The sequence below is a fragment of the Pelecanus crispus genome, chromosome 4 (genome assembly GCF_030463565.1).
Source record: "Pelecanus crispus isolate bPelCri1 chromosome 4, bPelCri1.pri, whole genome shotgun sequence".
NCBI classification, from domain to species: domain Eukaryota; kingdom Metazoa; phylum Chordata; class Aves; order Pelecaniformes; family Pelecanidae; genus Pelecanus; species Pelecanus crispus.
Window position 1 is genome coordinate 55,738,264 of NC_134646.1, and position 72,089 is coordinate 55,810,352.

The following is a 72,089-nucleotide window of genomic DNA, read 5'->3' on the forward strand; positions in this document are numbered from 1 at the left end:
TGCATAAAATTGTGTGGAAGAAGCAATGTTAATAGGTATTTACACTAACCATTACAGGTGGAATACAAACCAGAAAAGCTTTAGCACATCGAAGCCCTCCTTTCAGTCTGAAAACAATGCAGCAAAATTCGTAGTGAGTATAGGTTAAGAACTGTTCCAGATGCAATACTTGTGTTATAGATCAGAAAATGTAATAATAAAAAGGCAGAGCAAAGATGTATCTTGGCCGTGAAAGACTTACACGGTCATTGAGCCATGTGGAAGAAAGATAAAACTACATAGCTGACAATGGAACACAAACAAATTAGCATGGACAAATTTATATGCTATGAAATCAATTTCTTTACAGAGTCTATAATATTAACACCAAAGACAATTATGAACTGGAGTTTCCAGTCTCAATTTTGTGAAATACCAAAATGCATTTTTCATTCATCAGAACTGATAGGCTAAAGGCTTTTTTTTTTTTTTTTGCATAAGTGTTAAATATGTTTACAAAACATCTGTTCCTGTCTGTAATTACTGGTCATTCTGCTATAAAGAGCTAGGTTTGTTTTCACCCAGGTAAAAAAGGCACCTAGTGGACCAACCCTTTGACTACAGCAATGCTCCAATACATGCCTCTATACAGTCCACGGACACTGAAGGCTGTGTTGTGAAATGCTGTTACCGCAACATCATTTTCAAGGTACACTGAATGAGCCTGCACTTGTTTTGGCAAAGTCTGCGTTCCCAGGTCGATTTGCTGGGAGTTCACTTCTGAGTAGATATTCATACACCGCCTTTGCTATGAAGTGTCGCCACTTTGCTAATAGAAAGACAACTCTTGCTCTAGAAAAAGAGATTTCTTCTTTAAAGAGTCACCAAAACCTGTAAGTTTACATTACAGTACAAGAAAACCCTACCGATTATGAGCCTGCTTATCACCTGTCTCCCCAAACTGGAAGCTTTATAGACCTTTCAGCAACCCCAATCTACACCTAGAGAGGGGCAGTCAGTCCCTTTTTAAATAGGTTTATTTTTACTTTTTCCACCCTCCCTCCGGGTCGGTCTTACCCGACATACCGTTAAAAGCAAATTCTTGCAGGGCGAGCCACTAAGGAGCAGCCGAGATGTTTCCGTGAGGCTTCGGCAGAGAGGCAGCGCCGGCGGGGCAGGGCGGGCTGCAGAACCCCGAGGGAACGAGAGACCAGCGCGTAGGCCAGAGGCTGGGGCAGGCTGCCCAGGCTAATCTGCGCTCCCCAGGGGCACAACAGACGGAAGCGGCCCAGCGCCACACTGTCCTCAGGACGGCTACAAGGGCCGCTGCCGGCACCGCGGGAGCCCAAGCTAGCCGCTGAGCGCCGCCGCTGCCCGCTGCGAGGAGCCCCGCTCCCGCCGGCAGCACCCTCCTCCTTCCCCTGCAGGACACCGCGCCCCGGCGGACACGGGCCCTCCCCGGGGTCGGCGCTGCCGGTACCCAGAGCCCGGCGCTGCCGCCTAGGCCGCCCGCACCGGCGGTTTGAAAATGGCGCGCGGAGCGGCGGCCGCTTCCGCCCCGTCGCCTCGGCAACGGGGCACGCGCCCGCACCCGCGGCCGGCCCAGCCAACCGCCGCCCGCCCCGCCCCTTCCCGCGCGACCGGCAGCCCCCGCGCTGAGGGGCGGCTCCCGGAAGGCCTCAGCGGGAGCGGGAGGTCACGGCTGACCCCCGGTGCTGCGTCAGGAGCCGTGACACAAGGTTTAGTGGCGGGCTGGCTGAGGAGCCCTCTCCTGGTGTAAGCTGCTGGCAGAGGAATGGCCCGCGGTGACAGCTTGGCAGAGCGTCAGATGTTACCGCCGGCTGCGAGCCTTTCCCAGAGGGTCTGACTTGCATTTACTGCCCGTAGCATAGCTGCCTGTTGTGCAGGTGCTGTGGTCAGACTTAAGGGATTGAAGTGCCTGATGTAAGGGGGACAGTCCTCTTTTATAAGCTGTCTATACTAGTTTCAAGGGAAGTTCTGCTACGTGTAACCCTTACCTCCCCTTGGTGTTGCTTTGGCTACCTTTTGTCACATGCAAAGACACTGTAAGGAAGCTATGTACAATTTGGATCTGGTATTTTATTAGTAAACAGAAGACAACTAGGATTTAATGAGCTACGAGACTTGTTAGTATGCTCACCCAAATCCACATGCCTCAATGTTGCCAAGTTGCCTATCTAATAGGTTAGTTTTTCCTTCTGACTTGCAACATTCTTGTAGTAGTGGTTTTGTGGTTTGTTCTTTTTTTCTTGCACCTGCATCTCAAAAACCAAAATCCTATCTTTGTCTGCATGTTTACCTTTATTGTGCCTGTTTCTATTCTACATACACCCCAGCTATAGCCAGCAGCTTTGCAATTTCCTCAAGCTGTACAGAAAAACAAGGTCCTGAATCACAGCTGAAGCTCCAGGAGGAAGAAGGGGTTACATGACATGGTAGTATACTGGTGCCACATCACACTTACTAAAGGGAAGAAAAAAAGATGCCTGTTGAGAAATAGAGCAATTCTACTTCAATGCCCAGAGACAAAACAATAGAAATAACTGCATTTTCACCTTTTTGAAATAACACTCCATAGAAATAAAGGATATGATGAACACCGTTTAATTAAGAATTACAGCCATAGTCATGTCTCAGAATGGGAATTCAGTATTCCCACTGCAGAGTTCCACATCCATACTTTCTAGAACAAGGAAGGGAAAAGATTTGATAGTCTTTAATGCTTACATGATTTCCAAGATGCAAAATATTAGTGAAAACAGTAGTATCCTTTTTGCGTACTATGAACGTAGTGCTTACCGCTTTTAGCCAGAGAAGGGATTATAAATAAAAGTATCTGAACATTAGGGGAAGGGTAAAAACTATATCCAAAGTGTTTCACAGAGTTAATGCTTTCAAACAGTACTTCAACGCAGTAGAAGAGCAACAAATCCCCCCCAAAAGTTTCATTTTGCCCTGAAAGACATTTGAAGCAGGAGTGTAACTTGACATATATGGATGGCAGTTAATTACACACACACACGGAAATCCACCTTTTAAAATACAAATAGCATTTATAGTGTTTGATTCCCTTATACACAGGCACAAACTTTGCTAGCTTCTCTTTCCCTTTCTAGAACTTAATGAGACTGTGCAATACTGGAGCAGTAGTCTAAAATATCCTGTATAGTGAATTCCATAGTAATTCCTGATCCAGGATAGCAGCGAGCTATTAGCCCTTCAAAGTGCTTGTACTGTCGTATAAACTCATCTTGCATGGAATGCCACACAACCTGCCAAAGAAAGCAAACTTTAGGAAATGTCAACTGGTACAATGTATTATTATATGTGAACTACAAAATATTGGCTCATTAATTGATTCTCAGTTCAGGTGTCATTTTAAAACTAAAGCTTGCTAACAACAAAGTTCAGTAAACTGAGTTTCTGTATTAAAAAAAAGAAGTTTTTTACCCATTAAGTTTAAAATCTTTAACGTTTACAGGACTCCTACCAAATCGGCAAAGCAGAAAATAGTAAAGAAGAGGAAGTTGCCCTAAAAGAGGTATTGCTTTTGTCTTTAAAGAAAACACCCCAAACCAGAACAGGGCTACTAATTCACATTTCAGACTTTTAAAAAGTTGGTAATACATGCTTAACTCTTAAATCTATTTATCATTTACTCCAGTGAGAAAGTTTACAGAGTATAAGAAAAAAATAACTACCAGAAAAGACGTAATTGAAAGTCTATTCTGCTACAGTGTATCAGATAAATTCCGTACCAAGTTAACAGTTCATTTAAATCTAGTTCTCTTTACTTTCAGTGTATTTTGCAGAACAGACATCACCCATTAATGGACACCTAGGGAATCATAAAGGAAGTTTCTTTCTGAACTCTACCACAACAGTTCAAATCAATGTTACAACAACTAGAATGAGAGTGGGATTATAAAAAAAACTCCGCTCAAAATTCGTGGTTTTTCAGAGTTATGCTGAAGCTAGGCACTTCTCACAGAATACATATGCAAAAGCAGTAATAAAAGCCTTTGTGTAAACATCACAAGGTTTTTAAGCCATGATTTAGTTTACCTGAAGTAAGTTTTCTTCTTCACAGAGATGTTTATCTACCTTCTTGTAGAGATTATCCAAGCCCTTCTTCACTTCCTTACCGGGATACTCCTTTATAACTTTACGAAGCTCTTGTTTATTAAAGGCCAGTTGATAGCTTACTTCCTCTTCTCGTACACCTTGTGCCACACGAGCTTCAACACCTTCAAAAAAATGCTAACAAACAACAAAAGCATTAATGTTTATCACAAATCTAAACTAATTAACTTAATTTGACAAGCATATGTGTAGTTGAGTCTTGATTCTGCCTAACAACTGTTGTGTGTTCCCCCCATTTTTGTTTTTTTAATTTAGCACAAAGTAGTGCTCAGCCATAAACATTAAAGCACAGCCCAACAATACAGCACTCCATTAAGTGCTAGCATAAAACTGAAATCAATCATTTCTAGAAGCAATCAAGCTTCTCTTTGCAACCTTATAACTAACACTGAATAAGCCTCAAAATCTTCAATTAATGAAGCCATAGTCTAGGAAAATACTGAATCTTTCAGATACACTGAGCAAGCATCTGAATAGGATTTTCTCTACTTAAACCATAATTACACAACAGCAATATTTATTCGTAATTGCCCTCTCTTCTCACTGCCCCACACCAGTTGGCTCAACATAATAAAAATGGAGAGAAGTATGCCTATGAACATGTAGAGCCACACTGAGTTAACTTTCTTTATAGCACCCCATATGGTGCTGTGTTTCGGATTTGTGGCTGAAACAGGGCTGATAACACACCAGTGTTTTGGTTATTGCTGAACAGATCAAAGCTAGCCAAAGGGTATTCCACAGCATGTAACAAAATGCTCAGCTACCAAAAGTAGGGTTAGAGGAGGGGGTGGGAGTGGTGTGTGTCTTCCAGGTGGCTGTTGCTCAGAACCTGGCTGGGCATCAGTCTGCTTGTGGGATGCAGTGAGTGACTGCCTTTGCATCACTTATCTTCCTCTCTCCCCGCCCCCGCCTTCACTGATTAAACTGTCTTTATCTCCACCCCCAAGTGTTCACACTTTTGCTCTTCCTATTCTCTCCCTGTCCTGCTTCAGGAGGGGAGAGTGAGCAAGCAGTTAGTTATGTGGCAGCTTAGGTGCTGGCCAGTCAACCCACAAGTGGGAAGCTGCAATAAAGCATTTTAATTTTCAGAAAGAGAATACATCTTGGACTTTTCAGAAAATGAATGGCTGAAATCCTGCTCATAGAAAAAGCAATGAACAGAGGGAAACATTCAGTGGGCAGAACTGAGTATGAACCTAAGTCACCATTCAGTTTAACACTTAGTTCAACTCTGGACATACAGAACTTTCCTAAAAGTTTTCTTAATTGTTGAACAGTTCAGAAACTACAGTAATTTTCTCTGCAGTTGAGAAATACAACTGATGTTTAGTCAGTACAATTCATTGCCATGAAAATTTTGGTTTTTTTCATCCAAGACTGTTACCCTCATGAGTAGAGTACTCTTGCCAGGCACGCTCGAGTAAAATAATAAAATAGAGATTATAATAGATGCAGTGATAAAGAGATCAGATAATGCAAACTAAACACTTCAGAAAGACTACTCTGTACCATTTAAATGTATATAAACTTAAATATACTTACATTTAATTTCTCAAGAGGCTGTCCAAGTGAGTAGATTACATAAGACTGAAGATGATCAGTGTATTTCTGTTTGGCTTCTTTTTTCTCAGCCTCAAGACAAGAAATTTTCAAGCGAGAAAGTGTTGCAAAAATATGATGGAAGTTCTCCATCATGACCACATCCCTGGGTGTTTTCTGGCTTTCATTAGCTACTTTCTCAACTGAAATAAAAAGGAAGCAAAATACTTAAAACACCAAAAGGACAACCAAATTGAGAAAAACGTAACTGATAAACATAATACTGTCAGAAAAGGAATTTTGTAACGTAAGTAACAGATACGTACAGGCTCCAAGACCATGAAATTTGTATGCCAAAAAAGTCACTTATAAAAAGATACAAAATAGTGACTACATACAGTTATTTACGTAAGTGAGAAACAACCCACATTCTGTGGATGCTTACAAGCATGCTTTCATTATCCCTAATAAATTTCATGTGACAAAACTATTTAAGAAAAGTCTCATTCCCATTCCCCTCTTTGCTAGAACAAAAATCTTCAGTAAGGTGGTGGGTTTTTTAAAGTGTACTTCCCAGTCTCTCAATTTTTGCTTAGCTTATTAGTTTTATGGTCAGAGTTACTGTCAACCCCCAAGTTTAATAATAAAAATGGATAATCCCACATGTACGTCTCTTACTTTCATCCCCCCAAAAAAACCCAGGGCAGACAAAAGAAATTCTACGTATCATTCCCTTATTGCACCTAAAAGCAGGCTGAAAGAGGATGGTTTCAAAGAGCACAGTTAAGTCTCTATGCCCAAGAACACTGAATTGCCAACTAGGAGAAGTCTGCTACTGCCAATTTTGTTCTCCCATAAAATGTTCTAACTGCCCCCGCCCCGCCAATTCTACCTGCAGTACTACATCTTTTTGACCTGTTTGAAACATTATTTGTAAATTAAATATCCTACTGCATTAAACATACTGCTTGCACTGTATTTTGTACATAATTTTTACTTTTGTTTCATCTTCATTCTTTACTTCTATTCCTTATCCTCCCACATCATAATTCTTTGTTCTTTTTTAAGTTTGCTCTGTACTTGTCCAAAACAGATTTTTTTCTTCTTTGGTGTTTGACTGGCATAATTTTGAACCCCTTTTAAAATATGCTTTTCTAATTTCTTCCTACACTAGTTATTTTATTGTTGTATAGTTTTGCCTGTCTATTGGTGTTTGCTTAGTTCTATCATTTGAACAATAAATTCTTAAGGACAGAAAAGTTGGGTGCAGTCAAATAAAAAAACATTTTCAAAATTTACTGTCCTATCAGCTGGGATGCTCCTGCTGACTACATATGGACTCGAGTCTACTGTACTATGAGGTAATGTCTCTTCACAATTTCCTAGTATGTTCAGAATCACTATGCTATAATTTCCTCAAACTACCTTTATTGCCTCTACTGTCTCCTCTTGCTCAATCTTGCCCTAAAAAAAGAGGTAAGTCTCTGGTTGGGAATTACTATACATGGAGTTGTTTGAAAATTTGCAGGTAAATCAGCACGGAGAGGTCTGTCCACCTATTTCCCCCCCATTTTAAAAGGGAAGAACAATTTTTCCAGAGTTCATTGGCTTGCATATTCCACCCCCCTGCCCCCCTTTTTTTTTAATGTTAAATAAAGCCAGTAGAACAAGGGTGTAGCTGCTGTTTTTCCAGACTATAGCTGGGAAAACAGGAAGGACTGGAGAGACATTCTACTGTGTCAGGCTAGGACACAAAGGACCTAATCTGCCAAGAAAGGGTCAAATTAATAGCCAGAACTCCCGTAATTTATTTTAGACAGGGCTGTGAAGATAAACAGTATTAGGGCCAAATGCCAGGGATCCCATCCAGATTCATGTCCTCGTTTAAGCTACACTGTGGGAGAAAAGACAGGAAACCACTTCAGATTGAGCATGTTGGGTTGCTACCATCTCTTCTCTCCCTCCAGAGTCTTAACCACTTCCCTCTGTCGTAACTGAAAGTTACTTTACAGGTACGTACAAAGGGAAACATCTACAGGTTGCTCTTAAAAAGTGTATCACAATTAAAAAGTTTACACTTGCTCTCCTACTGATAACAGAGATAACCAAAACTTCACCATCAGTCACATGGCTTGCAATAAAAAAAATTCTGTTAATTGGAGCAAAATTATATCTAAATAGGAGGAAACAATCATTTTAGTAACTATGACAACCTCAGAAGACCTACCACTGACAAAAACAGCTCTAATAAGTTTTATGTAGGCTTTATCTAGATCTCCTCGTCGTTCTGCATTTTTGAAAATTGATTCAGCAAGGGCTGCAAACTCTTCGAATTCAGCAACAAATGGAAGGATCCCAACTTTACTCTTCTTTGAGATTTTTACTTCATCCATCTGCTTCATTTGGTTACTCTTAAAATTTAAAACAAGAACAGATGTTAGCCTCTAAGATATGACTCTAGACCATGTAACAACTGATAAAAAAAGAAAAATGCAGACATACTGAAAAACTGACATTTATTCAAACATGGAAATATTCTTATCTTTCAATTAGTATATCTACTTAGTCTTCCTCTCTTTTTACCCTCAAAAAATTGTTAAGAAATAAAATAATTGGAAATAAAGGAAGATGGGAAAGTATAATCTTCCAGCTTTTATTCTCCTTTGTTTACTTTAGTATTGGGGGGGGAGGAAACACAGGGACACCAAGGGAAAAAAAACAACCCAACTTATCCACCAAAAGCAATTAACAATTTTCATTCTATAATCCAACAAGGAACTTCATTTTTTCTGATTCAGCCAAGCTAACAATTAATTTTGCTACAGGAAGTTTCTTTAGTCTTCTACTGAAATTTTATTTCTGAGTATAATCCAAAAAAATCAGCTTCAAAATGTTTTAAACATTAAACTCATCAAGAACGGTCAGTCATATTATGTTGGCCTAGTGTCAAATTACACTTATGACTATAAAAAAAAAAGTTATACCAGCAACTATGTTTTCACTAAACTTGCCATTATTTCATATAATGGTCATATTGTATTAGCAAAAGGAAGTTTCTGACAGTAGAAGCTGCCTCTCCTACTGCCAAAAGATTTGCTATTTTATCTAAACCAAGTTTTTGTTAGATATAAGACAGAAATAACTGAACACATGGAAGAGATGTCTATTTGGTATATTGTGCTTAAAGGGGAAAAGCAAAACCCTTGTAAATCCATGGGGTTTTGTTTTGGTAAGTAAAAAAGACAGAGAGCTACAGTTTACTTGTCTGGCTTCAGTCATCTCAGTAAGAGTACAAGTTTAAACAAACAACTAAAAATGTCAGCTGGCTCACAGCAGTGAAAGAGTGGTCATATTTCTTACAAATAGCTAAGTATTGAAGAAAACTGGAATGGAGAGAAAAAAAAAACCCACAACCACCAATTAGTTTATCTTTTTTGAAGGTTTGGCCAGTAGAAGAGCAATAAAGTTACTCCTTTGCATTTCAGATTAAAAGCAAAAATTTAACTATAAAGAAATGCAAAATCAAACTGGGTAGGAGTGGGCTTCCTATATTATAGTTAGCTTAATCAGAATAAGTAAAGAACTTACAATGCATTTATCAAAGTTCCTTTTGACAGTCACCAAAACGTTTCCAAGTGTTGTGCTGAGAAAGGAAGCTGGGTCCACATTTTGTGCTGTCCATACATGATGACTCATCTTAACTAACATATAAAGGGAATTAAAGCTATCAATCTTGTCCCCCAGCGCTATAAGATTATTCAGCTCAGGTTCAATACAACGAAATATTTTTGTCATCATTTGTCGGATCATGTCCTTCCTATTAAAAATGCATAAGATAAAAATATTACTCTGACAGTTTACTAGGCTATTTTACATGTTCTTTGATAACATTTTTAGGATAAATTTATTGGACATAGTAGTCTCATTTGCATTCAACAAGTCTCATGATTTTCAGAATGCTGCTAAGGGAAGAAATGCAAATGCCACACAGTAAAAATCAGTAGTTACAGGTATAAAATATTCCAAAAAGTATTTTCTGTGTGGAAGCTGCCGTGCACTCAAATTTAGAACTTCGCTAAGCATATTTTCCAAAGCATATTTTACATATTACAGTCCCTAGTTTCACTTTGCAAACTATTAGAGAATTAAGCATCTTTTTTTATACTACTGTAGACAGAAACATCCATCCTATATACAAAAATTTTTATATTTACTGACACATTCAGTGTCTAGGTACAAATTAAGAGTTCACTATTCATTTTCACTAAAAAGGAACAATTTTTGATTATAGAGAAAGAAGTTTTATATGCCAAATAAATTCACATGTAGTCTTCGGAATCAATAATATACAGCAGCAGCATACTCGGATGATACTGTTTGTGGAACACCAGAAGTGTATGAACGAGATAAAGTTCCTCCATCCATTTCCTCTGCTTCATTCTGTAAGAACAAGGAAGGCATATACAGGAAGCTGAAAGCTTGTCGCCAATTCTATATTTCAGTGATAAGTATATCTGACAAAGCCAACATAATTATCAGCTTTTTCCACCCCGCCTCCTCAAAGTAGCAAATACAGTGGGTTGCAAGGTGCTGGCAGTTTTCTGGTCATGTTCCCCAGAATACGGCACTATCCACAATTGCTCCCCATTGCCTTCCTACATAGCATGATGAAGAGTTTATTGTGATCTTATGAGGAAACAAAGTCATGGCAAAAGAAACATTTCAGTCCTCCTTTAATAGATTTTGTATTGGTCAGCCAAAAATAAAGATTCTGCCAGCTAACGCAGAAAAACAAACTACTGATCACCTGGATCACATAATTGCCAGATAAATTCAGAAGTTATCTTTTAAACAGGTCTCTTACGAGGCCTGTTCAATATTTTTTACTTCAGTGCCAGAATTAAGAGTCATACCGTTGTTGTTCCTGAGATGCTCTGATGTTGCTGTAGTTTGAAAAATTTACTAATGAAGTCCTGTTCTGCCAGACATAGAGGCTCTAGTTCACTTAATACTTGCTCGAAAATCTAAAATAAAAAGCCAGTTTATCAACACACCAAATACTACAAACAGTTAGTAATACTAATTTTAATTGTTGCATAGGATTTTATACTTTAGACTAAGCTTTAGAAGGCTTATTTCTACTTAATAGAAATGGAAACAGCTCATACTTATAACTTTAAAAGTGATACCTGCACCTTCAACATAGCCCCTCACAGCCTGAGGAAGGACTTTAGTGCTATAATGAAAACATTCGCATTTTAATAGTAAGCCATGGGTTCTGCCACCCTCTTTTCTGCCTGGGTTGCTGAGAGGAAGACAACAAAATTAAAGGCTTTAGGGAAGAAAAGCAGGTAAACTGTGTATGTAGGAGGTAACTGCTCTGTAGAAAGTTTCTACATAGCTGCTACAGAAACCAGCAGCAGGTTTTGTACTGAAATAGAAGTATTCATTATGATTTTTAGATTTAATCTAAAATGGAACACTATTTTGGCAATAATTCATTAAAATAATTTAGTTTTATTAATACGAACTACTGAAATTGTAAGTCAGGTGTTAGATGTACTTCTAATCTGTCATCTTTACACAACACAGAATTTTCTATGCAAGTATTTAAGACACGCAATAATTTACATAAATGAAACCAACCTAGCCATGTAGTAAATCGACACTACTGAAAATTACTCTAGGAAAAAAAAGAAATTGAAATAACATACTAGGTCAGCTCAATAGCTTACAACTCTGTATACATTAGTCACACTCACATGTGCCCAATGGGTGTGAGATAAGTCAGAAGTTGAAAAAAACTAGCACAATACTCGTATAAAATTGTTTTATAAAGCTATCATTTTAATTCTAGACAAGTTGCTGCTGCAGGTATGGAATAACTGTTTCAGGCATATACTACTTCCTCCCAGAAAAACACTGAGCAAGGATTTGAAGAAGTCAGAAGAAAAATACTCATCTCCATCAAATAATTCAATAGAGAACAGGAAAATTCTTTTTATCTCTCACTCTGGTAACAGCTCCTTTTCCTCAGTACTGAGGAGTTAATTCCACAAGAAGTAAGGAGTACTGTCACTCTGAAAGGTTCGGGGTGGCGGGGGGAAACAGATGCTGAGGACAGCAGGTTTGTAAACAGATGCTGAGGACACTCCAATAACAACTTAGTGCCATTGGTTAAAGCTGAAAACTGATGATAACTTTTATGTGAAACCAGTATAAATAAAATTTTAGGGCCATGCCCAAGTCCTGGCTAAAAGATTATGCTTTCTTATCTTTCACTTTTGCTTACATACTGGCAAAATGTGACAGAACACAAGAATATTTGCACTGAGGAAAGGAAAAAAAAAAAATCCGTTGAAGAATCCATCAGTTCAATTCCTATTTGCTTTAAAAATGCATATTGGGCTTAAACTTAATAGACCATTTTTTATGCTTGATATTCTTTACAGATCACACTAAGCATATAAAGGAACTAAATGGAACCTTGTACTCAGACAATAATACTCTGATCTACGTATTTCTTAGAAACTGCCTTTATTAGATGTGTGGCGCATACAGAATTTGAAATTGGCATGTTTTAAGATTTAAACAGTGCAGATCGTTAAACTATACAAGAAAGATATGCAAGACACTTCTAATGCAAAACTAAGCAGGAATCCTACACAACATTTTGGCTTTACCTTATCAAATTTCGTTCTATCAGCTACATCAAGGTCAGAGGCAGACATGTTTCCCATATCCAACAGTGAGGACGACTGAGACCTACGGTTTCCCGAACTCTGAACAGACAGTTTATTTAGGCTAGAAGTAGACCCAGTCAGTTTTCCAGAACTTCCATGAAGACCTGTGAAATAAAGACACTATGAAGGAGTGAAGCAAAGGCAGAATAAAATACTCAAAAAGAACAGGTTCATTACAGAATGTATGAGACAAGAGTTGCTAGTAGTCCTACATTAAAATCAAACAACGCAATTTTTGTCTAAGCTGCAAATGCTTTTCCTATAAACACATTCTTTTCTCATTACAAGGTACCTGAAACACTCTAGCAAGTTTAAAAGTACAAGGTAGCTATACAAGCCCTCATTGTAAAGCATGGAAAAAGGTATAAAAGGAACAAAACTGTGAAATATAGGAACACTGGGACAGATATTCTCCTTGAAAGCTTGGAAGCAAAGACCAGCTGTGATCTTTTGTGAACATACTTTGGACAAAGGCTGCCATAAGCAGAAGAATTAATCCACAAGAGGGGAAAATAATTAAAAAGTTTCATATACACACAGGCACTTTTTCATCTTGAACTTGATCTTTCTGTTGTTAACCTCCTTTTATCTACATAGGTTCCTCCAGTTATTTTGCTGGATCTACAATCCCATAGTAACTCTACTGCTAATGCTCCCTCTCCTTTTGATCATAATGAACAGCATTTCTTCTCGATATCATAGGACCTTCTCTTAGGTGAGGAGCATATCTTTTTATTTTTATTTTTTCCCAAATTGTCAGAAATGTTGGAACACGACGGACAAAGCTAGTAACAAAAAAAGACCAAGAAATCGTCAATATTTGACCCCCATGTAAATGTCTTGCATTTCAGCCACAAAGAAACTTAAATGCAACCCTGCAAGTTTAATTAAACTGCTATGGTGGTATCTAGTCTAGGGACACAAACAAGACAACGTCTATAGATCTAGTAGAAGTTGTTACCTCAACCTACTGGAAGAGTTGGAAAACTATGACAAGCTCTCAGGCACAAACATATTTTTTTAGATCAACTGGTAGCATGGGAAAAATCAAAAGATGTTGCCTTTACCTGCAAACCTTCTCAACTTCTATGTTGGGCCATTTTAGCCGTGCTTCCATTTTTGCCTTGCAAAAACAATGATTCTGCTAATGCTTGTTTCGTTCTGAACGGAGTGCTTCAGTGTTAGGTAGATTTTTGATGATGCAGCACTACATCTTTACAGTGACACACATGCATTGACAATACCAACTAATGCAACTAGTTATACTCACTCTCAGTTTCCTGTTTGACAGCACTTTCTTTTCGAGGCAGTGTAGCTGGGATGGATTAGGTTGCAAGCATCAAAGACAAAGACAAGTTAAAATGCAGTTTGCACAAACCATGCACAAGATGCAAGTTAAGCTCTAACTGGAAAGAAACATGCAGAGAACTATAAGCAGCAAGTAACTACATTGCAAACACATTTAGTTGGAGAGGTACTGTTCTAGAAATTCAGTATCTAACCTACATGGAAAACAAAGTTAAATTTCTAGGTATTAAACTTTACTTTTTCTTATACAGTGTGTTCAAAGAAGATTTTTGGTAACATGTATTTAAGTTCTCCCAAATTGAGAAGTCCATTGAATTAGGGTTATATTTGTCAGAGTTAATATTGCAGAAGACTCAGTTTCCAAGATCAATAATCATATCAATAATGGACGTGAAGAAAATAAAATGTATTTATTGAATTTTGTACTGAGTCAGAGATATTGTCCACCTCTTCACTTTAAAAAACACACACCAATACTGCAAAATCATTCATATTGACAGTAAGACTGGACAACCTTTTCTGTTGTTCGCAAATCAGCATGTTTACATAGAGAATATATCTTTTGTATTCATGCTGCACCAAAAATTTATGACTACAAATTCGGAGAGGATGAAAACAGTAAATATAGAGTAAAAAAATTTACAAGCTGGTTTTTTTTTTAACTTTTCCTGTTTTCTGCAGAATAAAACAGTTTCCTCAAGCGGACTTCAGTATGAAATTTAGACTAACTGGGCATTTGTAGTAAATAGAGAAACCCTAACCAGTAAAAGGCATTTGCATACATACACTAAAAGCAGTATGTGGTATTAAGAAGATCTTGATGAGGATGGATGCTACAAGCCCCCCCAAATGGAGCAGGCAAGCAGAACCTGCTGTAATAGAATGAGTAAATACTTCTAAATGCCACAAACATGTCTTAAATACCAGATGTTCTCAAGTAGGCAACACTACTGACAATTATAATGTCAAACTCAAATTTAATTCCAGCCTAGTTTTTAGATCTTGGGGATTTTGGGAGTTTTTGAAATAAAAGGTTTAGGCCTGATATATTTTGCATATCCATGTGTCATGTATTGGTCCCAATTCTTCATTGTCCTCAATTTCCAAATGTACGGGACTAGATTACAGAATGTGAAGAGCTACAGGCAAAGAGCAGGCCCTGGACAATCTGGGAGCCATAGTGGCTTTTGAGAAGCCACATCATATAAACATATGACAGCAGTAGCACTCTTTCCCACATTGATTTTTATGGTATTTAAGTGTCAAAGTCTTGGCTTAATCAGAAAAGAAATTAAAAAAAAAAAAAAGAAAAATAAGACTACTTAAGACACGTGTGAATGCTCACAACCCAGAATTTTTTTTGCCATAAAAATGCAGACGAAGAACCTTGCACTAGCACAGAATGCCAGAATTCTCCCAGCATCCCCTCTGCGTTTGAGGCATTCAAATAGCAGTAGTATTCCCAAAGCACAAAAAAAAGGCAAGAACACACACCAACACAGCTTGGAAACAGGTCATCTTTAGTGTCTGAGTACAACTGGAGCATTATGCACCTACACTATTCCTTAAGTTAACTGTTAAGAAGTCCTGTATTTTAAATTAATGTGCAACTAGTCATAGTACCACCACTACCTTCAACATAGAAACCTTTGAAATTACACCATTATAAGCTGTTACAAAATAAATACATAACTTGATATTTAAATGGTGAAATGAAATAATATTTGTGTAAGGAACAGCTTTTTAAACATGTCATTTACTTTCCTTCTTTATAAGATTAGTACTTATAGGACTGAAGTTTTTTTGATCCAATTCACTGTCAAATTCGCTTGTGGCCTCAAATATGTGGCCATTGATAACGATTACTTAATGGCTTAATTACCATTGATAACATTAATAATTCTAGGATAGTCCCCACTGGATACAGCTTCCAGTTTTGGCTTTGTGACTGGTTCCTACCAGCTTTCAGAGGACTGGGCACTTGGGTCAAGTTTTGCATGTCAGTCAGTCACCAGCAAGACTCAAACATAAACATACTCTTTGTACAACTGTGAAAGTGTAATATTAGAAAAGAAATCAAACAAAGAGAACTGATTAAAAAAAAAAACCCTTTGCTAATCTCCTCCTTGACTCTTCAGTACAAAGTTCAAACGCTTGAAATTTGCACAGATATACAACAGAAGCCTTTTCAAGGTGCAGCTCTTATGCTGGTGAATTGAATTAAAGGACCTCTTTCTCCAAAATGCCTGGTCACTCCATAACATTTACAGAAGTTAGGAAATTGCTACAAAAACTGTCTCCTCAAATAATGCAAATCACAGAAGAAGTGCCAGGATAAAGCATTTAGAATGTTTTAGAAATCAATTTATATTAGGATAAAGTGCTTTCTTCTTGTAATAAGATAGCTTTTCAAGATTTACGAATTTAACTGTTCTGGCGATGACACATTATGGCACCACTTCTCTCCATGTCCAACAGCTTGCCAAGACTTATCTTTCCAGCTTCCCCCTCCCTCAGTCAAGCCTCACCACTCTCCTGCTTTCTTCGTTCCATTACTTTTTGCTGTTCTCTACCATCAAACTTCAAAGCATAAGTTCAGGACCCAAAATAGGCTTGACAGAACTTACTAGTCAAAGCTGCACATAATTTCTGAATTTAGAATTTGGAAACTGGTGAACTGTGGCAAATATAAATATTTTAAACAAGTTTTGAAACAGTGCACTTGGAAATATACAATAGCCAATATATAAATACACCTATATCACTGTTGCTTTTTTAAAAGCTTCACCTCCATAGCTCACACTAGACTGTTTAATCCTAGCAGGAATACATACTCCCTTGAACGGAAAGACCTACAAGGTAGGAAAATATGATCTCTAGTCTCAGACTACATAGGTAAATCCCACTGAGAACAAAATGAAATACACTAGTTTCCTTAGGCAGAATTATCATTAAAATGAGCTGCTTCAAAATCCACCCAAAACTTATTAAAAGCAGAAGTCATAGCAGAAGGAACACAGACGTGCTGCCCAAGCTTTCTTTGATTGCAAGAGTTGATCTTCCAAATTTGTTCCAGTAATAAAGTAGGACAGTTCAAGTAATAAAATATGGTTGGTAATTTGTTAAAAACTGAGTGTAGATTTGAAAATCTGAGAAATACTATATTTTACCTTTCTATCTTGGCCAATTTCACAAGATTTCAGTTGTGCTACTTTGGCCTTGTGGAAGTCAGAAGTTTTACCAATCATATTTTTCATCCAACTTCTTCCACTTTGCCAAAAGTAAACAATTTTACACCATTATAAAATTGGCCCTAGGTGTTGTAATGAGTATTTTATAAGCAAATAATAAGATTCAAAGCAAGATATGCGCCTCCTGGAAGCTTACCAAACTTTTTTCCTTCTCTAGTTGTGCCTGTCATCTTGGTCTTGGCAACATCAAAGAAATCTTTTATTTCCCTTTCATACAGTCGTGATAAATAATCCATATAATTCTTAAAAGAAAAATGTAAAATTAGTTGACAGGTATACATGTTGACTTTGTTCTACATATTTATGTAGCATGCACAGAAATATATTCATGATATTTAAACAGGTTATATTCATTTTTCTAGTGAGTTCATTGAGCATCAGAAATTGCTACTTCTCCTCCATAAGGAAGGTTATGCAATGTGGTACATAAATATAGGATTACTAGTGGTAGAGCATCATAGAATTCAATTCAAAGATAGAATGAAGAAAATTCAACACCATTCTCTGTAGCCTCTTTTGCTAGACTCTTACTATGCCCCCAAAAAAGCAAATAGGATGCCATTCCGGCACATCTTCCCGAGTACATGACCTCCTTTACTACTATTGCCACAAGGAAAACAAAAGACCGGAAAACTTTGGGAGGCACAAACTCTGTGTGCCTACTTAGTACAAGATTCAGTCAATCCCAAAATAATTTGTTTGCAACACTGCCAAAAATAAGCTCAAATTTTAAAAAGACAAGAGGCACATCAATGGAAATAAGTTTGAAGATTGTCTGGTTTGTTTAAATTTTTAGTACAAAGGTTATAATAATGTTTTATTTATCACAAAGATCACCCAAGAATTTTTTTCCTACGTTCTTCAAAGTTTTGTTACCTAGCGCACATAATACATAAATATGTAAGTCTCTCAGTTTTTTATTAGAAGATCACAAAGACGTCAACCATTCATTGACCATTTGCCTTACAGTGAAGGCAAAAGAACAACTATTTCAAAGCCATTTGAAGAGCCTAATTTAAATCTTCCATAGTTGAGTTTTTAAGAATGACAGTACTTTAATAAAAGAAGACTTGTTCTGTAAGGACTACCTTTCCCTTAACTTCTATCTAAACATTTTCTATACTTCTGCAGTAATTTTTTTTGCCACTCTGTATCAGTTTTAAACAAGGTAGTTAGAAGTTACATATATACAAAGCCAAAATATTTCTATTTAATCTACTTTACAGGAGACCTCTTAAGTTTTTGATATTCTCAAGTGAAATGAAGGTCTACTGAAATAAAGATGTCACATAGGCAATAAGCACCTCAACATGAAAATAGCTTAATTATTTTTCTTACTAGACTGTAAAACGGCAAACTTGTTTTACATAAATATTAAGATTATCTTATGATACTTTAGAACAGAGACATAGAATCTTGGAGGAAAAAAAAATATACAGGATACAAATACCAAAAAATGAAGTTTCCTGTTCCAAAGAGGAACAAGAAGAGCAGCAGCAAATTAAATTTAATATAAGGGAATATTAAAAGGACATGCACATATACACAGCCAATTCTTTTGACTCTGAAAACCAGTATATTATGTACATTATCTAGCATCATTTGAGCATTTCACATACCTTTGTTAGCCCTTCGTATTTTCCATAATCTGTGTTCTTGAGCCACTCCATCAGTTTAGCATATCGAAGTAAATCTCTGTGAAATGGATGGTGATTGGGTAATGTCAATTCAGCAGAGTGCTGGGCAAGAGTAGAACTCTGATCGTGACCCTTGATAAGAGAAAGTATTAAAGTAAATCTGGAAGCACTCTACAGATGTACTAGAAGTTTCCTGAAAAACTTAAAACAAAGACAGCATCCCCTTCAGACAAACAGAAAAGCATCAAAATATCTTGCATAGAAACAAAGTCTAGAGACACAGATGAAAAGACGCCTAACATAATATGAACACCGAGATATTATAGTTGTGGCAAGTAATGCACCTTAGTAAGCTTGCTCATTGTAAGGCTCTTGCTGTTTACCACTTTGCCTTCAGGATGAGTCAATTTGGCATTTTTTTGCAAGGGAATGCAAGGTACACCTGAGTGAAGATTTAATGACAAGTGTTCAACTGTTTCTGAAAAATTCTAAGAGATTATTACATTATTTCTCTGAACAAACAAACAAAAAAATCCATAGCTGCTTCTTTTTAAAGATGTTCCCACATACTGTAAGACATTTCAAGTCCCCAGTCAATGGCCTAGGCGTTAGTGATGAGCTTTATGCTACACCTCTGAAAATCTGCTCCAATTCAGCCCACTTTAGTCCACTTTAGCCAAGCCTCGGTCAAGTCTTAAAAACATCAGTTCACACACGTTCTGTCTCCCTCCACACAAATGCAGACGCACACACACTTTCAGTAAACATTTACTGGAGTTAAACAGTTTACGACATGCAGCATAAACCAATCCATTTAACAGCAAGCTACTAACTTCACGCTCCTTTTCTCTGGCTTACCTCCTGAAAAACACGCTATCCTTTAAGAGAAGATCACACCATATTGCTTGAACAACATGTGATTTAGCTTCTTTAAGCTTTCACTTGCCTGAACTCACAAGTTTCCTGGGCAATTCAGGAAGCAAGCAAGGTAACACCACAGTTCAGCCATGTAGCAGAATACACAACCATTAGCCCTGGGTTAACGGAGGGGAGGATGGAACTTAGTTTCAAAATGGCTTTAATATTTTCTGTAAAGTCATTTTTACCAGGCTTGCAATAAATACAGCAACAGAAGCTGATCTTAGGTATAGTTTGTGCTATGGCAGCACAAAAAGATTGTCCTAATTGGTCTCCAGTTCCTGTAGCATAACATGGGGGTGGCTTATACAGGTCAGTCAATGTCAGTCCCTGACAGAAGAAGCATTCCTGGACAGTTCCATCTTGGATACAACAAGTTGGCAGAATACAAGCTATACAGTTTAAAAACTGCCTTAGCACGTCTTTAAGTTGGAACAGAAGCCAGTTGGGGTCACAGAATCAAAACTGAAGCAACTTTGACTCACCCTTCTCTATTGTATTGGGTACAATACAATACAATCAGTTCAAGTCTTTGGATAAAAAAAGCCCTAGAAGCTTCCACACTACATTCACAGATTTTTGTTTAAAAAAAAAAAAAATGAAAACACGAGTATTGATATTATTTGTAGAAGACTAATCTTTACTAAGTAATACAATGTGAACATGCCAGCTTCTGAATAAAGCCGGACTACTTTTTTGTATCCAACATGAACATGCACTTAAACTCCTGTTCTCTTAACTACATAAACTGAGACACAAATGGACACAAAGAAACAAGTGCTAGACAACTTCTTCATTTATTCTCACAAACAATGGGGAAGGGTCATACTGTTAATCTCCCTTCTAACAACAATCTTGTAGTCTGACTCCAGCAAAAAGCTAACTTTGTAATTATTGCAACCTATAATTTGGAACTGGAATCCAGGCATCATTAGCCACACAGCTGCTGATGCGATTACTGAGGTCGTGTACTTGTGGGCATGCATATAGAAAATATTTCCAACAGATCTTTGATAGGCTTTTATAAAAACTAGATATAAGAAACCATTTATGGTTCTCTCTCCTGTCCCCTGGTGTGCAACAATCCTACAGCATGCATTTTAATGTTCAAGTTCATTATAGTTTAAGATAATTTACCTGGTGGCTTTCACCACTTTCTTGAACTAAGTCAGTCCAAAAGTTAGTTCATGTCACTGCTAGGAAATACTTAGCTATCCAAGTTTTTATTGCTTCTTATATATAACAATTTTATTCATGTTCCTTTATTACATACAACTTTTTATTTTTGCTTAGTAGTTGCATTCTTCATAAAACTAGATGACAAATCCCCTCAAGATAAATTTCTCTCTCCAAGCCAACTTTTCCACAGGATGAATCATTCTGGTTGTCCTAAATAATGTCCTGTTCAAGTCTGCTGCAAAATATTATGGAGCTTCTAGGTGTACCTTCTCCATCTAGTTAACCAGCTTCCTCTCACTACACTACACATACTATAAATGCATGCATTTATACTGTTACCAAATGATGCTGCAAGTTTGTTATTCAACTATTTCATAGTTTCAAACCTCCAAACTATTTCATATTTTAAAGGCAGAAAGCCCAGAGTTGCCTTTTAATTGAATGCTGAACCTGGTTGTTTAAAAAAAAAAAAAAAAAGAAAATTCTTTAAAGTTACAGACATACAGTAAGGTTAATCAAATATTATTAGGAAACAATAAAGACAATTACATTAACTGTTAGTAGCAGTTACTGCAAACAGCTTTTAACATTGCAGTAAACAGCAACCCAAAGTTGCATTTTTGTTTAAAACTTTTTAAGATTCTCATTTTTACGTAAAAGAGATGAAGCACCTTAATATATTACAACAGTAGTTTGAATCACAGTACTGGGTTTGTTTGCTTTTTAAAAAAAGAAAAATTTCATACTTCTAAGATAATATATTTAGGCCAAAATTTCAATGCAACTTTCATTTTCCACCTAATGAGTTCCGAATCAGAATATGTCTTGCTTGTATTAGCAGCCGCCTAGGCATCATCATGTTTTCATTTGCTATTTTAATTTACAATTCTTTATCTGCCTTAGTTTTTCCTGAAATGCTTTCATTTATTTTTTTTGAAAGAAACATTCTAAACAAATAATGCAACTCTTCAGATGTTAAAGGTAACAAAGTATTCCAGTTAGACTTTTCAAAAACATGGGACTGAGAAATTGCTATATTTTATTTGTCAGACTAACAAAGCAAGGTAATTTTAGTAGGATACCACAGAAATCTGTAATACCTCCAATACTTGAATCCGTACCTCAAAATGAAGTACACAAACTTTTTTTCTTTTGCAAAAAGGCTTTGCAGAGCCTCATCTCTTGCAGTTAATGAACTCTTCCTGCTTAACCTTACAGCAAGGTCATATTTTTTATCTGTTGATTAGTACCTCACAGCTAACAGCAGGCCAAAACTTTTCAGATGGCAAGTTTATATGAAAGACAATGAGAGGCCACTATTGGTACCAGAATTTTAAAAAATAAAATAAATAAATAAAAAACTTACAAATTGGCAATAGCATTCTCAATAGCATTGAAAAGTCTCTTTAGAAGTATTTCATCTAATACACGTAGTATTACATAGTAATAATAATCTCTCACCATTTTTAAAAATAAAATCCCCAGAACAGAACATCAGAAAGGTCATTCTGTTAAAACCACTTTCATACACAAGTCCAGTATTCAAACTTTGTAACCTTTGTTACATAGGAGTTACAACATAGCTTCTACTTGCTCATTTAGAGGCCAGGACACATAGTCTGTGCTCAGTTTTTCAAAATATGAAAAGTAACAGAAGAAACATACCTTCTTAAGAACAGAAACTAAAGGCAAAAAATTTAACATTATAGAACTGGAATTCTTCTGCAAAGTGAAGAAAACATAGGAAGCACTTATCTTTGCCATAAAAAGCCAGGCTTGTACTCTAAAATGTAATTTTCTATACAATTATTCAACATAACTCTCTTCCATTTTCTGCACACAGTCTAATACATAAAGGAAAGCGTCTAAAACTTTGATTGCACTAGTATGTATGAAAACTGAATTATTTTTTATTTACAAATATTACAATTTCACACAATTGCAGTACCTGTACAGTTGTACACATATTACAATTCCCTGAAAATATTCTTCCTCCATACATCTCAATCTATCTCTTAGCAATTTCTGGAGAGGAACGTTATCTCATACACAGATAAACAAAGCTTGAGGGCTTATAAAAATAATGGAAGTGAGAAGGGGTGTAAGTCTGATGCTCTGCAATTGGTAAGGATAAATTTATTTTCATAAAGCCAAAGATGCAGCTGGTAGTTAGGTAAGTCAAGCTCAAAAAAATTAGTTAGAAAAGCTTGTATCAAACCCAATGTACTCACTGGAACTGAAAGATAGTAGGACCTGTTATACAGTTGAAGGAAGGTCTGAGTAAACTAATTGAAGATAAAAAAATACAGAAGTTAAAAAACTGATGCTAAAAAAGACATCCAACCTTTCGGGAACAAGTCTCAGGACAGTGATTTCTGAGTATTTCAAGTTAAGGCTCAAAAATCAAGATGTAGACATTTTGCTCTGTATGGTTGGTTTGGTTTTTTGGGGTTTTTTTTATGGCCCTTGAAATTCAGACAGCAAGAACTCCAATGTTCTCAGCCTCTGACACCCTTAAACAAAAAAGTCAATGCTTTTTCTCCTCAATTAATCAAGTCTTACAATTAAAATAAATCCTCATATGTCACAAAATGTGTTTAATTCACATAGAAAACCCGCTAAAGAGAGGTGTTTTTTTTCTTTTAAACATAAGAGACTTCTTTAGGCAACTACAGTTTGGTAATGCTTAGTAATCTCTCTGCCTGAAGTGCCTCTAGCAGCCCATTCACTTACTGATTACATCACACAACATGTTCAATTTTAGGTGGACTTTTTTTCTGCTCAGAAGTTCGTGACTGAAAACTTCATATAGAATAGTAAGAAATAATACCTGCTGAACAAATACGCTGTTCAAATGACTGGCAAGTCTCCGTGCAAATTGCTCACGCAGGTCACTAAACCGCTGCTGTTGCTGTTTCACTGCATGAAGCATATCATGTCCTAAAGACAAAAAGGAATTCACGGAGTACAAAATATATAGTAATGTGTTGTATGTGGGAACCAAAAGGACCAGAGGTCACAATTTTTGCAATCTACAGAAACAAAATCTGAGACTAGTTGGAAAGGCACATACAATGAAGGCACTAATATAGTAAGTTTTTTATGTTAGACTGTAGTTAACGAAAACATTACCTGGACGAAGAGCTACATTCATACACTGTAGAAGGGCATCTGCTGCATTAGTGCAGGCCTCAATGCCTCGAGAAGATGTCAGATCTCCCTCCTGAAGGGCCTTTATATGACCTTTAGCCAAATCCATGTGATTCTACAAAATAATGGATAGTACTGTCCATAAGCCAGAAGCAGGTTAGTTTGCTATGCTGCTGAACCAAGAATGATAAATACAGTTCCACCATTATAGAAACTTACTGAAGTTAGTGCAATCATAAAACAGAAAAATAAACTCATTGTTTTAAATGAACCTCGTATATGGTTGTTAAAGAGGGTAGCAACCTAAAAGAATTTTATACCTGATGTGACCAACCATAGTAAACACAATAAAAATGCGTACCACTAAGAACTCTATCTCTGACAGTAGTTTCACATTATTTGTGTTGCTGAGATGGATTAGGTGGTTGCTTTCTGAAATTTGATCCATTTGCTCTTTCACACTCTGAAGCATTTCTTCATAACTGCTCAGCTTTAGCTCAATTTGGTCAACTTCCTTTAGAGCTTCATCCAGCAACTTCATCAAGATATTCACCTGTTTCTCCGAGGCCATAATTGACTGGATATTTGCCTGTACAGATAATTAAGCCACAGCATTTAAAAGACATTTTTATATCTCAAAATCTCCTTTTGTCTCTATTACTGTCAAATGAACACTTTCCAAAACTCTTGATGAAAGCAAAAAAACCAATATAAGCTTGTAGTACTTCTCATTTAAAGCGTTATTGAACACAGCAGTCCCTCAGTCTATGACACTTCTTTATTTCATAAAGAAAAGATATAAACCCAGAAGTTCTCTCAATTTCTTAGAATTGAAGTATTGATCTGCACAAAAATAAAAACCAAACAGCAATCCCTACTATACTGGAACATTTTTAGTTCCAGAAAAACAGCTTAGGTGATGAGGTCATATTTTCTGTTGCAAGATCAGCTATGTCTATGATAACAGCCATTTTCAAAATCTAAGAGAAACATACAACTTGACAATTTGAGGAGGTTGTTAACTGTTCCCTCAGGACTGTATCCCCTGCATCTCCTTAAGTTTTCTAGGTGACCTCTAGAATGTTGGGTTGTTTAAAAAGCAAAATAGCAAACAATCTGGTACGGTTACAGACAGCCGAATACCACAACATTATTAGACTAAGCCAGTTTCCTAGTTACACTGAGAGTAGTATTTTAGGCATAAGAGTTCACATCCATGGACATGAAAATATATTTTCTCTCTCCCTGCACCCCTGCCTTCAGGAAAGGTATATGCAGAATGCTTGCATTTTTTCTTCTCAACTTCTCATTTGAAAGCCTGCGACTCACCCCAGAAGGTAAAGAGTGAAGCCGAAGATCTTCAAAATCTGATAATAGACAGGATGCAGCTCTACTTAGGAGCAGATATACTTTTATATTTAAATATGCAGCATAACATGTTAGTTACCTTTTCAAGGAATGCTACGTAGTCAGTATCAATGGAAACAGTTCCACATGCTAACATACTGTACGTCAGAAGAAATGCTTACCCCATCTAGCACTTGCAGCTCTCTCGACAACTTCTCTGCAAAGGCTTCAGCATTAGAAATAGCATATTCACACCCTTCCATCATTATTTCAATATCCTGTTCCTCTCTTGCATTTAACTCCTGGTATTCATCCACAGCCTCTTCATCACCTCCCGCTACACTTTGATTCTCTCCACTTGGAACAGATTCTTACATAGAGAAGGGAAATAAAACATATTATTAAGTGCAGAAAGTCACAAGCATTTTAAGAGTACTTAAGTATGTTCAACTATCTTTAAGTAAACAAATCCATTCAACGACTGTCATAACAAGCACCTGCTACCTATGTACACTTTTTTCAAGTCTCAGTCTTCCATGGGCTTCATTAAGATTTCCAGAACTGGTTCCCAACAGTGATGTTTTCCAAATTATACAACAGAAGCAAAATACAAATAGCCACCTTACTTTATTGCATGTACAAAGGGACATATGGTCTGTTTATTCACCTCTCACACTGGTAATCAACATCAGAATATATTACAGTATTACGCTACAGTTGTTAACAGAAAATCAGCAGAAGTTAGATTTTTCTCTTGGTAGACAGAACATAAGGGAAACATACTAAAGTTGATTAAGAAATACATCACTGAATAAATAAAAAATATCTTGATGCTCAAGGTAAGTTTCACAGCAGGAAAACCAGTACTGAGGTAAGTGAAAATTATATACCAGTGTTTTCCTGAACTATGATTTCTCATGGCAGTGCTTACTTAATTCAACAAGCCATTCAAACACTGACAAACTATTTACAGAACATTAACACAGTCCAGCCAGAAAGTGTTTAGGACATTTGAATCATCTCTTATCTCTAGCAACTTGATAAGCTATCCAAAGCACTATTTGGAAAAAAAGGAAAAGTGTATTATTTCAGAAAAATTGCTTACAAAGCAGAATAAAGGAAAAAGGTGTTACGCACCTTCTGCAACTTTAGGCAGTTCTGAAGAATTAAAAGGTATGGAAAAGCAGAGGAAAGGAAGCAGAGAATGTTAGCTAGACAAAGCATGATCAGTGTGTCTATTTTTAAGTGGCAGTAAGTTTGAATGTTTTAATATTGCATGAACTTGAAAAGCTAGAGGTTGGTTAAAAACAAATTTCAGTCAACACCAAAATACAGAAATGCTGTCCTCCCTGTTTTATATTTCTAATTCAACTTCTTCCGCACAATTTAATATCAACAGGCTAACCACTTCTGACAGACTCAACGTGGGATATGCTTACTCACTAGAATCTACTAAAATTTTTTAACTATGAAAAGATAGCGTGACTGTAAAAATATTTAATACAGCACGAGCGAACAAGATACAAAGCCATCTTAGCAACCAGTCAGTCACGTAAAGTGTAACACAGTCCAGCAGAATTTAACACATGCTTCACAGTTCATAAACTAGAAACCTCATATAAAATCTCACATAACCTTTAGCATGCTACTGAAGTGTCATTTTAATTTAAAGCATTTTTCTAATTCAGGGGAAGTGAAAACCAGAACAAAAGCAGATTTGTTACACATTTAGACCTATCAGATCTTGCACGTAGATTTTATTTTGTTCAAGAAACAGAATGTGTCAGAAATACAATAAGCATATCAAAATTTAGCACTTCAGTAATGAAGTATTTTCTCTCAGTTCTCAGTTTTCTAACAGATAATCTGTTACCTAGTCACCTTGTTTATCTGAAGACTTAGAAAATATAAAAGAGTAAAATTGAATAGGAGAAAAAGTCAGGATCAGGATTTTTTTTTTTTAGTGTATCTGTTTTACATCAATAACTATTAAACTTTATACTTAACATACAGTTGTAGAAACTTACCTTCCAAAAGCTGTGAACTAACATTAATAAAGTCAATTTTCTTTCTAAGATATCTCTGATTGAGTTTCCAGATACATGAAATGAAGGTGTTCTTTTCCACTGTGCTGCTTGCAACCCATTTGTACACTTTGTCAAAATGCAAGTCAAATTCAGGATTCTCCTGCAAAAGATGAGATGTGTTACAGGCTCAACAGTCAAATGATTCTCTGAGCAGCAGAGATTGTTCACTCATTTAATTATTGAGATGACAGGATAAAAATGAAATTACACAGATGCCAACTTTAAGCTGATACACCAACTCTGGCACCCTGATGCACCTTAATGAAGGTGCTAAAACACTGGAAGTGAAAAACCAGAATCCATGCTATGAAGACAGTATTTTGTCAAGCCAGATAAAGCTACAATAACACATAATACAGAGATCTGTAAGAGTTTCAAGAACATTTGACAGTGCTGTCTGCCCTGAAACACTGTCCTCAGAATGACTAATGCCTTGTGTTAGCCCTCTGAAACTACAAACAGTAGCTGGAATTACTGACAACATATATACAACACAATTCAAGGAGACTTAGAGGAACAGGCAAGGGGAAAAAAAATTATGAGCACTTTATATATTTTACAGATATGATAGTATTTGATAGCACTGAACATAACAGAAATGACCATTTGATATTTTAAAGGTAAAAAACTACTACAGAAGTGTTTTCAACTAGATTTATTGCCTGATGAGAACATTGCTTTGGTAACATTTGGTTAAAGTACTTTCCTTTCTACAGCCACTTATGAACACACTATGGACTGTAACTGGTAATAGTCTGTTTTAAAGATCATATTCCAAGGCCCAGCCTCCTTCTGATGAAAAGTGTTATTGCCTCAGATACATGTTAAATTCTTACTTATACATAGTTTGTAAAAACTACCATTGCTGCTACTTATTTCTTATATTGTCACTACTATCTACAGAAGCAGGCTGCATATGAAACCACACATGATGGGAAATGGTATTTCCTGTACAGGGCAATAAAAGCAGTTCTAGTTTTTTCTGTAGCTTATGTTGATAAATATAATTACGATACATTTCTAAACGAAGAGTATAATTACATAAATTTGAGTAGTGCAGGAAAGGCCTGTGTCAAAAGAGTTGCATAGGATCACATTTGGAAACCAAAACAGGATGCACCTATCAACTTTAGTTCTGACTTTTTTAATATGAGAGAGTTTGGCATTCAATGTTTGTTTTTTGAAAGAAAATTTCAAAATCACTCAGCAAGGAAAACTTAAAATCTAGCCAACAAGTATGTGGATAACTGAAGTAACAAAACATATTTAACCTATACTTGGGGAGGTGGAAATCAAAGAATTTTCAACTTCATAGTTTTCTGCACTATTCTTCCAAATCACCAGTTAACAGAACATAAAACTAGACATCACAGGATGAAGAATTTTCACCTCTGCCTGTTTGTATATCTTAGTTTATGACAACAGATGAATTTAAATGGTCAAAAATAGGTTGCTCTTGTTGTTCTATGGAAAGGAACACCACCTCAGGACTGTACGCTTTCCAACAAATGGCCAATGTCATCATTTGGAGAACAGATATGAAAGCTTATATACTGCTCCTTAAGAATGTTTTAAGTGTCCTAGCAAAAAACATTACATGCACCTCAATGTCATCAGTAAGATGGTAGTAATTTTTTTTAAGGGGAAACTAAGCTTGGAGTAAAAATTTACAGAAGATTTGAGACAACCAAAAAAGTACTGGTCCTTAGCACAAGCACTCTACAGTCACTGAGAGAGATCACTACCATAAACAGGGCAGATATTCAGAATACTGCTATTCAAGCATATCTGGACTGCTCTTACTCAGTTTACCAGGGTTATATTTTGAAAAGGCTGGAAGAAAATGCAGGCATAAGCAGCACAGGAATGTATCATCCCAATTCCTAATGAACATGTTATCAATCTAAGCTCCAAAGGAGCCAGTATCAAGGAAGTTAACTCTAACTTGGAACCAAAAGGATGTTCTGAGCAGAGCACTAAATGAAAAAGTTACACATACTTTAGCAGCATCTTTGGCATCAACAACAGCGAGATCTCGAAGTGCCCATGCAGTCTGCCTTTTGTAGAAATCTCCCTTGTCAGATTTTTTCACTTTCACCACATTTACTTGCACTGGTCGTTCCGTTGTCACTGTTAAATGAAGAGTAATTTCAAAATGCACAAGTTACTTTAACATCTGTTTCTGCTATATTTCAACTTCTGAAATGAATTATCCGTGGGGCAGATTTCATTTGATGAAAAGAGACCCTTTGAAACATTTTCATACGCAATATCCACAGCTCAGTTTAAGTCTCAGTCAACCAGATATACGTCTATACAGCTTGTGAAGTAATGAACCCAATTTACAGATATTTCTTTGATACAGCAGACCTCAGACCATGGCCACATAACTGACAAAGCACAGGGGTAATCAGACATTATAGTCGGAATAAAAACATTTTCTGAGATTCTTCAGTCAAAAAATTCTAGCAAGCTAAGTGATTGACAGATCAACCCAAAGCACCTAATTTTTTGAAGAGACATAATATAATACACATATACTCAAAGGAACATTAGAATTCAGTTCAGTTACTGTGCCTTTCTAGAGCCCTCTGCCTTGGACTCCAACCAGTACTCTTTACTGCATTTTATTTAGGCTGATAAGCCTAAATGCCTACTAAATCCCTGTTTAAGCACTATATAAAGCCTGCTTCAAAAGCCCACCAGTCCCACAGAAATAATTTTGATTCTTTCATTCCAAATTACAATGAGATCTAGGAATAAAAGTACAGGGGTTTGTTTCTTTTTTGATAAAAGCAATAATGGAAGTATAAGCTACAATTTATTTTCTCCATTAGAAATGGAAAGCACCTGTTTTGTATGGGGCTAGAATAAATATTGTAAGACAAATGCAAATGAATAAAAACCAAAGGTGAAGACATGAAATACGGTGTAGTATTATTATGTACCTGTGGCACACAAAAAGCAGTTTCTCTTCTTTTTGCCTGCTTTGCACACGTTCACAATGCTCAACAAGCGTTCATCATTGGGAGTGAAAATATCCCTCTGTAAAGCATGCTTGATTGCAGTCATTTTCTCTCAGCTGAAAGTTTTTAAGACAACATAATACCTTCAGGCACATTTAACACACAAAAAAAACCCCAAGTCATTAACTTACAGCAACTACAGCATTTTGAAATTAAATTTTACAGCTAAATGAATCATAAGCTAGACAACCCTGATTTAAGTTGAAGACCAGCCCACTTTAGGAAAAAGTCCAAGATAAAGCTTACTATCTTACTTCAGTTAGATAACTGTAATTTATCAACACTAGGATGATCCTTCTGCCTAATTTAATGGAGAACAAAAAGCTTCTTAATAGTAAAGTAGAATGTGAGGCATTAACAACAAAAGTTGAAACGGGAATCAAGAAAAAAAAAAGACTCCCTCACTAAGCAGTGGAATTTTAGAATGGGTATGAATGCCGTGGATCCAGTAAGAATCTGCATGAAGACAGGTGAACAAAAAAGCCCCACAAAATTTGACAGGGTAGAGAATGTGAAACTAAAGGCACCACAGTGATGACCTTAAATGAAACTTAAAGTCCAGAAACCTTCAAATATACCTAAAGCCTTCAATTAATTTTCAGGACTCTTTCACCCAATCAAGGTTATACATTGGGCAGACCAAATTGAAAATAATGTTCCATTTAGAGGAAGAAAAAGTGTCTCTGGCTCCCAGCTTTACAGGAAGATTTATGGAATGTATTCTGGACATGGTATGCCATAGCAGTCATTCAATCCACTACTCAGATGCCACAATTTCAAGTCTAAGAAATTATTACTTTTGAGTCTTGGTGTACCACATACACATCCTAATTCTCTTCTGGTAGAGGGAAAAATCATTCTGATTCAAGATCAGTGTCCCTGCATACTTCCTCGCTCCCTCCTCCTTTGGTATCATAAGAGAAATTCTAAATTAGTACTTGATCCCATGTTATGAAAGCATTCTCAAGTACCCTGCTCAAACAGCTTTCTTAAAGCAGAGTAAGTATATCACATACTATTCAGTGGCAAAAAACACCCCAGACCAACCAACCAAAAAAAAAAAAAAAAAACCCACCAGCCTGTACTAGAGTTTTCCCAGGTTTGATACCCCTGTAAAGAACATTTGTGGTGGTTATCTGTTGTCAAATTCATCATTACCAATTCCTGGGAGTTACTAGAAACTTGTTATAAACATGGTGCCACTCACATGGTAATAACTTAACTTTACCCAGCAAGCAGGCTTTTTTTTTTTTTTAAATTAATAAAAACATAAGACATTGCAGAGGGCCCATGTAATAGAATTTAATAATTCTTTCTTAAGTCAGATTTATCTTCTGGATATTGAAGTCTCTTTCATTAAAGCTTCCTTATAAAAGAACAGCTCCTGGAAGACACAAACTATGGGGACAGATACACAGCTAAGGCAAGAAATCTCTGAGCCTCCAGAAATACAGCGCTGGGTTTCTTTGTTTTGTGTTTCCATGTTTTGCAAAGACCTGTTTCACTGCTCTTGCCAGCTACCACATACTATTAAATGTAACAGGCTGTTCTTCTTCCTCTTTATCCTCGAATGAGGGTCTGGCAACGGTTACAGTAATGCAGAATAAAGAAATGTATCTGTAGCTGGTAGAAGGTTCGACTTCAAGGCTGTCTAGATCCAAAAAGGTCACAACACAATTTTGCAAAGACAAGTCCATTAGGTTTGACTAGTTTGCTGCCTTTTCTTAGTTGCATGGACTGGAGCTCAGAAACGGAACACTTTTTTTTAATTATGAAGTTTCTTATCTAGCAAGGGAGTAACAGGATATTTCAGAAAGAGAAAGAGAAGTAAGTATGTATGCTTAGTAAGAAAGACATTTCTTCCAGGAATAAAGTGCTGACCTTGAACCCTGTACTCTAACCAAATGCTAAAAAAGACAGACTTCTGCTGAAAGATAGTAAACAGACATTACTTATTCATTCTCATAGCCTGTAACAGCAAACACAGGAGATTGTACAAGGACATCACAGACTGCCCTTTGCACCTTCAGGTACAGTGGCAGATATAGTTTAATGTCAATGATGCAGCTGCATACCAGATCAGACCATTAGGTTACATGAATGAGGTGCATCTGCCATTAACAGCAAAAGTACTTTCCTAACAAATCCCAGAAGTTTGCTTTCTAGTTTTTCTCATAGAATCACAGAATCGTTTACGTTGGAAAAGACCTTTAAGATCATCCAGTCCAACCATTAACCTACACTACCAAGTCTACTCTAGAGCCAATCAAGGCTAGACTAGACTAAACCATGTCCCAAAGTGCCACATCTACCCGTTTTTTGAACACTTCCAGGGATGGGGACTCCACCACCTCTCTGGGCAGCCTGTTCCAATGCTTGAACACCCTTTCCGTAAAGAAATTTTTCCAAATTTCCAGTCTAAACCTCCCCTGGCACAGCTTAAGCCCATTTCCTCTTGTCCTATCGCTAGCTACTTGGGAGAAGAGACCAACACCCACCTCGCTACAACCTCCTTTCAGGTAGCTGTAGAGAGCGAGAAGGTCTCCCCTCAGCCTCCTCTTCTCCAGACTAAACAACCCCAGTTCCCTCAGCCGCTCCTCATAAGGCCTGTGCTCCAGACCCTTCACCAGCTTTGTTGCCCTTTTCTGAACACGCTCCAGCACCTCAATGTCTTTCTCGTATGGAGGGGCCCAAAACTGGACACAGTATTCCAGGTGCGGCCTCACCAGCGCCGAGTACAGGGGAACAATCACCTCCCTGCTCCTGCTGGCCACACTATTCCTGATACAAGCCAGGATGCTGTTGGCCTTCTTGGCCACCTGGGCAACTGCGGGCTCATGTTCAGCCAGCTGTCAACCAACACCCCCAGGTCCTTTTCAGCCAGGCAGCTTCCCAGCCACTCTTCCCCAAGCCTGTAGCGCTGCATGGGGTTGTCTCCTCATTAAGAATAGAGTTTTCAGGTGATTTAGGGAGGTAGAGGGGCAGAAAAGGAGGTAGAGAGACATTGGGGGGGGAGGAGATCCGTTCACAGGGTTCCCCCTTCAAGTGATTCACCTCTGCAGTAACAGCAGCCAGCACTGGGAGAAAATAAAGGCTGAGCAGAAGGGGCTGCAAGGAAAGAAAGATCTTCAGATTTGTGGGATGCGTTAACAACTGTTTTGTTTAAAAACATTCACCAAGAGTTCTGTTTTTGTTTGGCAATGTCTTCAAGTGAGTATGCAACGTGCTCAGAGGAAAGCATTTGTACCTCTAGCATGTTCATTTATGATAAAGGATTTGCAGAGGCAAAATAAGACCAACATTAAATTAACCATGCACCAAACAGGAATAAAATCCCAAGGAAGTCACAAAATTCTGAAAAAGACTTCCAAGACAGACTTCAGTATAATCGCTTGGTTCCCTAGCAAAGCACAGCCTAGTCCCCACCAGATTCTAGAAATCCAGAATCTAGAATTCCTCCCCTCTCCTCAAATGCTGAGCCCAGCTTTTGTTTCCCAAATTGCATCCTGTTACTGTTCAACAGGTGCGCAAGATGAACACACAAAGTGCCAACAACCTGCTGCATTTCAGAAATATCCCCTTTCCTTCCCTTCCCAATTTAGGATTTTACTTTCTGCTCCAAGTCACATTCAGACTGCTGCAGCTCGCTAACTCTCCCATTTCACTGCTAACACGAGTTGTCCAGAATACACCTTTCCCATAAAAGAGAACATGCTAACCCCGAGACCAAAGACTTGCTCTGACATATAGTCCACCTTCTGTTACAAACGCAGCCCCCTTAGTCACAGCCACCAAAACCTTCACAACATGCCAGGACCAAGTACATCACTGAGTTCTTCACACATGACTCCTGCTGTCCCGACAGAACACAGAATTAAGCACAAGGAGCTGGAGATAAAGCTGCTTCCTCAGAAAGCTTCAAGAGAGCTGAGACCATGCCAGTCTCTAATAAATCCCTTTACACATTGCTTTTTTTTTTTTTTTTTCCCCCCAGTAATGTTACCAACAAAGCCTCGGCTACATTAAATCTATCAAAGATACCACCTGACAGGCATAGCCGGTCCAGGAAATACATGGGAAAGATTCAACAGAGCAATTCGGTACGGCTACTTAGTGAGCGCTGCTTAGCCTCTCCCGGTGCGGGAACAGGAAAACGTGCCATTCCCGCACCCTGTCAGGTAAAAACACAACACGAGAGCGTAGCCTAACTGTGACATCCCCGGCAATCCATCAACCAAAGGGTCAATCATTTAACAGGAAAACTCGGAAGCGTTGCTGAGAGCAGCGGCGGCCTGCCAAGGGCCCGGCCGGCACCAGCTTCCCCGCCTCCCACCTGCCACTCCTGCAGGCACCGCCCCGGAGCCGACCCCCGCCGCGCAACCGCCGGCGGGAGGCAGCCGCAGCCGCAGCCGCGGGGCCCCGCTGCCGCCACGGCTCCGCCCCGAGCCCGCCAGCCCAGACACGGCCAAGCCTCCCCGGGGGCGACCGGGGGCGACCGCTCCGCGGAGGAAAGAGCGGCAGGCCCCCACACCCGGGGCGGGGGAAGGGACGGAGGATGCCGGGGCTGCCTCCCTCTCACCGCGAAGCCAGGGCCAACCGGGACGGGACGGGGCCGCCTCCGCCTCCAGCCGCGGCGGCTCCGACCGCAACCCCCCGCCGCTGCGCGCTGCCCACAACGGCCGCTTCCGCTCACGTGACGCCGGCAGCCAGGCGGCAGGCTGGGCGGCCCGCGCAGCGCCCCCTGCTGGAGGAGGTGGGCGTAACGTCTGCGAGGACCGTAACGCCCGCCGGCCCGCGGGGCGGGGCGGGGGAAGCGAGGGAGGGGTGGACGGAGCCAATAGGAGCGCGGGCAGGGGCGGGGCGGGGCGGGGGAAGCGAGGGAGCGGTGGACGGAGCCAATAGGAGCGCGGGCAGGGGCGGGGCGGGGAAGCGAGGGAGCGGTGGACGGAGCCAATAGGAGCGCGGGCAGGGGCGGGGCGGGGCGGAGGATGCGAGGGAGCGGTGGACGGAGCCAATAGGAGCGCGGGTAGGGGCGGGGCGGAGGATGCGAGGGAGGGGTGGACGGAGCCAATAGGAGCGCGGGCAGGGGCGGGGCGGGGCGGAGGATGCGAGGGAGCGGTGGACGGAGCCAATAGGAGCGCGGGTAGGGGCGGGGCGGGGAAGCGAGGGAGGGGTGGACGGAGCCAATAGGAGCGCGGGCAGGGGCGGGGCCGAGCCGGGCCGGGCCGAGCCGGGCCGGGCCGTGCAGACGGAGGGGCGCAGGCCGCCGGCGGGAAGGGTGCCGTTGCCGCTCCTTCTTCAGGGCAGGCTTTGGCTGTGGCCCTAAAAGCAGTGCCGAGCCGGCCCGGGCACTAAAAGCCTAGGCGGTGTTGCTAGGCTGGAACGGTAGCCGTGGGGTGGCCTTCTGTGAAGGGCCGGGCCCGCTCTGAGGCGGGCCTCGCCGGCCGGTGACACAATTGGTAGCGGCCCCTGAGGCCCCCGAGCTTCTCTGCTGGCGAAGGGACCCCGGGGGTCGCCTGGCGATGCCGGGGTGCGGGGTGGTCCCGCTTCTTTCCACCGTGTCCAGGTGCGCCTTCCTGAGGCGGCTCCTGGCCGACTCGGAGGTGGGTTGATTCAGGTAGGGGGGGAGGAAAAACGGGAAAAAAAGAGAAGGGCCTGGAAAACCTCGCCAAGCTCTAAAGAACTGGTGGGAAAGCACTCCCTCCAGTAGCTGTGAACTGTTAGGTAAAACCCTGCCGTGTAATTACAAGGCATAAAGCAGCAAGAAAAAGAATGCAAATACAATCTTTCTGTGTTACAACCTGCGAGAGCTGTTTTATGTGCCGGTGTGATGGGTTGACCCTGGCTGGATGCCAAGTGCCCACCAAAGCTGCTCTGTCACTCCCTTTCTCAACTGGACAGGGGAGAGAAAATACAACGAAAACTCCTAGGTCGAGATAAAAACAGGGAGATCACTCAGCAGTTACCGTCATGGGCAAAACAGACTCGACTTGGCGAAAATCAGTTTAATTTATTGCCAATCAAAACTGAGTAGGGTAATGAGAAATAAAACTAAATCTCAAAACACCTCCCCACCCCTCCCTTCTTCCTGGGGTCAACTTGACTCCTGATTGTTTTTTCTACCTCCTCTCCCCAAGCAGCACAGGGGGACAGGGAATGGGGGTTGCGGTCAGTTCATCACACATTGTCTCTGCCGTTCCTTCCTCCCCAGGGGGAGGACTCCTCACACTCTTCCCCTGCTCCAGTGTGGGGTCCCTCCCATGGGAGACAGTCTTCCATGAACTTCTCCAACGTGGGTCCTTCCCACGGGCTACAGTTCTTCACAAACTGCTCCAGCATGGGTCCTTCCCATGGGATGCAGTCTTTCAGGAGCAGACTGCTGCAGCGTGGGTCCTCCCATGGGGTCACAAGTCCTGCCAGCAAACCTGCTCCAGCGTGGGCTCCTCTCTTCACGGGTCCACAAGTCCTGCCAGGAGCCTGCTCCAGCATGGGTTTCCCACGGGGTCACAGCCTCCTTTGGGCACATCCACCTGCTCCAGCATGGGGTCCTCCCCAGGCTGCAGGTGGATATCTGCTCCCCCGTGGGCCTCCATGGGCTGCAGGGGCACAGCCTGCCTCACCATGGTCTTCACCAGGGGCCGCAGGGGAATCTCTGCTCTGGTGCCTGGAGCACCTCCTCCCCCTGCTTCTTCACTGACCTTGGTGTCTGCAGGGTTGTTCCTCTCACATATTCTCATGCCTCAATCCAGCTGCAGCTTGTGTCCTGGTGTTTGGGGTTTTTTTATCCTTCTCAAGTATGTTATCACAGAGCTGCTACCACTGTCGCTGATGGGCTCGGCCTTGGCCAGCAGCGGGTCCATCTTGGAGGCGGCTGGCATTGGCTGTATCGGACACAGGGGAAGCTTCTAGCAGCTTCTCACAGAAGCCCTCCCTGTAGCCCCCTGCTACCAAAACCCTGCCATGCAAACCCAATACAGCCAGTGCGATGAGAGAACTCTTGCCATCAAACAGTTCATAACAGAATAGCAAAATACTGTGGGAGAAATAATATGGGTCGCAGCAAAAGCAAAACCGATGTCACGTCAGCTTGCATCTGATGTCTGTGTTCTCAACCGACCTCATGGCAGAGTTATTAAGAAGTTTTATGTCTTTTAGGAGACAAGTGTATTCAAGAAAGAAATGCAGGTATACCGGGGGTTGAAAGATGCATACAATACATTAAATTGTGACAGTATCTTAGAATTTCAAATGACAAAGAAGTCCATCTCCGACCGCATGCTGTAATTCAATTTGGCCACAGCATCAGGATTAAGATAACTTCTGTGAAAAGCATTTGGATTTTGGCTTTACCCCTAAGCAGAAGCACCCTTAGAAAACAACAGTCTTGGATACCAGTGATAATTCAGAGGGAGCAGTTACTCTGTGACTAGTGATAGTGAAGTTTAGGATTTGTCATCTAACCATGAGAAATGATGTCAAAATCTGGCCACTGCTGAATTGAGTGAGAACTGGAACTACCTTCCAGTTCAAACTTTGCTGTGTCGGATGTTCTCCATGTGATCGATACACTTAACTCATTTTTAGCATTATTAATATAAACTAATATAGTATTTCTTCAATGCTTGCATGCAGAGTTGAGGAAAGGCTGAAATCATTACAGATTACTTGAACTGTACGATTTATTCACATTAATACATCAGTATGCCTTTAGGGTATGGCTGATAAAATGTCTTAGCTAGGCCATGACCAATAAAGAACAACAGAAAACATCTTTTCCAAGTGATTGTTACAAATCGCCAAAATATAGACTTTTAACATGTAAAACTGTGATTTCATCATTCCTGTATCATTTTTCCACTTAACTGAAAGCATTAAACATTACTGACCAATAGAGTCTTGCTGAACGTACTTCTATTTTCTGACTTACAAAACAACATGCTGTATACTTCTGTAATATATCATTCATGAGGGCCAAGGTTAAAAGAGAAGTTACAGTTTGGTAATTTCTCAATTCAGCCACAAAATGTAACTGTCTCTGGCTAGATCTATAAAGACTGGACAAGGCAGCCATAAAAGGTTGGACAAGGTTTCATAAAGGTGGTGTTGTTTTTAGTCAAAACCCTTCTAGTTTCCTGTTTTTAGCTGTTAATTCTGCTAAAGGGCAAAAAAAAAAACCCCAGACGTAGTTTGTTAATGCTAAAATGTAGTTATATGTGTTAAAACTGACATGAGGTCATCTTCCAGGATGCACAGTGCCATTCTCTTCCCTCCTATTTCAGCTTCACACCGATGTTCTTTAGAAAGGGCCTTTTATCTTCCAATGCTGTCTTTAACTCATGACATAATATTTTTAAATTACATATGACAAATTTTGTAATACAATCCCCTGCTTTACTGGAAGAAGGTAGATTTATATGCTGAAAGTATTGGGGAATAGGTAAATGACAGGGAAAGTAGTATAGGTTCTTGTTGGGAAGAGGTGGGTTACTGTATGTATGACTCCAAAACACGAAGGAGAAGAATGAGAAATGACACAGAAGGCACAGTCCAGAAGAGGCTCCCTGCTCTGTTTCACTTCCAAAATTATTTTAAAAATTCTGCATTGATCTGTATTTTCTTAATTTAAGATGCAGGAGAAGATTAGTTATCCATGAAAGATAAGCACACAGGAAAAGAGTCCTTCTGTTTTAAATATAAGGTCATGGGTCTTAGAAGGTGAAAATTATCTTAAATCCATGAACTCCAGTGCAATTTCAGCAGTGTATTTTCTGTTGATACGGATCTTATCTGAATGATGATGTTAAATGCTTTTTATAGCATGGAACTGCAGGAAACCAATGTATTTTTATAAGTATAGAATAAGACAAATATGGTATTGATAAATGCTACATATAAAATATTCTCAAATCCTTTTGTCATAGGTTCCCCCATTTTCTTAATTCTGATGTTGGTTAAAGAGTTTTTTAAAAAAATACACTTACAAAGAAAACATCATCTGTCTTTTATGACAGCCTCTATTCTCTTTCTGCCTCTTAAACAAATTAGTGTGAAGTTCTGTTTGCTCATTATCACTATTCATTTTCAGGCTGCCATATTTTTTCTTTTCTCTGGAACAGATGTGGCTGATAACAATTCCTGTCTTCTGAGGAAAATCCACATTATATCCACAATCTCAAGTATTAATTCACTCCATCATTAGCTGAAACCTTTTATAAGAATGCTACAAATGCATTTGTGATAATTCTTTACTCCTGTAAGTTTCTTCCTATTCAATTTTTGAGAAGTCTTCAAGGAGAAGCAGATGAATCCTCAGATACTGTATTTCAGACTATATTCTGTATATCCAATGTCAGGAAATGTGATGTAGGAAACAATTCTGCATTAATTGAAAGATGGGCTATTTACCCTGTCAGGTCATTTCCATTTATAATTTAGCATATTCTCTATTTCCTGTGCTGCAGCTGTGCTATACTAACTGCAAAGTGACAGCCCCCGCCACCTCAGGACAAAGACTTTCCATAGTGCGACCAGGTCAGTCTAGCAATTACACAGTGTCTTGGTATTTGACATCTTATAAAGAACTGTGTGAATGTAAGGAGGCCCTAGATTAGATCCACAAAGATCTTTTAAAGTATTTTTCCTTTAGATAATAACCAAAATAATTTACATGGACAATGTCCCTTTTTCTCCTTTCCTTTTGTTTAGTCTGACTGCTTAGTGAAGAATGTCTGAAGTATTATGTTACCAGATGGAAGAAATGCCAAACAGATTTTAATTGCATATTATCCCACATAAAATGCAGGCTTATTTGTCTTCTAATATAGCCAATTTAATGTTTATACAGTACAAGAATAGAAAGATATAAACTACTGATGCAAGACCATTAAATATAGCTGAACATTATAGTAATTTTTAGCTTATCAGTTTCTAACATGACACAGATAATTACTGGTCAAGAATTCACTATACCTGTACTTTATTTGAAAAGAATTAGAGGGTCTATGTTTTTATTACAATTACAAGATGAATGATGGGAGCTTTTCCACCCAGAAAATATTTCCTTGTGCCCATTAAGCAAAGAATTTATAAACATTACAGAAAACATTGTGACCTCTACAATTGATACACAGTCCAAACAAGACAATGTATCATAGGTAACAGTGGTCTGAATTATACTCGCTATTGAAGATGGCTTTGTGGAACCTGGATGTTGGGCAAATGCTTCTTGTAGCTATGGATCAAATGTTACAACATACGTACTTGCACTGCATTATCTCAAAGACATTCTGAAAAGAACTGCATTTCATAAACAATTACTATAAATACAGTCCTTCTCTCTAACAGTACTTGGTGGCAAATGTAAGACTTAAGTCCTTCCAAATTCCAGAAGATTTGTGTTACCCACACAAACTGCCTTCACAACTGTCAAGATATACATAATTACTAAGATTTGGGTTAGAATGAATGTAATTTACAACATATGCCTAGAATATATAGCTTCTGAAGATTAGCTAATCAAAGGCATGGCCTTTCCTATATACAAGCAATAGGATAACATTTAAAAAGTAAAGTAGAAAGCTGTACATTTTATACAGTTTTTCAAATATATTCTCACTTATTTGAAGCTATTTCAATTTTGAATCCAAAGTACATTTACACAAATGTTTTCAAAGGTGCGAGTTCATGTGAAAGACAACAGTGAAGTACAAGTCACAGTACCTGGGCACAACTACTCCATTGTACAGATGGCAGGCACTGAGAGGGGACAATAACCAGCTCGTGATTTCCTAGGACCTATGTACATCAGTCAGCTTTAGGTACATAGCTGGTTTAGTCCACAGCTAGTCTCCCTGTACTCTCTTGGCTGCCAAAAGAGAAAGCAAATTTCCTCCTGCAGGACTTTCTGACCAGAAGCTTCTCTGAATGACCTGTTGGGTTGGCATTTCTTTATTGACTACGGGAAGAGCAGCCAACTAGCTTAGAGTTGACTGACACTGGCAATATCACTGTGCTTCTTATTGTCAACATTGTTCCTCTTCAGCTCTTGCTCAATACAGCTTTAATTCATCCTCTGTTTCTACTATAATATAATACTGTCACAAGTCCAGCCGTTATTTTTTGTTGTGGGTGAGATCTTCCACCAGTAGACCAGTAGACTCCACCCCATGTTAAATGTAACTTTAAGTACTAATACACATGTAAGTAGTGCACTGGATATGCTAACACATAGCTAGAAACTGGTGAAAATGATTCTCATAATTCTATGAATTTTGAAAAGTCTATCACTTGCCTACAAAGTAATTGTAGTAGCCAATAACTGCTGTTTACGTAGTATTCTGTTAACTCTTGGTCCAGAGGTAGAGAAGAGACATAAACAAACGATTTCTGTTCCCTAACTGAGCCTGTTCATATACATAAAGTGCCCTAACTGAGCCTGTTCATATACATAAAGTGCAAGAAAGAAGATGTTAATGATATAAAAGAAAAAAGTTCTGAAGGTCTGATAAATAAAGCAATTCTGCTTAAGAACATTCCTTTTCTAACAAAGTACCACAAATAATGGAAAGGCCAAAGGGAGTACTAGAGTTCTGAGGGAAAAAAAAGTTATAACTGCATAGGTGAAAAGTTGGTCCCATGGTACCTGAATGCAAAGCTCTGATTCATCAGCATGAGGGTTTGATTCTTGTATTGATGTAGGTGTGATCTCTATAATGGAGTTAAAATGGAAATGTGCATCATTCTCGTACAGAACTCATTTGGTTGCCTTCTTTTTTCTACTTCCAGGATATAAAAATTAACTGTTAATGCTCTTAATTCTTTAAAAATACTTCCAGCTATTAATGAAAGATAATTTATACCTCCATGAACATACGAGCAAATGCTGAGTTCTACATACATAAGCAATCACCACTGACCATGAGAATTACTGGTCCTATGTTGAAAGTCTCATATATTTGGAAGTATTTGCCAGAGTGAGGCCCTCCTAATATATAGAAATGAAGTCTATTGTTTATGTAAAAAGTATGTTCCATTTTTTACTTCTATGTAAAATTAAAAAGCAGATACTGCATATCACTTACTATCTTTTTGATCAGATGTTTTATGAAATGCTGGTTAATGAAAGTCAACCAGTCACCTGAATGTTAGAAAATGCATCTTTAGGACAAAGGACACAGGGAGAGGCATAGAAGGTTGGAAGCATAGAAGCATATCCTCATAAGTACTAAGCAATCCCTATTGTTGGACGACCAGATTGAATCATCATTTAGGTAGGTGTCATCAAAGTTCACAATCTTCAAGTCCTTCTTAAGGTACATTTCATTCAGTTTGTTTAGCGTTCGAGCAAAGGTATATTTAGATGCACAACTGTATGCTTCCAGACTGTAGACTTTGTGGAAGTGCATGTCAAAATATGGATTATCCTAAAAAAAACAGAGAGAGAATTAAATTATTATGTGCATTACAGATGTTAGAACACCAATCTGTTGTTTTCTGCCCAGCTACCTTCAGGGCTTTTTCTCAGTTTGATGGACTCTAAAGGAGTTTGCGTGTATTTCTGCTATTCATACTAAAGAATCTTCTAAAACTTTACAAAGTAGCTGTTTCTAATTAGCTGTTATTCTTTGCCATTGGGAGTTTTGCCTGAGTAAAACTTTCAGAGTTTGCTCAAGCGATACGCTGCACTTTATTGGGATTATACAATCTTGTTTTGAAATGAACCATTTTGTCATGTTGCCTAAAACACACTATATGAAAAGCACTTGCCTTGGACTATAAGTATATATGCCTGTCAGAAGAAGAATATTGATTGCCCTTCCTGCCTAAATTGTAATTCTCTGTGCTTTCTGGCTCTTTGGCACAATTAATCCCAGCAGCAGCTAAATTCTGTTAAATTCTATAGATATGAATAACTATTAAGAATATTTATAGCAGTGTTAATCACCCTATAATTATGAGTTTGAAGTTCATTTAGGCTTTTCTTTAACCAAAAATGGAGACAGATTTTGATCATCCCAGTTGTGGAAGGCTGAATCATTTCTGAAGGATATTTCAGCACAGCACTTCAGAAAAAAGCTAAAGTAAATTCATGCAGGCAAGCGATAAGGAAATTCTCTGGCTGCCTTGGCTGGGGAAGGGACAGGAACATCTCCAGAAGCAAGATAACTTGGAGAGGGGATGTAAAGTGTTATTAGTTTTGGCTTTTTTTGATCCTCTGGCCTAAACTGCAAAGAGCTCGCAGGGTGCAGGGATACTCTGAACATGAGCTCACCTCCTCCATCTCCCAGGCTCCTAGTTTTAGACTTGAGGGCGATGTGCACATGACAGAAGAACAACCACGGTTTGTCATTTTCCTGGAGCAAGGCTCTGAAACCTTTCTTGTGGGCTCTTGATTTCTCTTTCACTAGGATAATGTAATCTGAATTCTATTTTATGTTCACTTGAAAGCACTTTCAAAGGTAAAAAAGTCAAATTTTCCTGGACTACATTTATTATGCATGGATGACTGTTAAAATGACTTCTCATACATGCAGTAAGATATTCTCCTCAGCATATTCCTCTAGCTTTTGTAAAATAGGATTTAATCCTACTTTTGGTATCATTCTGTATTGTACTACTGCAGCCTCACTTTACCCCTCTGAAGTTGTATCTGAGAGATTAGGACTTTTTTAGCAGTAAGTCAGCCAGATCTAGCCAAAGCTGTTTCATGTTTACACACACAAATATTTAATTGATCCAAGTAATATGAGATTAAACTATATGAAAGAGGCACAATTTCGTGAGCCGGTACACCAAACAATGCACTTGCATGATATTTTACACATGGACTTTGTCACACAGAGAACAGGTTCATACATTCAAATGACGGGGTCACAGTCTCCATAAAAATATTTAACAAAATTTTGTTTTCAAATATGCATTAAAATCTGTGGGATTAAGTCCAGTTTACACCGGGAGAATTTTTATTCCCAGTTATGATGAACAAATTAGAGAACAGCCAGCTTGTCCCTCAGATCTCAACCGGAGAGATGAAGATTACGACAAACAAGAAAATACCTTCTTCCTCCTCCCTGCCACCCCCAGCAGTGCAAATGTGATATGGAATCCCTCACATGCAATAAAACAAAAATCTCTTGGAGGTTTAATTTATTTTGTGTTTTACATAACTTTCTTTTTCAGATAATACATTTTAATTGCATTTTTTTTATACCTGTATCCCAAATTGCAACACAAGAAAATTGTAATATATGTATTTAATAATACATAACACTTACAGTATCTGCTTCTTTTCCATCAATCATCTCCAGATCTTTCAAAAACCATTTTTCAACTATTTCATATTTCTCGTCTCGGTCCCCTCGCAAGTGTTTAACCATACATATTTCTACTTCTTCATTTTTAGTCACTGCAAGAAAAAAATAGTTTAGATATGCAAGCAAATACTTCCCAAAAGTTCCAATAATAAAACACTTAATCAAACTACATTTTAGATAATATCTTAAATGATGTATAGGGCTGTACAGGACTTAATTTATTTTGCCCAGGTAGTAGGAATAGCACCATGTTCTCAGTCTATGAAATCTGTCAGCTTTTAGTAGATCTAGGATTTACCTTACCCATCCTGTGAAAAGAGAATCTTGTCTGTGCAAATGCTTTTCATCTGAATTCACTAGCAGTGCAGTGAAAGCCTAATTCAGGCACTGGATCTGTATGGATAATCCACTTATCCTGCTTACTTCAAGGGGGAATCTTTCAGGGTGCTGGAGTCAGCAAATTGCAAAACCGCTACCAAGGCTCTGTATTTACATGACTTGTGCTATACTTTTCTATTCTGTGGATGAAGTTCTCTTATGAAGCCATTACTTCTTTAAAGCAAAACTCTTATTTCCCTATAAAATGTGTAAGTAGGCCACTTAAAAATAATATCAAAAATATTTCTTAAAGCTTCAAGTTGCCCAGTGCTATCTTTGTAGAAATTACTATTTTCTGACTTAGGCAGGAAATGAGAGTTAAAAGAGCACAAAGACAATCTTTGCAATAACTACCATTATTAATTGATTACACTGAGTGCCGCGTAGGAGATTGGATTTCTGTAACACACAATAATGAATGTGAGAAGCACCGGAGCCTGAACAATATCCTGCACATCCAGCACGAAGGCTGCAGGGCAGGCCACTTCCCCAAGCCATCCGGTTGCCTAAGGTAAGGACAAGATGTCACCTACATCTGGCAGGAGAATTTTGACATCATAGCACGAGGCTACAGATGCAGGAGCAAAATTCTTTTATTTCTAAATACTGCCTGAATTTTTGAAAACCCATTTTGAAACTTGACTAATTTAATCTTGTTCCTGTAAAAACGTCTCTCACTTCTCACCTGTTTATAAGAAAATGGTTATTTAATAAAGACAAACAAAGGATATATGTTGGAGTTATGACTTCTTTCCAGTAAAAAAAAAAAAAAAAACCCAAACCACAACACAGTGGAAAATGTATAAATTGATTATAATCTCTCTCAGCCTATAGCTTCCCTGCCCGGGAAATACAAACCACTGTCGCTTTTTTTTTCCAGTCCTATCAGTCATAATTGCGCAACGATTTTTGACCAAAGGACCACCACTGTGTTACCTTCTGTGGAGAAGTTGCAATGGTTTTCATTTGCAAGCAAATCTAGTAGGCTAATCTTAGAAAGTTCTCCTCTTACTTCCAGTTTCTCCCATTTTGTTTGATTTGCTTGCTTGTGAGGGAATATGTTGTCTCCCTCAGAGTTAAAACAAAAGGAAACAAGCCCAACCCCAAAAGCCCCCAGTCCTGTCAGAAATACAAGGGGATGTCCTAGCAGCCCCCAGGTCCCACAGACTGCCACTTCTCTACCCCTCATGCAGGAGCAGAAATCATATGACATAAGGACAGAGCACAGACATGTTCAGAATAACGAAACCAGGAGCATAACCTGCCCAGTGGTGAAACTTGGGTGGACTATTTTCAACTTAAAAAAAAAAAAAAAAATTCTTTACTTCTCCTGCATTTTATATATTGCTTGTTCTTGCACTCAGTTAACAGAGTTGAAGAAAATTTTTTTTTTTATATAGAACACGAGCCCAGATCTACCATGTCATTGTATTAAACTCTAAAAGCTTTTCCTGGGGAGGGCACAGCTATGGCAATGCCTTCATAGAGCACAAACTATTTCTTAAGGTCTTCCATGGACTGAACACCTTTTTCAGAGTCTCTGTTGGATAATATATTATCCCTACTGTTCTTCTCAGGCATACCAATACTGGGTTGTGAAAATCCCTGAATGTGGCTGCATTTCAGCTTTATGTTCTTCCAGGGTTTATAAACCATTTAGTGAAAGGATACTATTGCCTTCACACAAGAACGGGAACTTGCTATTGTGAAAAGGAAGGGAAATAATGTTGGGCATATGGCACAAAAATAAGGTTGTTCAGTTATCCACACCAAGATTTTGTCGTAATAGAGATTTCAAAAGGCACAGACTTCTGAAGTTTTGCCTATTGTTTGACTGATTTTCTTTTTTTTTTTGTTACGGTAATTTGAAATCAACAGGAACATACTGAGGTTGCATTGCAGGGGTAAGATTTTAGATAATGGGTTTTGCTCCTACAGAATCACAGCAGATTACAGTAGCTGCTGGCAGCTGGATGCAACCCGTCTTTCAGAATCAGATTTCCACTCACCACTTACTTGACTATGCCTGAATATATTAAGAGAGTTTAGTATGGATACTGGAGAGATCACACTCTTAATACTCTACATAAATTTTCCTTTACGTAGAGAAAGAGACTTCCAATCAGATAATCTGATTAGAGGCTTTCTTTAATGACTTGTTCTCCTCTACCTTAAAAAGCAATTTTTAGTGAAGATTTTAAAGGTGCATAACATTATTTCTCCTCTTTGGATGTTTCATAACAGTGAACAGATCTACCACATGCAACTAAACATACTTCTACCAGATAGTTTTATAAACTATTAATCAGGTTGGTGTTTCTGTACATTTAGAAGCTCTGTGACATTCAGGAATACTGTTTTTGCAGCTGTAAAATACAAAGCCTGTTCTACTAAAATTACATGAGCGCAGGGAACATATCTTGCTCAGTATTTCCGGTAATCTGTGAAACAACTTAAATATTCTAAAGACTTCAGATGTTTAGAAAGATAACGATCACAGAATATGGTTGACATCACCCCATATTGCATGATAACCCAATCTGTGTCTCAAGTACATGGATTATTTCTACCTGTTCTATGCATTTTGAACCCAAAGAGGAAACAGACTGGAAGAAGCATTCACTTCAGTCTAACTACTTATGGATGAGAGCATTTATCTTTTGGAGTATCTTTCAGTGTTGTGAAATTGAAAAAAACAAAACCAAAAACAAAACCCAACAAAAACCACACACACAAAAAAAATCCAAGCAAGATTTTTTGACATCTTGTTCTAAAACCGTTATGAAATAGATACACTTGAAATCAAATTTAGTAAGTAGCCAGATAATTAAGTTTATCACTCACAGCAATCTTGTTTTACTCACAGTTCCTGCTAATTACTAACTCAAACGTGCATTTATTTAAACCACAAGTCTAGCTTATTGCTCCCAAAGTAATTGGGACAATATGTAGGACATCAGACCAAGACAAGGGATAATGCAGAAGCTCTAAAAATTACGAATGTTTCCTGCCACGTTAATGTGTTGTTATGCTTTCTTACGGAAGCCCTAATTAGCACCCCAGTAATGTGCTGCTCTTTTGAAGGCAGGTGAGGCACTCGCAGCTCTGCCACGTCCCGAACACTTTCAGCAGTTAGCATCACAGAACCGTTTCGGTTAGAAAAGACCTTTAAGATCACGCAGTCCACCTGGAATACGGTGTCCAGTTTTGGGCCCCTCAATACAAGAAAGACATTGAGGTGCTGGAGCGTGTTCAGAGAAGGGCAACAAGGCTGGTGAAGGGTCTGGAGCACAGGCCTTATGAGGAGCGGCTGAGGGCACTGGGGTTGTTTAGCCTGGAGAAGAGGAGGCTGAGGGGAGACCTTATCGCTCTCTACAACTACCTGAAAGGAGGTTGTAGTGAGGTGGGTGTTGATCTCTTCTCCCAAGTAGTTAGCGATAGGACGAGAGGAAATGGGCTTAAGCTGTGCCAGGGGAGGCTTAGGTTGGAAATTAGGAAAAATTTCTTCACGGAGAGGGTAGTCAAGCATTGGAACAGGCTGCCCAGAGAGGTGGTGGAGTCCCCATCCCTGGAGGTGTTCAAAAAACGGGTAGACGTGGCACTTGGGGACATGGTTTAGTCTAGTCTACCCTTGACTGGTTTAGTGTGGACTTGGTAGTGTAGGTCAATGGTTGGACTGGATGATCTCAAAGGTCTTTTCCAACCTAAACGATTCTGTGATTCTGTGATTAACCTACACTACCAAGAACACCGGGGCTGCCGCCGCCCCGCGCCGAGGCGCTCCCCGCTGCCGCCCCGCCGCCGGCCCCGCTCCCTCGCGTCCCCTCGCGTCCCCACGCACCCACCCGCGCCCGGCCCCGCCACCCCGGCCCCCCGGCCCCCCTCGCACACCCGCTCTGCCGCGGCGCGGCGCGGCCCGGCCCGGCGCCTGCCCCGGTACCTGCGGCGCACAGGTAGCAGCGCCCGCCGCCCGCGCCCTCCACCTCGATGAACTCGTGCAGCCGCTGCCGCCGGGGGCCGAACAGCCTCTTCGCCAGGTCCTCCTTCACCAGCGAGGACATCGCTCCTCCCCGCCGAGCTGCTCAGCGCCGGGCACCGGCCCCCCGCGCCCCGCAGCCGCCGCCCCGCGCCGGCCGCCCGTGGGGCACCGCGGCGGAGGCCGCGCCCCGGCCGGGCCGGGCCCCGGGGGGCGGGGGAGGCATCGCCAGCAGCGGCCCCCGCCGGGGTCCCGCTCCCCCCCTGGCCAGCACCCTGCGCCGCCGGGGCCGGCCGCCGTTTAGGCTCCGGCCGGGAGGGGCCGGCCCGCCGATCTCCCCGCCCCACGCGTGCCCGCCCTCCGCCGTGCCCCGGCGGGACGCTCCCGTCGGCCGGGGCCGGGGCCGGGGCCGCGGGGGGCCCGGGCGAGGTCCCGGTGGCCGTGGCGGGGCGGAGATCTCTGCAACTCCCTGCTAGGAGGGTGTAGAGAGCTGGGTGTTGGTCTCTTCTCCCAAGTAGCTAGCGATAGGACGAGAGGAAATGGGCTCAAGCTGCGCCAGGGGAGGTTTAGATTGGATATTAGGAAAAATTTCTTCACGGAAAGGGTAGTCAAGCATTGGAACAGGCTGCCCAGAGAGGTGGTGGAGTCACCATCCCTGGAAGTGTTCAAAAAACGGGTAGATGTGGCACTCTAGGACATGGTTTAGTGGTCATGGTGGCGTTGGGTTGATGGTTGGACTGACGATCTTGGGAGATCCTTTCCAACCTTAATGATTCCTAGTTTTTACTTTCATTAAAAATAATCCAGCCACCAAGCCAGGAAGCATGAAATTGCTACTCTACCCTTAATTGGTTTAATAGTAGACTTGGTAATGTTAGGTTAATGGTTGGACTGGATGATCGTAAAGGTCTTTTCCAACCTAAATGATTCTGTGATTCTATGAGATGCCGTCAGGGCGGCCGGCCAGGCTGCCGCCTCCCTGCCGCAGCAGGGGGGAATGAGCGAGGAAACACATGAAGCAATCCCGCTAAAGGCAGCTTACCAAATAAAAGAGTTGTCAATTAGTGCAGTCCTTTTTATCCGTATATAAAAGAGTTAGTAGAAAACAGTAATTCCTTATAAAAGGAATTGCACAGCCTTATGGTTGCTACTGCTGTTACTACATTAAGAGCTTTGTGGCTAATAGAGTTAAGGGGAAAATTACCTTGTGCCACTCCTTGTACGCAGAAAGGGAACTCACCTCCGTGCAACAGGAGTGCTCAGAGGGTGGGTGCAGCCTGGGGACCGGGGGGAGCTACCACCCTCAGCATGCTCACGTACGTGAGGGGCCTGATACATCAGATGTGAGTATTTGCAGAGGTTCCGGTTGTTCCTGCCGCTCTGCAGGTGTGTAGGTAAGGTTCCTGCGGGCAAGTACTATTCCAGTTTCAGTATCTGCAGTAGCCTGTGTTAGAGTTTTCCCTTTGGACTCATTCGGTGCTGCTTATAGAAGTTGGATGTGCTCTTCTAATTCTTATGTTCAAGCTTATTACATCTAAGTACCTTATTGGGTTTTCATTCTTATAGTCTTAATGTAATTTAGAAAGAAATCTAACCTTAGAGTAAAACAGAGTGCTGAAGTGAAGATGAGGTAAAGGTGAGGTAAAAAATCTGAGGATTTAAAAAGAAACCAAAGGTTTTTGACAATATTATTAGAATAATATAGTGCCATAGGTCTACATGGTGCTTTGCTGATGTGAAGCAAAATGGAATCAAGTAAAACAATGATGTAGAATTAGGGAGAATCAGCCTCTGCTATAGATAGTAAGCATATTGGCTAGATGAGTGGGAAAGGGATTGAAAAGAAGCTAGAAGGTTTTGATTTATTCTGCTTCCTTTTGGTGCCATGTGTTTGGAACCACAGTTGTGATTCTTAAATCTATAGGTTAATCTTCACCCCTGCTTTGGGAGAGTGAAGTTACTCTAAGCTTCAGGTTTTGGATATATATCATTAGTACAGGGCATAAGGACAAATTTAATCTCTTACCTTTAAAGACTTATTTTAGGAAAAGAGCACGATGCTCACTTCCAAACCGAGGTGACTGCATGTCAGGAAAGTGCGTTGGTGAGGTGACCTTCCACCGGATAGCTGAGCCTCAGGGCTGCCCATATGCCTGCCCACGACCTCGATGACCTGGCTGTGCCTTGAATATGGGAGCAACGTGCAAGTTGGCTTGCAGTTCGCAGTCCTTCCTCTTTTTCTGCCACCCTTTGGCAGAAACGTCAAGGCCTTGCTGAGGTTCCTTGTGGCCCGGACTTCAGTTCGTCACCACCAGTGTTAACAGTGTCACAGTTGGAGGTTTCAGTGTTCACACTCGGTGCCGGAGTCCTCATTAGGAAGCTGGTTCTGACTCAGCCGGTCTGTAGCTCATGTTGCATCTCAGATGCTTGAATATGTCTGTGCAGTTTTGAAGCAACAAATGTACAGACAAAAGCACCCTCAGCAAAATATCCTCGGCTCCGGAAGAATTTTCTATCAGTTTTTCCCTTGTGAAAGGTTCAGCTGATACTGAGAAACCGCCTAGGTGGTGAGTGAAGCATCACTGACATCTTGGAAGTGATGGAGCTGAGACAATAGTGGTGTGGAGCTCTGGTCTTTCTTGACTTAGATTTTTATTTTTCGTAGTTTGATCAAACTGTAAGTCATTCTGCCTCAGTTTTCACAAGAGTGTTTTGAGGTTTGATATAGTTTGATATATTAACACTCTTAAACATTTTGTCTTTTCTTGCACGTTAATATTGTGCCACTCTGGTCAGTAGTACATGGCTAGTAGAAATTTGTACATTAACTGAGCTTTACATTGAAAGCCGTGACTGGGCTTTAGGTGGGGCTTTAGGGCTGCGTAGCTGCTATCTGAGCAGTACTAATGAATGTACAGCTGCTCCCCTGCCTTCTACCTTCTTGTGTCTATACCTACTTAGATTTCACTGTATGGAAAGAGCATTGCCTGCATACCGACTTTAGCAGCTGTTGTGCATGCTGGGTACGTGTGAGGCTCACGGCAAACACATTGATAAATGTCTGCATATTATGTCCTGAACCACATACTCTTAAAGCACAGGCACAGATAAATTACAGTTTTCATATTTAGAAATCTTTTGGAAAAGGAGCAAAAGTTTTTGATACCATGTATAATTGTTTAAACATTTCTACCTGTTAGATGCAACTGTCAAAAAAAAGCAGCTGCTGTATAGACTTTGGTAAAAGATTCCTCTGGATTTATTTCTGAGCTGTTATGTATGCAGATAGTGCTCAGAAGATCCTATCCTGTGAGGTAACCATTTACCTCATACCTCCTCTTAAATCAAATTATATTTCAAAAAGTATTATAGAGATTAAATTACTTCTGCAGAATCCTTTAATGCATTCTCAAATGCTACATTAAACAAGCACTCTGAATATATACATAAAAAGTTACAATGGTGATTTTAATGTTGAATGTTTTAATAAGAAATAGAAAACTTCGTAATGCACTGCTGCTCTTCATTCTTTTGATTCTTTATCCACCCGTCCTCTGTTAGAACACAGCAAGATAGATTTGGTGCAGCTGGTATCAGGACTACCTGTAGTGTTTTGGGCAGTGCCCATAAATTTTCTTTTTTCCATATCTACCCTGCACTTCATAGTCTTTTCTCCATTCTTAGAATCAGTGGAGAGAAATGACCATCCCATTTTAGAGGTGACTCACAAAATCATTTTCTTCCTCTCTATTGCTGTATTACTTTGCTGTCTTGGGTGGACTGGAAAGAAAGCTTGGTAGGCTTTAGGATCTCCTTCCTCTACAGCATGCGTAAAGCTAATTTTTATGTCTCCTTGTTTGGTTGTCAGTATATTAAACATTTTGAAGGATGATTCTTGCAGTAGGTAAAGAGCATCTGCAGTGCCTACCCAGAGCTTCTTGGCTGCTTACAAGTTCTTCTATTGTCTGTTTCCTTGCTCTGTTTCTGTTCTCCCTGCTGCTTGTCTTCTAATACTATACCTGTTCTTTCTTTTTCCATTCTTCTTCTGCAACGTATACCTCATATGGACTTAGAGGCTCTTTTTAGATGACTCATGCGAAAAATAACATATATTTCATGTACAAAGCTAGAGTTTAACTGAGAGCAGGTCGGCACCGCTATACATGTGTAAGCATGCTTTCACTGGAAAAGAAGCATACACAATTCAAGGCTATGATAGGAAATCCTGGTGGTTTGCAATTTGAAACTCTCCAGGTCACTCAAATTTAATCCCACTCAAAACCTGCCATTATGAGCTTCCCCTTTAATATTTCTTCTTGCTGGTATTATTATTGCTGAATGGAAAAAGAAACAGTTTCTGAGAAGCTGAGTGGATGTTTTGAGCGATGAGATTTCAGTTCCACCTTAGCTGAAATACTGTAAGCCAAAATTTTAACAGTTCATAACTGAAAGCCAACATTTGGGCAGTAACTTACCCAGCCAGCAAGGACACACTAACCATGGTCTGGGATCACCTTCCCATGCTGGCACCCAACCCCTCGGCCAGCCGCCCCTACCTCAGCTAAACCCGCTGTGAAAGTCTGTTGTAAGGCATAAACCAGAACAAATTAAACTCCTTCTTAACAGTGCCACAAACAAATTTTAATCCAAATAACTTGGATTTACCTGTAACTGTCCAGATAGATGAATTACAGATGTTTGTGAAAGCTGTGCACCCTCTATCCCAGGCTCACAGTGGTCTACAAAGGAACGCTTTACGACTGAAGTAGTCACCAGGGGAGTGTCTTAGAGCTTTCTGCCAAATATTAATTACTTCTGTTCCTTTTTGTGCCCTGTCTTTTCCCTGCAAACTTTTCCTATGTCCAAATTTTTCTTACTGTACCCAGGATATTAACTTTAATAGATGCAGTAGCAGGTCCTAAAAAGATAAATCTCTCTAATCTTTATTGTTTCTCAGTCACGCTGTTCTGGCAAAAATCAATTCACCAGCTTTAGAAACAAGATTTTGATGGGTCCCTATACTCCTTTGGATCTACTAATGTGCATTAGTATATACATGTAACTGATTACTCGGAGCTTGATCCAAAACCCATTAAGTCCATTACAAGTTTTCCTTTGATTTTGGTGGGCTTCAGAGTAGTCATTACTGGAACAGCAGAACAGTCACCATGTTTTGGTGGGACTTCACTGTGTTCTGCATGTTGAAGCCCTCCGGAGGATGTACATTTTCTCTCTCTCTCAAATTCCCGGCAAGAAGCACACCCTTACAAAGCAGTGTCCGCTGGAAGCATCTTTCCCATTACTCCTTGCTTGACAATGTTATGCAATAAAAAGGACAGAAAATACAACATTCAGAATAATCTCTCAGAGCTGTGAAGGATCCCTGTAGGTTGAAAAACATAATTACCATCTTATTTCAATTAGGCTTTACTTTTCTCTAGCAGTTGTTTCTGTTTGAGGTTTCAGCCAGGCATGGTTTTCTCTGTTAACACTTAGTTTATTGTCTGTAAGTGTTCTTCACAGCTTTAGGGCTCCAGACCACTTTTTTAACATCATAGATGAGATTTTAGAGTATAAACTAGAAATCATGAAAAACATTCTACAATGGGGTGGCTGTATAGAGAGGTTTCCAAAGCTGACTTCAGAAAACTAATCCTGAATGATCATCACCTTTTTTTCTCCCTGTTACTGTTTTCTCCCTGATTTACTTTTCTCAGGTCTCTCTTCCCACTGACATGTATAGATTATCTGCCTCCTAGCTATGACAAGTTATTCAAATGTTTTGATAGCTATGCCAATAAAATTAGATCCCTCGTGTGGGGAGCGTAGTGAAGCTTGAAACTAGTTAAGTTGTACCGAAAACTGTTTGAAGCAGCAGAGGTAACGGTGTTTCATGCAGAAGTGCTATTCAGTGAGGTATGGCTTGAGTCACTCAGTTTTAAAGTAGAAGCATAGAAATATATGCTGGAGAAGACATCAGCTGGTTAAAATGTTCTCGTAGAACTACTTTTCTCCTGAATTCCTTTTGGGATCCCATTAAAAGAGTCCTCTACCAACCTCAGGATACATGGATGCTCAAACAGAAGATGACTCAAGACCTCACCAGTTCCTGTAAAGAACACTAAACCCCAGATATGACTGGTTTCTCTAATGGTATGATGCAATTACCCAGTTTAAAAAACTGTTCTCTTTTCTTGGAAGAAATGAGATTAAAAGAGTTTATTTGAGATTTTATTTAGGTAAAGCTCAAATTTGTCAAGTTTATACTAGCACTATGGTTTATCATCCTCGAAATGTAATCATGACCATCATTTGGATAAATGATGCCACACCATGCCAAAACCCCATCCAAAGCTTTCCTTTCAACAGAAAATGTGTCTTGTTCTTCATAGAATAGTAACCAGATGTCATTTTACAGATGAAATTTGGAAGCATATTTTGAAACATAATACATAAATAGGAAGTATCCAATTCTTCTATGGAGAATTTACATGTGTTGAATTTTACACATATATGAGCTAAAAATTAGGGCCTTAAGTAAGTTGACTTTTATGATAAGAGTTTAGGTTCCTGTTCAGCAAAACACATAATAATGCATTAATGCATTGGAGCCATATTTAATTAACAGCATTAAATCCTGGCATGATGGATTCAGCACTTTGTTAGTTGAATATAACCCATTCAATGTCATACAGTTTTCTTTGTGGAGGTAAAACCCTAAAGACTGTAGTAAAGTAAAAAAAAGTTTTAAAAAAATCCTGTAACTTTCTAAGCATACAAATAACTGTTAATCTTCTGACAGCTGGAAGCTTTTGAAAGCTTAGCTCAGGATTTTGACAGCTGTGTTTAAAACAGTAATTCTTGGTGGCATGTTTTATAAAAATACAGGGGAGAAAGCACAATAGAGAGTTATGTTGACCAAGAAGTAAAGAAGTATTTTGAGAAATATATTTGAAGTAAATTATGTTGTCATGCCAATCAAACTGCCCTTCTATGTTGTCATTTGCTTGTAAATTTTCTGAATAAACCCATTTTTTCTTGAAGAGTTACCTGGAGCATCTTTAACAGATATTCTGTCAAAAGCCTCTTCATACTTTTTAATAATGATTTTCATCTCTACCTCTGTAGTCTCTAGTAATAAATTTCTTTTGTCTTGGCACAAGAACCATTCTCTTCCCTCATGAAAATTGAACATTATTATTAATGTAGATAGTCAATTACTTCAGATTAATGTGGATTTATATTTAAAATCAATACATCAACGTGATGCAAAGCACTCTTAAAACACTATAAACTTCTGCTGGATACCTAATCCATTTTTGAAAAATTCATAAAGAGTCAGGAATCTATACAACTACATAATTTGTATGGATATTGTATTTAGGGGATGAGCACACAGTTGACATTTGTGTGGCTTAAAATGCATTTTATTCTATATAGTTCTTTATAAGTACTTACTCAGTTATTCGAAAAGGTTAACGTCAAATACATTTAGAGAAGAAATAAAATACAAAAATGTTGAGAGTGAATTTAACTCATTATGGGAAAAAGCTAGTAAGGGAATGGTGGACACATCTCCAAATGCTTTCAAAGGTGGCTGGCATTGTCAGTATAATGTTAGTCAATTATAAAGTACAGGGTTCAGTATATGGATAATTAACTGAAATGTAATGACCCAGCATTTGCAGATTATGTGATCTGGTCTTAAACTAGTTTCTAGCTTCCTCTTCATCGAGCCGGAAGGATTTGTTGCAATGAAGGCAAATGGCCGTTCTGCATCATCCCATTTAGTTGGAATCCTCGACATGGAAGAAACTACTTGAAGCTGAAACTACTCACAAGACTAGCAGGTCATTCGCCCTTGTCAAGGTAGGATCAACCCAATCTAGCTTGTCTGGTCTGCTCCTAATCAGAGCCACAACTTCTACAGTGGTCATAAAGTTTCATATCTTGCATAGTAATCTGCAGCACTTAAAGAACTCTAATACCCTCCTGTTTGCCTTACCTACCTGACATCTTGAGGGCTGTCTGGGTGCATAAAATGAGCATGATTTGATGCAGGGCATTTGAAAAAAAGAGTAGGTGTCCAGGACACACTTCTGCTTTTTTGACTTGGGCAGTCCTTAATATTTGGTGATGAAAACTTGGATTTATTACGGTTTTTATTTGGTCTTCATTCAAGTCTTACTTTTCACCCCATAACTGAAAAAAAAAATTATGTATTAGTGTAAGCTCAATAAAATAAAACTACAGGGTGCTTAATCATTTTCTTGTCAAAATTGTGAGTTAGAACTAGAGAATATTGCACAAAGATGGGAAAACTATAGGTCAATCTCTTTTTGCCTCTGCCAGGCCTCAGTTCATAACTGGGATTACATTTGCATCACCTATTCCCTGTTACCTTCTCATGGTTGTGAAAGGTCCTGACTGTCTGAGCAATGCTCTTCAGCCAGCTAATGTTACTTACACATATGGTTAGCATTTTCCTTTAATTACATTTCATAGTCTCCCTTTCTCTCCTTCTGTAGACAGACATATAATACATTACTTGTTTTTCTTCCCATTAGCATCTTGGTAAAGAACTGGATGAAGACATAGAAAGATCCTTGCCCCGTGGAAGTGTAGACCAGGACCCTGCACCTGGTTTGGCATGGCTGATCCATACCCATGAGTGGATACTGCTGATGGCACTGGACCAAATCAGTCAACAAGGCGCTGACGGCCCGAGACTGTGTAATCAGATAATCACGAGTCCTGTCCATTGGAAGGTCTGTTCCACCTGCAGCATTTACTGTGTGGAAGAAGATGTATCTGCAAAATCATTATTAAGGAAGAAATTCTTTTCTCCAAATTTTCTCCATATTTTATACTGCTGTTGGAAAAGTTGCTACAATCAATGAGTTACAGAACGTCAGAGAGATCTGCCCTTCAGGAAACACACCAAGGAGCTACAGTCACAGCTCTGAATTATTTGGCAGACCTTTGAATCCTTTTCTTTGCTAAGAGACATCCTAAAAAAAACCCCAGAACAGTTAGTTTCATCTAGCATTGACATGGAAGTTGTTAATTAAGCTGTAATTACTTTGCTTCCATTGAAACAAGTACATCTGTATTAATTAAAATTAGAAAATACTCACAGACAAGGCCTTCTTTTCTGTAAGAAGCCTGAAATCCCAATTTGGTCATTAAATAATCACCTCAGTCATCTAGTCTTTGTTTCAAGTATATTCAAATTATTATAGATGGATGCAGACTTGTTGGCTTTATTAGTTTGAGCAACTGGGTCAGGTTTTCTAGCTTTTTTCTCTAGTGTGTGCAAGTCTCATTTGATGTCATATGTTAACTTACTCAAATTCAGATCTTTAGTATTGTTGCTGATATCCCTCTGGTTTGTTGTCTAAAGCTGATCATGCAGAATAACACCTGCAAAATCCTTTTTGTGTTGCAGACTTTTAATGCCTTGTGCACTCAAGTGCTCCCCATTCAGCTACTGGAGAATGAGAGCCTGAAAGGGTTCTGTGCTTTTCTACTCCCATTTATACACAAACTCCTGGAATAAGCATAGGCTTATTTTGATTACACTGGCAGCAGAAAATTCAGGTGCCATACTGCTACGGGGCAATGACACCTTTACTTCTACCACAAGCAGTATATGCTGAAAATCAAGTAGCTGGATTTATGGTGAAATCTTTACCAAACACTAGTTTACTTGGGCTTTTTGAATTAGTAGTTATCTATATGAAATTTTAGAGAAGATTACTATGGGTCTTTGAAGTTGAAAATATGCTGTGCAAAAGTGACACAGCAAAATATTATATGAACATTGTAAATAAATGGCTAATATTTTATTGTATAAAAAGCGATGATTGAATCATGAGGCAATAGTGTGAAGTCTACACACTCTGACCATGTGAGTGATTGATACAGAAGCCTGGCAAAACTTACATCCACAATTCGTTAAGCATACAAATAGAATTTTTCTGCTACTTTGCCTCTTGGGACTCAAAACTGTTCAAATTTGTCACCTTTAAAAATGTTTTCACCAAAGGATAACTGAACAAAAAAGCAAACAGTATCTTTCATTTCAGCACAGTACTTTATGTTTTTTTCAGTCTTGAACAGACAGAAGCAGTCTTCATGAAAAAAAGTGTCACTTACATTGGTCGTAAAGTATAAAATGCCCACAAATTTGTCATTTTAATGAGAAGGTTAGTTCAATTTCACTATTTCGTCAATCCAAGCCAGAGACTGTCAACTTTTTAAAAAAATTTTGTATGTTTTTCCAATAGTCTGGAAACAATACTGAATAAAAGTAACAAATATATATATATCCCCGTGCCCCGCCCCCCCCCCCCCCAATGGTTTAAACGTAGTGCAACAGGGCAGTGAAGTTTCAATGAGTCTGCCAAACATAACAACATTTCAGAATCCATCTGTTCTGTTGAACTAATTAAATAATTAATTCTGGAACTAATTAAACTTGGTTTCCAGAGAGCTTCTGCCTGGTGGCTGATTGATTTTGTAGCAGAGTTGCACTATGGCTGTGAGGGGGCTATTCCCTGCTTAGATGCCAGACCAAGCTGGTGGGAGCTGCTGTGAATGTCTTAACCACAGGAAAAGTTTGATCATAATTGATGTCTTACTGGACACCAGAGAACCCACATCACCCCATTTTCGGTTTCTTCTGCTCTGGTGGTGCACGGACTCCAGCTGAAGCACTTACTGGTCTGGGTGTGTTCTCTCTTGTGTAGATTTTCAAATGTCTATCAACAATACTAACCAAGAGATGGAAAAACTGGGTATGTGGCAATAGTGATTGCATGCACTTGCACATGTGTGTTTTGTACAATTGTGGATGCTGTGTTTTCTAGGCTAAAATGTTGCAGATGATTATGGTGGTTTAAATTATAAATGTACATTTTAAATAATGTACATGTAGCAACATGTGTGCCACCATTTCCTTGGTGTATACTATTTTTTCATTGCTTTGCTTTGCTCCCCTCCATCTGCTTATCCTTGAAGCATATAAATAATCCCATTGGATTAACTGTTCTCATATTTAAATCATATTTAAATTGAGATTTCCCACGCTTCTCAGTATGCTGCCTTGACTCTGATGCAGAGTATCAGTATGGAGAGTATCTGAACTGGATCCATGTAGAGTGGTCTTTCCTAAAGTCAGCTGGCTCCTGACAATCAATGTCTTAGGGACTTTCTAAGTCTGAGTTGTGTTCAGTCTGTTATGGCTAGTAGGTGTCAGTAGACCTATCTTCTATGAAATTATCTAATTTAATTTTTAAATTATTTATACTTTTGCCCTCCTTAGCATCCTGTGGCAGTGAGTTCCATAATTAGGTAAATGTCTTGCATAAAAAAGTATTCCCTTTTGTTGATTTTAAACCTTCTGTCTGATAATATTTTGGACATCTCCTAGTCCTTGTGTTGTAAGAAATAGGGAATAGTTATTTTCTATTTCTAAACTGTTTGTGTAATTTTATAGGCTCTTATCATATCTTCTCCCTTAATCATTTAATTTGTAAACTAGAAGACCCTACCCTGTTTACCCTCTCCTTATATCTATGATCAGTCTTGCTACATTTGCCTCCATTTTTTTTCTTGTCTACCATATACTTTTGGAGAGGATCTCTCAGCTGAATGCAGCAGATTTGTCACTCACTGTCAGTTCTAGATTTGACCAACCTGAAATTTTTTGTATTCTCAATAAATTTTATTACCTCATTATTTGATCCCTTTTCTCCAGTTCACTTGTCCATATATTGGACAGTTTAGGTCCTAATGCAGATCCCTGAAGGACTTGAAGTAACTTTTTTCATTGTGAAAACTAACAATTTGCTTCTGCCTTTTGTTTCCTCTCTTTTCCCTACTCATGGGTCCATGGAGGAATTTTCTTTTTTACCCCATGTCAGCCTTAGCTAGGTCAGTTTTTCTATTTCTAGTTCCCTTCAGAGACTTTGGTGAGGGCTGGTGGAAATCTCTTGGAAATCTGTGCGTGCTCCATCAGCTGGACAACATGTCAGTATGATTGTTGACTCTTTCGGACACTTTAGTACATACAGAACCATGACTTATTTCTGCAAAGCATATGGTTTCTTCCCTAATATGTTGTTTCACCTGTGTGACTTCTTACCCTGTTAAATATTACAATTCCTACCAATTTTCATGGTATGCAATGTCAAACACAAAATGTTGTCAGGATGTTGTCGAGGAGACTTATTCTTCATTTTACTTATTCAATCCTCAACTTTGTTGCAATCTGCCTATGTGTGTTGACCCTACATATATGTACAGCCTTCTCCACTTACAGGGGATTTGACCAGGTGTAATGATCTGCCTGGACTGATCACAACACAGTCTTTCTACCTTTTCCTATATTCTTGAAGCAGCAGTAAGAAAATAAATCAGACCAGAAAGCTCAACACCTTTCAGACCTGGACTCTGTAGTTGACCAAGCAGGTAGCAAATTAACTACTGTAGGAAGCTGAAACTCAAAATACAAGGTTGTAGCTGTTGGCTGAGTTTTTATTTGTGTAGTAGAAGGCATTCAAATGAAACTATTTTCTCTTAAGTATTTCACAGTTGGTACCTTATTGTATTTTATAAAGAATCTGTTGTATAGATAATGATGTACTTCAGTACTTTTTCTGAAGAAAAATAAAAATCTCAGATGTTTCCCCATGGCTATTGTAGAAACTTTTATAATTAAAATATGTTAAGTGTCCATGGGAAAAGGTGAGATACAATCCACATAATTGCAGAGACCAATATTTGCATATTCCATTTGTTTCAGAACAAAGATTCTGAAAAGCTTAAGTATTTACTGAATAGTTGCTCGGAGCAAAGAAGTCAGCAAGACTGCAGGCAGGTAAGCAAAACAGATTGCTGCTGATAAATAATTAATCCACTAATACTGGTGCCCCATATAAATAACCATTGCATTTATGCAAATATCTTTTAGAAGGAGAAAGAGCATTTGCTTGGAGTGTGCAACATTATTGATGGTTCTGACATCTTAGACTATTTCACTTGGAGCTGTCATTCCTGCCTTGAGTATAAGAGTGCTAATCTAGCTGGTATCAGTTTCCCTATCTTGAGGGACCTGCACTTGGCAGTCTTTGCTGTGGTATGAAAGAAGAGCAGATGGCGGTATTGAATGCTGGCAATCTGTATACTCTGGGGAAACCTGGCCCTTCAGTATATATTATTAGGCGTAAATACTACAGCACTAAAATATACTGGTACATTGAGAGAACTGTGACTATTTCTCATATTGAAGCAGCAATTTGGGTTGAGTCTTTGCTGCTATTTCACTGGGAAAAACATTCTGCAGAGGGGAAAGAGGAAGAACAAGGGTGACATGAGATAATTAAGGATGCATGAAAACAGTTCTTTAACACCAGGGCAATGAATATTCAAGTTCAAACATTTATTGCTGAATACATGAGGGTTTCTTTGACTTTCAAAGTAGTTCAAAGACAATCACTATAGGGTTATCGAGTTTTTTCTCACAATTAAGCAGGACAAGAAGGACATAGAGGGACAAGATATTTTTCTGCACTTTAAGTTTTAATGTCCTTACATAAATAGAGTAATCCTCTTATATACAATAATGAGCAAAGAAATTTAGATTCCATTTTTTAGTGGATACAAAATAAACAGGCTTTTTTAGAGTTAATAATTTTTTGTTTAGTTGCACTAATAGGGTAAACCTTTTCTGTAAGCATGAGGCTTGGTCTGTAGCATTTGGCAAATATTGACAAATATTGCCTCCTTTGAGATACTGCAGCATTGGCTGTCTCATTCATCAGGAACGTGACTGATAAACTAGATATCACTTCTGTAATGCTGCCAGTTTAAAGTTTTTGCAAGCCATTTTTTTGTCAGTTCATGGAATTGGCAGTATAATCACTGTTCTATTCTACTGAACATTTCTTAATTTGTCAAATGTGTTAATGAAGAGAAGTCTCATGGCTCACACTGATGAGGTAATTTCCAGTTCAGCTCTTGGAGTATTAGTGGTAGGCTGCTCTTGGGGACAATTTAGGCTTTTGGACCCCACAAACACTCTTCTGAACAATCTACTATCAGTGTCTGTCACTAGTAACCTGTACTGGCAAATGTCTTCATTCCCATAGTAGCAGCCCCATCGGTTTCTTCCTCGGACCTTGGAAAGGCTGAGCCTTACTCCACTTTCTTCTTCCAAGAGGCCGTCATGGCTGGCATCATCTCTTGTTCCTCTACTTAGCTAACATGAAGGTTACAACCCTCTCCCTTCTTTTTTTATTGGAAGGTGGTAGGATGGGATAGTCCTGTGTGCACTTTGAGAGATAGCAATTTGTAGGCTAAATGGCAATGAACTAGGCATGGCAACAACTAGTACAACTTGTTTCCCTGTCTCCTTTCACTTCAGATGTGAGAGGAGCCCTCCCATGGGGCTCTGAATCACAGACTGTCAATAATTTCACTGAAGACCTAGAGGAATAGGACATATAGGGGGTTGTATGCATCCTATTCAAGGAAGGTGAAGGAGTATGTGGCAAAAGAGACCTTCAGGCAAGGAGAATGGTTTACTCCTTTATGCAATGGCTGATCTAACAAGAAAAAAAAAAAAAAAAAAGATGTGGAATGACAGAACTAGCCAAACCTAGGTAACACTAACTTTGCAATGGAAGTCATAGAATCATAGAATCATAGAATCGTTTAGGTTGGAAAAGACCTTTAAGATCATCCAGTCCAACCATTAACCTACACTACCAAGTCAACTCTAAGCCAATCAAGGGTAGACTAGACTAAAAAGTCAAGCACTGTTGTGACTGAATCAACAAAATTTTTCTTTGCAATCTTTTTTTTGCCAGTGAGTAATTTCCGGCAGGTTTTAACTTCACCTTTACCACAATGTACCTTGAGGTGGCTTTTGTGTGTTTTGTCAGCTTCCACAAGCCCTTTATTAATAAAACAAATAGGTTTTCTTCTTTTTTTAAAATGCAAATAATTCTGAAGAAAACGAGAACATTTCGGTATTTACCTAGTAAAACACAACTCCAAATTTGCCAAGCTGTAGTTTATCGAAAGTTAGAGGAAAGAATGTTGTACCATTTTTCGAACAAGCAGTATTTTCAAATAAAACAAAAAACAAAGTCTCATCATGAAATGTTAATCATACCTATCTATCATATCTATACTATCATATCATAGGAGGTTTTCCTACTATCTCCCACTTCCCTACAAAACTTTGTCTAACTTCCTGGGGTTGCCTTGTTCGAGGCTTATGATGCAGACAAAAGCCCATGAATATGGGGCAAAAGCAGGTCTTGCAGTGCAAAAATTGGTCTATTGATAAGCACCGGGAACATGCTAACAAGTCTTCAGATCTCTTTTGAGCTCCTTTCTCTTGCATTGTGGGATAATATAACACGTTTATGCCTAAGCTGTGGTGAGGATAGATGAAGGCTGTATGAGACTGGGCTGGCGGTATGAGACCGTTAGACTCATACCTTTGGACCTAGTAAGTTCTTTAACACTTGATGTTTTGAATAGCATTTGTGATCCAAAGCATTGTAAGGAAACAGGTGGGGAGCATAGGCCTCCTCTTGCTGCAGACAAGTCACTTCCTATTTCCACTCTGTTCTGCACCAGATAGATCCCAACTGGATTGCTGAGCAACCCCCACTCCACCAGCTATTAACAAATGACTGTTGTTAGTATTTCTTGTATCATAAGCACATACAATCATGTAATTAATTTTAGTGAAGCAGCCTATGTCTACTGTTCCAGGATTTATTATGAAAATAAGTATATAGGTATACATTTTTAAAGGGTGCATGTATACCTGTCTACTGGTGAGGTCAAAGGGAACTGAGGTGCTCAACTCCTTTGGAAAACTGCAGTGCCTCCATGGTTTTGGCGACCTACTACACTGGAAAATTTGCTCCTTTGTAAACATTTCTGAAAAGATGGCCTGCATGTGCAATTACTTTGCTATTTCCTTTTTTAGGTCTTTGAAAGACCTTGCAGATCAATACCTTACTACAAAAAAAATCAGACTTTTAGAATGCTGTGTGCAAAGGTTTTGTGCAAAAACTGCTATTTATGTGTCTAATGTATAAGTGTGATTGTTGTGTTGGAGAACTGCTGAAGTAAATGTGTGTGCAAGTTACTAATCAGGTGTTTTGGTGTTGGTTTGATAGTAATTGTACAGGAGAGGTGTATATGTCACTGACTTTGTGGGTTATTCTGACCCTAGTATAACATAAAAATAGTCTTGCTAGCCATATAACACTTCAGAAGGTGCCAGTGAGGGAATCTTATGCTTGATTTTCTAAGAAATGTTCTGATGTCCACATTTAGCTGCCAACATTTTATAATTATTTACTGATGACATTGCATCATGTTTAGATTTTTGCTTTTATATATGTGTCTTTTAGGTGTGAAGTTGGAACTGTTACTATAAGGCAAGGACATGGACCGGGTGGATGCTATTTAATACTGTTTGGAAAATTCAGAGACAGTGAAAATTTCAAAGCTCAGACTTTTGCCTCTGAAATATTATGTGAAGCTGAAGAAGGAGACTTCATAGCACTAGGTGTGTACATTCAAATTAAAAAAAAAAATTAAAAAGCCCTTAAAATATTTAAGGTTGTATTTTCAAAGGCAAAGAAGGAAGGTCAGTGCTTTAACATTTGCTATCCTTTTTATTAAGACTTGAATAATATTTATAGTGTCAAAATAGTGAAATCTACACTTTTGTACACATGGGTGTATATTGATGATGAAGGATGATGAGTGGTGTCTGATGATTTTGGTGTGCACAGCTTATATTATATTGATAAATGGGAAAACTCATGGAGATAATATTACTGCCCCTGGGACAGCAGCATTTGTTCCAGAGCTGCAGAAAGAACATCTGTACAGGAAGAAATGGCAAGCTGGGGTTGACTTTGTACATGGAGAAAAAGTTTTGAGTTTTTCCCATGACAGGATGTGGTAGTATATAAATAACTGATGTTATAGCAGAACAGATCTAATTTGTATGCCAAATGCACTACAGTTTGACATAGAAGTCTTTTTAGAGATAAAGCTGAAGATTTTTTTTTTTTTTAAGATTATGAATAAGGAACAATTCTTATTTCCCATTCTAGGATTCTTTTTATATTTCTAAACCATTTAGTGAAGGCATTTTTAGGTGACCTAATCTTCATTCAAAGGATGAGTCCCTGAGACTAGAAGTCACTCTAAGTCATTTTCTAATGCTATTTACCCAGTGTATTCCTCTTCTAATGAAAACAGTGGTTTTTATATCATGATGTGATAGGTACTGGAGTTAATGGATTATGTTCTCTGTAGGAAACTTTGACGTAAGAAACTTGATTCATTTGTGTTGCGAATGGAGAAATGGGGGAACTTACTGACCCTGTTAGAACATTGCAGTGTATCTGTAGGATACTTTGCGGTCTTCAGTGATAGCCCAGAAGTGCTTTTGGTTATTGGTGCATTTAATGACATACACAGGAAAGCAAGGAGAGGCTTCACAGAATTATTTAATGGAATCAAATAATGGTTCTAGATGGGTATAAAAGGTTAAGTATTTTTAATCAGACTCTTGTCAATACTAAGCAAATAAAACTTAATATTCACAAAGATAAATCAAGCTCCGAATAATGGCCAAGCTATGCTACAATAATCCAACTCAATTTGAAAATGTGAAAGGAAACATTCTGTATGTTTTAGCAAAATGTTCATGATGGTCATGGATTTGTGGATTTTTTTTTTTTAAATAACTTAGCCAAAACATTGAAATCTAGTTTCTTGGTTTTCCAAAAACTGTGGAAGTGGTAGATGTGATATAATAATCTCCTGTGCTGCAGAATACCCATTAAAGAAATTATACATAAGAGGTGTTATTCCATATGTAAATATTGTAGAGAGGAATGGAGAGAGGGAGCGCAATTAACCCACTGACTTTTCTCACTAAGAAGAATAATCAACTACTAATGGAGACAATGAATGAAATGGTTCTGATGTGGACTGTGTGCATGTGATTTCCTACAGAGTGTTATTACTTGGCCTTATCAAGAGATTTTCACTGAGTTTGAATGGAAATTTATAGGCACAAAGAGTTAGCATCCCATATAAAGAATTTATTTTTTTAACATTGGGAGTCTTTATAGCATTCCTAGTAAGTAATGTTTCAGACGTGGTGCTTAGGAACATGGTTTAGTGGTGGACCTGGTAGAGTTAGGTTAATGGTTGGACTTGATGATCTTAAAGGTGTTTTCCAACCTAAATGATTCTATGATTCTATATAGCCTCTCAATGTATCAGTATTTTGTCTGTTTTCACTCTTCATCTTACTCAGCAGTAGAATTCACATTTTTCAGAGCTGTTTGTGTGTGAGTGTGAATATATATGGGAAGGAAAGAAACAAGTACATGCAGAAACAGAGAAGTAAGCTGCATCCAGGGAGTGGAAGAGCTTGAGGAAAACCCAAAAGACATCATGGAAATTTTGTGAAGACCTTGAGGCACAAAGCAAGCAAACTGTCTCCCCACCCCACCACCCCCCCCCTTTTTTTTAAGAAGTGAATTTGCATTTTGGAGAATATCATACTTACTAAACCAGAAGAAATTTTTCAGTGTTTTGCTCTAAGATTCAAAGTTATAGGATTATTTTTTTTATTTGAAAGGGCTGTTTGAGACAGAGCTGCTCAAAGGAGCAGAGGATGAGAATTGTCCCGTTTCATCACATAGTGGGAATGAGCATGAGAGAGCACCCTGTGTCCTGAGACAAAGGATAATATTTTTATTAATTCACTCCCTTAGTATTAGCTGTTTCAAAGGTGGAAAACATTTCTGATTCTACGACCTGAATGCCAAAATCTTTGTGTGATCAGCCACGGAAAAAAACATCTCGTGCACCTTGGAAAACTGGGTAGTAAGGGAGAAGCTAGTCCAGAAGGCAACGGTACTTGCACAGCTTTCCTTTGCAGATGAAGAAGGTGGGTAAACATTTAGTCTTGAGGGGTGCACCACAGTTAACAGTGAAAATGCCTAGTGGCTCATCATCTCCTCCAGGCCAATACAGTCTTTCACCTGTCTTGTGATACTGTAGCTCCCAGAGGCAAGCTGCCTTGGCTAGTTTTGAGAGCCACATAATAGTTCTAAGGCCAGATATTGGCCCGCACAGAACTGTAAAACACTCTCCACAAAGGATAAACTGTGTGTGTATATTTGGAAGATAGGTATGATTTCATGTCTGCGGTTCTCTGTTTCACACTAAATATATCCAGGAAGAAACCCATCTCCTCAACATCTCCATCTGCTCCTACCCACCCAGTTATTTTATGTGTGGGTCTAAAAGGCATCTGTGCTTGGAGTGGTTCATTCAGGGACAGTAGCCATCTTCCAGAACTGCTAGACCCTCTATCTTCTTTGCAACTCCCATTATGATGACAGATACATTTTTAACGTTTCAGTGGCCTTGAGAAAAACATAACTTTTTACAATAACTTTTTTGTTTTGTTTGCAGATATTTAATATGTCCATAGTTAGGCAGCAGTAGTCTAGCCATCTTAAAGGGATGTTTCTTTTGCTTTTCTTTGCTCCTTATGAATTTCACTACACATATTTTGATGGTGGAAATGCCCTCCACAACAGAGAGAATGTCTCCCACTCACATGGTAGATGTCCATCTACATTTTTATGCATTATTAATATCAAAGAATCAGCAGGGCTTGTGGTTCTTTGTTTTATAAAGAAAGAGATTGAAGTTTAAAGTCTATAAGAATTTGTCTGCTTAAGGTGAACTAAGTAATGTAATACAGAAAAAAAGTTTAAAAAGACTTCTCAGCTCTTGGGATTTGGAGGTCCAGTGTGGGGGTAGCTCTTGTAAATGTTTTCTTTTTTGACCTCTTGCATGAATATACAGTGGCACAGAAATAAAAAGCATGGACAGACTTCTTCAGTGTTTTAGCAATGGCAATTACAGTCAACAGATATATTGTAGAGATCTCAAAGCAGTGGCATTTGCTGTAAACTCCCCTTTTGAAATATTTTGCTACATAATGGTCATCACTGTCCAGTAACAGCTGATACCAATTCCAGTGAAGATTCTGCAATATTCAGGCAAAGATCAAATTTAGTTTCTTTTATACTAAGTCTCCGTGAAACAAAATTTATATAAAGATCTTTATCACAGAACCACAGAACAGTTGAGGTTGGAAGGCACCTTACCCAACCCCCCTGTTCAAGCAGGGCCACCAATAGCTGGTTGCCCAGGACCATGTCCAGATGGCTTTTAAACATCTCCAAGGATGGAGACTGAACAACCTCCCTGGGCAACCTGTGCCACTGCTCGGTCACCCTCACAGTGCAAAAGTCTTTCCTGATGTTCAGAGGGAACCTCCTGTGTTTCAGTCTGTGCCCATTGCCTCTTGTCCTGTCACTGGGTACCACTGAAAAGAGCCTGGCTCTGTCCTCTTTGCACCCACCTTTCAGGTATTGATACACTTTGATAAGATACCTCTAAGCATTCTCTTCTTGAGGCTAAACAGTCCCTGCTCTCTCAGCCTTTCCTCACAGGAGAGATGCTCCAGTCTTCTAATCATCTTCATGGCTCTTTGTTGGACTCTCTCCAGTATGTCCGTATCTCTTTTGTACTAGGGATCCCAGAACTGGACGCAGTACTCCAGGTGTGGCCTCACCAGTGCTGAGCAGAAGTGAAGGATCACCTCCCTTGACCTGCTGGCAGTACTTTCTTTAACACAGGCCAGGATACTATTTGCTGCCTTTGCAACAAAGGCACATTGCTGGCTCGTGTTCAATCTTAAGCACTGCAAGAACATCCTTTCCTCAGCTGTGATGCACAAACCCTGAAGGCATTCCTGGAGATTACAGATGCCTGGAGAACACCATCTAGTTTGGGATCCATATTTGAATAATAGGAAGGAGGAATCCCAAGGGTCAGCAAAACTATCATCAGAGATTTAGAAAATCAGATTGTTAAGGAGAAAATTTGCTTCACCCTCTCATTGTTTTTCCTCCACAGACTAATTAAAACTGTCATTCTATAGAAGCTTTCTGTGAAGAGAAGGGTAATGAAATTGTTCTTCATGTCATACCTACAAAGGACAAAATGATGTGTGCCGCAAGAAGATTTTCATTAGATCTCAAAAACTCATAAAGATAGTGAAGCACAAGAACTTGATCCTAGGAAGGATTTTAGAACCACTTTCACTGGATTTTTTTTTTCATAAGGGGTAAGACAAAACTGTTAGGATGAGCAACTAAATTGGTGTCGGAGTTATGGTACTGACCACATTGTGATAGTGTGATAATTTTCTGCCCTCTGGGCTGATACCCAGAAGTGCTGTATCTTTCATGATTCTAGGTACCAAAGTACTGATTCCTAAACCCTCTCAGACCCCCAACCCCAAAGGCAGCCCTTTTACTCCTGGCCAAAGCAGTCACCCAGGGTGTAGGACAATCCTCTAAAGGGAATTCAAACCATATATGAAATCCCTTTGGGGTCAAAATAGGATATTTCTTAATCCTATTTTGACTCCAGATGTTCTCTAAAGAAATTACATGCCTAGCTTGGGCTCTGGATAGTTAGTCACATGAAGGTCAGACAGTGTCTGTCTCTAATGCTAAATGTCAATTCTCTATAGCTTTAATTGGTTTATCATTCTTCTTGCTTTTAAATGTAGTAAGGTAAACAGTACAATTAGATTGAATTAACAGTTACTGCAGTAAATGTAACAATTTATTAATCAGCTGTGTAGATTGATGATGTGAATTCTTCAGGAATTCAATGAAAAAAAAATCATAGATGTCTTATGAGATTCATTAAAATAAAACCCTATCATGTGGAATTATAATGTAGTTCTGTTTTAAAGACATATTACAAACATGGAATTTGTAACTCTTGTGTTTTTAATCTCAGTTGTAAAGCCATTTCTGGGCCACACTGTCACCTTTACATACAGTGAGCGTTACTTATCTACTGACAAGGTTAGTAACTAGATAACTGACTACAGAAGTAATTCCAGCTGTTCAGTTTTGGTGTTGATAAGAAACGTCAGCACTTAGCTTAGTTTCTGGATGAAATGTATTATTTTTTGCTCTTAGTCTTGAAAGTTCTCATAGAAATCTGCATATAAAATTACTTTTTTTTGTTGCTATAACTGTCCCTAATTAAGTTATGTCAGTTATAATTACAATAAATATCTAGCTATGTATCTTACATACTCACCTTATGGTAAAGAATATGTGTTTGGAATTTATTTTAAAATATGAACAGGTTGACTCGAAAAAGAATCTTTTGTATTCTTCTCTAACTGGATTCATTCCATGGTACTAAAAGTAGTCAAAACATGGTGCCTTTGGATTTTTACTGATAAGATAAACAAATGCGACGTAGCAGCTTAGACCAGCATGTAAGATCAGTATTGTGTGATACGAAGGTGCATTCCTACATAGTCATTTTTTTGGCCTTAATCACATTTTGCGTAGCTCCCCACTTGCTGGAAATGCTGCAGTAATGCGCTTTCATCAAGGGGCTTTGAGTTAGACAGTGCATTACTACATTTGCCTTTGTCAAAATTAACTCTGATGTGAGATTCTTGCTGCTGTTACCAGAAGAGGTGAATTGTTAAGTCATTATAGGAAGCCTTTTGGTTATATTCTCAGCTGCCTGTTTTGTGGAGAAGGAATTTCCCCTGTGCTGCTTTCTGGGCCTGACTGTGAGGGAGGGATGTGCTTGGTATTTTTCAATCATCATTAATTACAGTGGGAACTGAGACTTCAATACTTTACAGAGCTGGCAAGCTTTTCTCAAACTATCACAGGATTCAACCCCATAATTTTGCAGAGAAGGATGTAAATGGGATTTAAAAATCCAACCCTTTGTATACATACTTGAAAAAAAAAAATATTTACTGCAGTATACCAGCAGTGATTGATTCATGGATGTACTAAGGGATAACAAAAAGATGCTATAGCATTTAGCTGGTAGGATAATGGCCAGTGGCTAATAATGGTCAAGTCTGCACTTGAGATGCGTAAGATATGGGTGGTTG

At 39.1% G+C, this 72,089-nt stretch overlaps 2 protein-coding genes across 6 annotated transcripts; both read right to left on the reverse strand.

Moving 5' to 3' along the window:
• Positions 1 to 2,607: 2,607 nt before the first annotated feature.
• On the reverse strand, positions 2,608 to 34,939 carry EXOC1 (exocyst complex component 1). Of its 5 annotated transcripts, none has more exons than XM_075709928.1 (20): positions 34,911 to 34,939; positions 30,254 to 30,387; positions 29,305 to 29,435; positions 27,246 to 27,405; positions 25,401 to 25,588; positions 24,233 to 24,460; positions 23,854 to 23,986; positions 23,552 to 23,661; positions 22,953 to 23,006; positions 18,607 to 18,756; positions 17,124 to 17,229; positions 13,699 to 13,743; positions 12,369 to 12,532; positions 10,599 to 10,709; positions 10,049 to 10,125; positions 9,274 to 9,502; positions 7,913 to 8,096; positions 5,689 to 5,888; positions 4,066 to 4,260; positions 2,608 to 3,272 (listed from the first exon to the last, which is right to left on the reverse strand). In XM_075709928.1, the coding sequence occupies exons 2-20, from the start codon at positions 30,375 to 30,377 to the stop codon at positions 3,120 to 3,122; spliced, it is 2,742 nt and encodes a 913-aa protein (XP_075566043.1). In that variant the 5' UTR covers positions 30,378 to 30,387; positions 34,911 to 34,939; the 3' UTR covers positions 2,608 to 3,119. The 5 variants fall into 5 exon arrangements, 4 of the variants coding, with proteins under 4 accessions (XP_075566043.1, XP_009484665.1, XP_075566044.1 ...); XR_012831027.1 differs by lacking the exon at positions 34,911 to 34,939 and adding an exon at positions 3,759 to 3,838 and having other exon boundaries at positions 3,234 to 3,272; positions 30,254 to 30,438; XM_009486390.2 differs by lacking the exons at positions 22,953 to 23,006; positions 34,911 to 34,939 and having other exon boundaries at positions 30,254 to 30,438.
• Positions 34,940 to 42,489: 7,550 nt separating this feature from the next.
• Positions 42,490 to 49,082, reverse strand: EXOC1L (exocyst complex component 1 like). Its single transcript, XM_075709786.1, has 3 exons — positions 48,962 to 49,082; positions 44,605 to 44,735; positions 42,490 to 42,753 (listed from the first exon to the last, which is right to left on the reverse strand). Exons 1-3 carry the CDS (start codon positions 49,080 to 49,082, stop codon positions 42,490 to 42,492), a joined length of 516 nt encoding a protein of 171 aa, XP_075565901.1.
• Positions 49,083 to 72,089: the final 23,007 nt, after the last annotated feature.

Coding starts and splice junctions, on each gene's coding strand:
- EXOC1 (XM_075709928.1), bottom strand. CDS start 30,377: ATGACTGCAATCAAGCATGCTTTACAGAGGGATATTTTCACTCCCAAT. Junction 18,757..22,952: donor CCTACTATCTTTCAGTTCCA/GTGAGTACATTG, acceptor TCTCTTATCAAG/GGTCACGATCAGAGTTCTAC. Junction 12,533..13,698: donor TGTCAAACAGGAAACTGAGA/GTGAGTATAACT, acceptor TTTATTTCACAG/GTCTTCATGGAAGTTCTGGA.
- EXOC1L (XM_075709786.1), bottom strand. CDS start 49,082: ATGTCCTCGCTGGTGAAGGAGGACCTGGCGAAGAGGCTGTTCGGCCCC. Junction 44,736..48,961: donor CTGCTACCTGTGCGCCGCAG/GTACCGGGGCAG, acceptor TTTTTCTTGCAG/TGACTAAAAATGAAGAAGTA. Junction 42,754..44,604: donor ATGGAAAAGAAGCAGATACT/GTAAGTGTTATG, acceptor TGTTTTTTTTAG/GATAATCCATATTTTGACAT.